Genomic DNA, 71,452 nt, shown 5'->3' on the forward strand with positions numbered 1-71,452 from the left:
CCTTGAAGTTTTTTTCACCTTTTTGTAATAACAATCTCCACCTTGAAATAAACTTCAAGTGTTTCTTCAGCTTCTCTAAACTGACTGTCTTCTTTTTTAACCTCTGCCTCTCAGCTCAAACCCTATAATATCAAGGCACTTCTGAAGTTTGAGCTGAGTGATTGTCTTTGTCAACATGTCAAAGGCATTCTCGGAGGTATGTACTTTCAGAACTTCAACCTGTTTTGCTTCTATCTGTTCTCAAATGAAATGATATTTAACATCAATATGTTTAGTTCTGTTATGGTACTGAGGATGCTTAGATAAATGTATGGTGCTCTAATTATCACAAAATATCTTCACTTTATTCTGTTTGATCCCGAAATCACATAGGAGACCCTTTAGCCATAGACCTTCATTTATGCCTCTGAAAAGGCAATAAACTCTGCCTCAATAGTAGAAAGGGCTACTATTGATTGTAAAGTAGCCTTCCAGCTTAGGACACACCTTCCATATAGGAAGATATACCCTGATAATGATCTTCTCTTGTCTAGATCTCCAGCATAATCTGAGTCAACATACCCAATCAGCTCTGGTTCACTATCTGGAAGCTGTTGGTACATTAGTTTAGCATTAGAAGTACCCTTAAGATACCTCATTATCCACTTTGTTGCCTCTCAGTGCCTTTTACCCAGATTAGCCATGTATCTACTCACCAGTCTAGTAGCATAGGTAATGTCAGGTCTTGTAGACACCATTAGATACATTAAGCTTCCCAAACTTGGGAATAAGGGACTATTGATATTATCTTCTGATGTTCAATGTCAGATTCTGTAGGTGAATTCTCTGCTGAGAGTTTGAAATGATTATCTAGAGGAGTAGATACTGATTTGGCCTCTGTCATGTGATACTTCTTTAACAATTTATGGCAATACTATGACTGATCAATGCTTAGAATACTTGTTTTTATAATGTCAATGCCTAGTATTCTTGTTGTATTGCCCATGTCTTTCATTTCGAATTCTGACTTGAGTAAATCTTTTACTTTATTTAACTCTTTCATAGTTTCTCCTGATAAAAGCATGTCATCCACATATAGTAACAAGTAGATAGGATGAGTGTAGGAATCTGTGTTTATGTAAACACAATTGTCATAGGAGCTTTTATAAAAGTCATTCTTCTGTACAAAATCACTACATCTTTTGTTCCAGCATCTAAGGGACTGTTTGAGGCTGTAGATAGACTTTTTAAGTAGGCATACAGTCTTCTTTCCCTTTGACCTCATACCCCTTAGGTTGGCTCATATAGATAATTTCCTCTAGGAAGCCATGAAGAAAAGCTGTTTTAACATCTAGTTTCTCCAGCTCTAGGTTATTTTGAGCCACAATAGATGACAACAATCTGATAGAAGTCTGCTTGACCACTGGAGAAAATATCTCATTGAAATCAACACTCGACCTCTGTGTAAAACCTTTAGCAACCAACCTAGCTTTATATCTAGGTCCTTGATCATTAAGGAAACCTTCCTTCAATTTGTACACCCATTTGGATGCAATTGGCTTGCATCCTTTTGGCAAAGGTGTCAACTCCCAAGTGTTGTTTCTTACTAGTGAATCAATTTCTTCATTCATTGCGTCTATCCACAACTTAGCTTTAGGACAACTCACTGCTTCTTCAAAGGTCGAGGGTTTTGAATCATTAGATAAATCAAAAGCATTCAAAGCTAAGTAGTCTTCATACCTTGAAGGTGGCACAATAGTTCTTCTCTACCTATCTCTAGCTAGGCTGTACCCTCTCAAATCTGGTTCTTCTTGCTCGAGATCAGTAATGTCATCTTGTACTTCTTCTTCAAGATGAGGTAGTTGATCAAAAGGTGATTCAAAGCTTGAAGGATCAGAACTAGGGATAAGAATTTGCTCCACCTCAATTTTATCATTCTTCATTTGAGGTGCTGAAACATTAGAATTAGATCTCTGCATATACATTTCAGTAGGGTGCCACATTCTAAACCCCTTAACACTTTCTGTGAAGCCCAAAAACATACACTTCACAACTCTAACAGATAATTTCCCTTTACTCTGATGAACAAAGCCAGTGCAACCAAACACCCTTAGGTTATTCAGATTAGGAGGTTGTTTGGTCCACCTTTCTTCAGGGGTTAGAAGGTTAAGAGATGCATGGGGGCATCTGTTCAGTGTATAGAAAGTGTATGAGGCTGCTTCTGCCCAAAACTTCTTAGGAAATATAGCATCTGACAATAGGCTTCTTACTCTCTCCATTATTGTTCTGTTCAATCTATCTGCCACCCCATTTTGTTGAGGTGTATACCTAATTGTCTTGTGTCTAGTTATACCATATTGTCTACAAAAAACATTAAACTCCACTGCACAGTACTCAAGCCCATTGTCAGTTTTTAGACACTTAATTTGACAATTAGATAATTTTTCAACCATAATCTTCCATTCTTTGAACTTTTCAAAAACTAAATCCTTAGATTTAAGGAAATAGATCTAACTTTTTCTAGAATAGTCATCAACAAAGGTTAAGAAATACCTGACTCCACTTAAGGACAGAAAAGGTGAAGGACCCCATAGATCTGAATGCACATAGTCAAGAATGGCCTTGGTTGTGTGCTGAGCATTCACAAAACTCTGCCTAGTAGTCTTCCCTATCACACAATGGTCACAAAAGGATAGGCTTTGATGAACTCCCTTAGGTAGAATTCCTTGATTGGCAAGAGCTTGTAGACCTTTAGCACTAATGTGTGAGAGTCTTTTGTGCCAAAGATCTCCTTCAGTAGGCTGCTTCTGAGTCACAATCAAAGCTGAGTAAACTTTCTGAACTCCTTGAACAACATACACACCATTAATCTTCACCCTTCTAAGGATAGGCTTACCGTTCTTCAAGACTTCACAGTAGCCTTCCTTACCTCTGTATTTACAACCAATAGAATCAAGCATGCCTAGTGAAATTAGATTTCTCTTCCGCTTAGGCACATGTCTGACATTCCTCAATAGCTTGACTGTTTCATCTTCAAGTTTCAGTGAGACTGAACCAATCCCAACCACTAGACATAAGTTATTATTACCCGTGTAGACAGATCCTCCATCCAACTCTCTGTAGGTACTAAACCAGTCTTTATGGGGTGTCATGTGGAACGAAACCCTAAATCTAGAACCCAATCTAGGTTCTTATTAGTTTATTCTTCTACCTTCCAATTAGAGGTAGCCAAAGCATCTGAATAGAAGTAAGAGTCCTTACAAACTGAGGCTTCACCTGACTGATTAGGTTGGACTTTCTGTTGAGGTTATGATTGCTTGTTTTTCTGCTCATTCTTCCACTTCAAAGTTCTGCAATCCTTGATTAGATGTCCAAGTTTTTGGCAATATTTACATCTAACCTTGGATTTTTCTTTCCCCTCTTCAGTTGAGCTTTGTTTTCCTTTTTCCTTTTGACTTATCCATGACAAATAAGCCCTCTGCACTAGGTTTGTCTTCCTTGCTAGTTATAAGCTCCATTTCTCTAATTTTGAGAGCAGAAATAAAAATATCAGTAGTTAGGGAATCTCTCCCATATTTTAGGGCAATCTTCACATCTTTATAGGAATCCGACAATGAGTTGAGAAGCACAAATACTTCATTATCTACCCCAATCTTTTCTACTTGAGTCTTGAATTTAATAGTTATACTCTTAAAATCATCTAGATTCTCTGTCAATGATTTAGAAGCACTCATCTTGAAGGTAAAGAACCTTTCCCTTATGAAAAGTTTGTTAGGCATATTTTTAGTCTCATATAGCTCATTCAACTTGCTTCACATCTTAAAAGTTGTCTCTTGGTCGATCACTTGCCTTAGAACACTGTCAGACAAGTTTAAAACCAGTGTTCCATGAGCAATTAGCTCCATGTTTTCTTTTTCTTCTTCTGTTACAGTGATTGGCAGCTTGGCTGGATCCTCTAGGGCCTTATGTGCCTTTTTTTTGTCCCAAGATAGCCTTGACCTTGGCTTTCCATAAGCCAAAATCGCCAGAATTTTTCAATATCATACCTTGCTACTGCCATATTTGTTTTAAATTCTAACTGAAAAGCTCCAAGATTTTGCTTCTTTAGAATCTTGACTAATCTTGAAGCTTTCTTGCAGGCTCTGATACCACTTGTTGGGCTTGAAATGAAAATGATAGGCTGATAACACACTACACTATTGATTTTTTGGGCTTAATGGATCCAGGCCCTATTCTGAATACCGGATACCACCTTTTTTTAACACACAAACACAAAACAATGTGCTAAAAGCACAATCCGTGTGATGAGAAATCTCCACCCTACACCTTGATGGCTGTGATTAGAGATAGGTATTTCTGTGGTTTGTAGAACTCAAATGACTATTCCTTACTTTTCTTTTTGCAGAGAAAACAGAGAGAAAAGAAAGGAGAGAACCTGAGAGAGATGCTGCCGAAAATCGCCTGGACGATGAGGCTGCTATCGTTTAGCCAATTGAAGGTAAAGCAAGAAGTCGTCTAGATGATAAGGGAAGAGTCATCTAGACGATGGAGGCTTTACTGAAGATCGTCTAGACGATGGGGTTCAAGTCGACGATGGTCTACGCGGTAGAGGTGCCGAGGTAAACAATCGATGGCTAAACACTACACGATAGGTGGCTAAACGGTAAACAATAGAACAAAGAAGATCGGAGAAGAAGATGGACACGATGATTTACGTGGTTTGGCTAAGGATAGTCTACGTTCCACGGAGAAGCTGACGAGAGTTTTTTATTAGGGGAGTTACGAGATTGATACAAGATAAGTTGTAACCCTTTCTTGAAATCACTCTGTATTTTCTACTCTCTCTCTTACATTTACATGTAGTTACAAAGTGTATATAAAGGTAGCTTGAATGTAACTGATTTGTAACAACCTTGAAGTTGTTTTCACCTTTCTGTAATAACAATAATGTCTCTTATTCTTTGTGGGACTTCATTAGGATTGTGGTGATTTTCTTGACTTCCTTTGTATTGGTGGCTTTTAATACATAAATCAAGTTCACTTGCATGATGTGGGTGATTTTTGTTGGCTTTTGTAACCAATTTGGCAAAGCATTAGAAGCGATCAATAATTGGTTTGGATACAAAAATTAGAAGTGTATGCGAATCTTACTAGAGTATTTTTATATTCAATAGTGTTATGTTCTTTGTTGTAGTATATGTGCTTTATTTTTTGGTCTTGAATGGCACTTAGGCACCATTAGTGTAGTTGAATACTAGGACTATGTTGTAAAATAATTTGGATAGGTGAGTATTGTTCTTCTTTTTATGTGTTATGAGCTATGTGGAGGATTGTCATAAATCTATTAAACTAATGATAGCTTATTTATTTATTTTTGTGCAAACACATTTGATTAATGAGTTTGAGGTTTCTTTAATGGGAAATATACATTCCTTTTGTAGAAATCGATTAAAAGACACTAATCGGACAATGTGATGTGAAGACTATATGGTGTAACTCAAAGAAAGTAGGGAGGTTACTTTATTTTTTTTATTACTATAATGTAAGTTGGAGTGTTGTAGTGGTTAAAAAGTTATACTACGAGTGATGTATATATATTTATACTCTTACTTGATGTAAATGCACTTGCATTACAAGTTTATATAATTGAAGTTGATTTTACAAATATTTGAGATAATTTGTCTTTTAAAATACTATACAAGCTATATTTGACTTTCATAGTAGTACAAATGCAACAAAAAAATATTAAAAGTTGCTTCCTATATATAACAGCAGATACTACAATGAGATTAAATATGTTATATATATTTATTGCATTTTTTTATGCTATAAAAACTGTTATTAAACGTATTTCATAGCATTTCTGTTATGTAATGAAAAGTTTTCATAACCCTAAATTTATGCAATAAAAATGGAATTTTTATAGCTTATTATGCATTAGAAAAACGCTATGAAAACTTGGAGACTTTCAATAACATTAACTATGACAGTATGCCTAAAAACTCTATGATATGTTTTTTATAGCATTTTTTCATTGTTATACAAAACTCTATTAAGAAAACCATAACGTTTTCGCTGATGCTATGAAAAATTTCATAGCGTTGAAAACATGCTAGCAAAAATGGACTTTTTATAGCACATTTTATTGCGTTGAGAAAATGCTATGAAAAGCCTATGACTTTCAATAATATTGCCTACAACAGCATTTCAAGAAATGGCATAAAAAGTTTACGATAGTGTTTTCAAAGCTATCATATGTGATATTTGTTATAGTGGAAATGTAAGATAATTAAACTCTTATTATGCAGTAAAGTAAGCGCCGTCAGGTGTGATAAATCGTCTCGTAATTGAATCGTACCAGAAAAAATAGACATCTAATAGAGCTGGTCCATTCATTATTTCTCCCTGTACACAACGATCATGACGTGCACGTCAGTACGATATATATCCTGCGTGAATTTGATGTCAGTCTTGGTTGTACTTACTTCTCAAATCAATCTAATGTAATGTCGGGAGTGTATAGCACAAAGAAGGAATCGTTTCGCACATACCAAACTGTCTCAACACACGATTTGGTTGATGTCACTCTATTATATGGAAGCATATAAAGGGCTAACGGTCAACCAAATGTCTTGACCATCACAACAATAATCAGGTAGTAATAACCAAATATTTTGCGTGTATAGCGTCCAATTATTCTGGGGAAAAAAAAAAGAATAATTAGACACCCAAAAGTTTGTATATTCATTTGTTATCTGATTGTGCATCAGTCGGTCAAATATTTGTCGTTATACTAGCAACATATTTACTGATTATTTAGAGGCAGCTAATATACCACTCCATCTAAAAAATTTTAAAAACACAATTAATTTATTTTATTACATAAAATGATAATTGAATAAATACATAAATAAAATAATATCTAGTACTGAACGAACGATGACCCGGGGCCGGTAATTGGACTTGTGTTGTTATAATTTTAAATTTTTCATAAGCTCATACTTGTAGCAGTATCAATGGCCCCACTATTTCTAATGCTTGTGTGTTAGTAGCATGCTATTTCTAAGCAAATACCATATTGTTAGGATTCACGCAATGCCCATAGAAACCATGACCAACTGGACGAGTTCTCTCCTTCAACAATAACAAAAGCAAGGGAAAATATATGTCAGTTTGCATCAATAGTCAATAATTTTCCCTTATATTTTTCGTACAGATAAATTCCATCAATCTGAATTAATTGTCTATAATATTTGAACCTTTCTCTTGCAGGACCAAAGGACCAGAAAACTCGATCAAAAATAGTCATACGTGGCACATCAGACGGAAGAAATACCAATCCGATCATGTTTCAGAATTGTAATGCACAACAACATTCAACCAATATAGAAGCTCTAAATATGATTTCTTCCAATCACCAAACACAACAATCAATGTTTTTCTCTTAGCTTGCCACATCCGTCTATAATTAATATTATACCCATATTGTTTTTTAGCTACTTCTTGAAGTAAAGCCACAGGAACCCCTGGATCAGCTCTAACCATATTTTGAATTTCAATACTCATAAAATTTGAACCAAGCTGTGAATGATCTTGTGCCAATTCTGAGTACAAACATGAATGCTCCATTTCAAGTCTAGTTTTTTCAAACATCCCATGAGTTTTACGCCGACATGCTCGTAGCCTCCAATCACAACTATCCTTCCACTGTTTGCATCTCACATACCAAATATCTTGGTTTGATTCTACTACAACAATCTCATAGTATTCTATCACGTAGTTTTTTTTTTTAACGACCAGTTGTAGATCTTCTTTAGTGTCAAATAACATTCCTTTTGTATTAAATTAGAATTATTTACACATCTATTCTTTTCCTCCAATGTTGATCCTCGTTCACAGGTTGAATTAGTAATGTTCCAATCTATTTGGGTGAGCATCACTCATGGTACTAACTCACGATCATGTACTGCACTTCTATCGTTTCCAAATAATTCATTAAGTTCTACGTCGATATCACTGTCTCAATCATTTCCAAGTTCAAGAATGACTAAACCTTCAAGATGCATTGACATATTTACTCAAATCTTTACAAATGCTATAGTTAACAAAAAAATACGTTAATACTAACAGCCAATCCAAAATCAGTCCAAAAGATAATTCAAACTCTATTTTATGACCGGTCTAAAAAGTTTTTTTTCTTTTAAACGATTCAAATAGATCAATTAGATCAAAACTCCAAATAGTCCAAATATTATTTTATGATCAGCCCAAACAATCCAAAGTTATAATATTAAAATAAAAAAAACAACTGCAGCCCAAATGTTCAGTCCAACTTATAATATTAAACTACAAAAAAAAATAGTAAATAAATAAAACAATTCAAATCCTACACAATACTAGATCTATGGAGCATAATCCCAAATTTTCAACCACCAACACGATTTAGTGGTCCCAAAAGCAGCCCCACAACCTACTCCCTTCACTTTTTTCCGCATCTCAAAGTTCCTCCCTTTCTGCCTCTCTCACAGCTGCCATCTGTCGCCTTCACAGTCGTCGTCTGCTATCCGTCGTCCACGATTACCTGGTCAACACTGCATGCCTATACATGTGGTAGTTTGTGAGTGGCACATCACTCCCAGATGTGGTAGATTCACGTACTGCAAAGGAAGTCGTGGATCCCGTCCACGATTTAGGGATAATCATGTACCGGGTCCACGATTCCACTACTTTGTTTTTATCAATACTTTCAACCCAGCCTTATTTTTGTTAGTAATTATTAAAATATCATTATTTAAAAAAAAAAACATTTATTTACATCTTTAAATGCATTAGTAACTAATTTGCTATATTTTGCAAATGAATTATTTTCTTAACTTCAAATTCACATTGATACATATGAAGATCTAAATGAGACAATAAATATGCATTTCATGTAATTTCTTTTTCCAACTTCTTAGTTCCTCCTCCTAATGTTGGAAATTTGTTTCATTAAAATGACAATCGGCAAATCATGCAGTAAATTCACCACCCTTCAAAGGTTTAAGATATTTAATAATTGATGGGGAATCATATCTAACATATATTCCTAACCTTCTTTGAGGACCCACCTTAGTACCTTGTGGTGGAGCAATTGGAATGTATATTGCACATAAAAAAAAATTCTCAAATGGAAAATATTTGGCTCATGGGCATATGCTAATTGCATTGGCGAATACTTGTGATAAGCTACTAGCCTAATATGTACAAGTGACGCACATGCAAAATAGCATGACCCTATACAGATGTAGGAAGCATAGCTCTCATAATAATCTAGCAATTAATTGTAAATGTTTTATAAGTGATTATGCTAAACTATTTAGTGTATGAACATGAACTATAGGATGTTCAACACTTATCCCAATTGACATATAATAATATCAAAAGCTTGAGATGTGAATTCACAGCATTATCAAGACAAATAGTTTTAATTGTATAATCAAGAAATTGTGTTCTTAACTTAATTATTTGAGCAAGTAATCTCATAAATGCAAGGTTTCAACTCAAAATAAGCACACGTGTGACTATCTACTGGATGAATCTATTAATACCATAAAATATCTAAATGGTCCATTTGGTGGGTTAATAGGTCCACATATATCACCATGAAATCGTTCTAAAATGTAGGTGATTCAGTTCTCACTTTAGTTGTTGATGATCTAATGATTAATTTGTCTTGAGAGCAAACATCACATGATAATTTATTAGATTGAAGAATCTTCTGGCTCTTAATGGATGTCCATGTGAATTCTTAATAATTCTTCTCATGATTATAGGCTCTTGATGACCCAATTTATCATGCCAAATAGTAAACATATCTGGATTTATGAACTTGAGGTTTATTGTTGCATATGTTTCAATTATATTCATATATGAGTGTGATATAATCCAAAAGATAAAGTAGGCAAAATTTTCATTATACGTTTTTCATGTGAGACAGTAGATATAATATAAAGATACTCCATATTATTTTTACTATCAGTCTCAATATGATAAGTACTACAACATATATCTTAAAAATTTAGTAGATTTCTCGTTGTTCGACTAGAGAACAATGTATTGTCAACGATAAATTTTGTTCCTCTAGACAAAATAATATTTATTTTTTCAAATCCTCCAATTAGGTTTGTAGGATCTAATATTGTATTTACTTTTGCTTCCAGCATTGTCAATTTGGAAAAATATTTTCTACTTGTAAGTATTGTGTGCATAGTTGTATTGTCTGCCAGACATAAATCTTCAATTTTTAGTCATTCAACATATGGAAACTATTCATGATTTTTTATTAAACAAAATAATTACATAGTGAAACAAATTTTGGAGTATTAAAATCAACCTTAGCTTAAAAAAACATGAAAGATCGATAGATTCTTATAGAAAAACAACATTAATCTTGGATATTTTCAAAATCAAAGGAAGTCCTTGTCATTCCATCAAATGGGCCGATTTTCTATTCAATATTTTCGAAAAGTACGTCACGTCCAAATTTGATATATTGGATTAGTCAAATATATCATTATCTGATAGGCAAAATTTGTTTCCACATTTTTCTTTTTTTTCCTTCAGGGAAGCTTGATAGAGATTAACTAAGTGTTCTGACACACGACAAGTACATGACCGACGCCCAGTCATTCCGCATCATAAGCATTTATTTTCAACACTTTTTGAACTCTTATCTTCAGGAGTTTTTCCTTTATAACCATCATTTCATGTGGTTCTCTTGAAATTTGGATGATTATAATAACCTCCACGAAAAGAATAATTATTTTTTCCTCTACCGTGGTCACGACCTCGACCATGATCACAACCTTGACCACGATTATTCAAATTTACTGCATTCGCTCTAAGGAATGATGTTATTCTAGTTGGCTGAAATTCATAATTTTTCGTCAATAACTCATTATTTTGTTCAGCCACAAGAAGACATGAAATTAATTCATAGTACTTTTTAAAGTTCATCTCTCAATATGGCTACTACAAGAACATATTCGAGACATAAAATGTAGAAAATGTCTTTTCTAACATATTCACATAAGTAATTTTCTCTATGCATAACAAAAATTTGGAATTGATTTTAAATATAGCGAGTTGTAATCAATTACTTATTTGAAATCTCGGAATCTCGAATGCATCCATTCATAATGAGCTTTAGGAAGAATAATGATTTTTTAATTATCATATCTTTCTTTCAAATTATTCCACAAGATGTGGAGATCTTTTACTATTAAATATTCCATTTTCAATCCCTCGGATGAAGGAAAATTATGACTTTTGTCTTTTCTTGACTGGTCATTGTATTCCCTTCGTTAACCGTTTCTTTCAGGTTTATAGCACCCAAATGTATTTTGGCATCAAGCACCCATGACAAATAATTATTACCATTAATGTGAAGGGATGTGAATTCTAATTTTGTAAGATTTTTCATGGTTACACTATCAGAAAGAAATGTATTTATATTAGAAATTTAATATATATTGAACATACATTTAATATCACCAATTATAACGAAACAAGAAAAAAAAAACCTATCTTTAGCAAGGGAAACGACAGAGGCTCATGTTGGTAACGTATTGTGAAATTGAGGAGCGAAACGAGGCACAACAAAAACATGAAAATCGATATAATTAATATAATATAATATTAAATATATAAAATAAATAACTAAAATTTAGAAAATAAATAAATAGGATAATATGAAAATTCAAAGTGGAATTATGAAATAGATTTTCTCACCAATGTGCATACTTTCAATATCCACATAATGCCACTATTTATAGGCAAAATGACAAGTAGGTAGTGGAATTATATGGACACTAAGGATGTATAATTTCAAGACACATAGACAATATGAAGAATAATATACGAAAAAATGAAAGAGTGACAAATGGCTTTTAGGACACTAAGCATTGGGCATCTATGTTTGTAATATATATAATACTCCCTCTCAAATGCTCATTACATATATGAAATATGTCTCGTTAAAGTCTTACTAGAAAAAAAACCTAATAGAAAAAAAATCTAGGGAAGGAAAAAAGTACTACTCTAATAATCTCGTTTCTATTTTTAACTTTATTATTTTTCTTATGCCGAAAAGAACAACTCCACCCTTATATCTCTAAGTATGAAAATTATAGATTGATACAAGCATAACTTAGTGCTAATTAACAATTTCACAGTACTATTTTCTTAAAAATTGAATGTTTTTAAATTGTTTTTATCCCACTTAGAGAAAAAAAAGCATATTATTTTCCTTTTTCTCATTCTAGTAAGCAAGTCAAGTAGGGAGAAGTCATTTCATTTATTTTAATATACTTAATTGTCCCAATGGTAACCAACAATTTTGAATTGGCATTTAATTGATGCCGATTCGCTTCTTCTGTCAATGCCCTTGTCTCGCCATCACTTGTCGGACGGTGACCTATGTTTTAAGAATTGGAGGGACCATATATGAAAAGAGGGACCATATGTGAAAATAATCATAAATTCTGAATTCAAATTTTAAAATTTTAAAATTTTTTTTAGTACAACGATCGGAATGGAGAATGAAACTTTTAATTCCTGATGGAAAAAGTCATATCAATTATCATTGAGTTAAATTCACTTTGACTATTCAATTTTAAACGTTTTATATCTACTTTGGTGTACCACTTTAATGAGTATAGTTGATTAGAACATAACCCAATAGATAAGTTACAAATTATCATTTTAGAGGTCGGTGATTTGATTACCACTTTTATAATTGTTGAAGTGGGGAAAAATACTGCAAAATATATCTATTTTAGCTATTGAAAGCTTCATTTGGTAACCATTTGGTTTTTTGTTTTTAGTTTTTGTAGATTAAAGTCTATAAACACTTTTTTCACATCTAAATTCTGTGTTTTGTTATATACCTTCTACTAATATTTTTCAATAATCAAGCCAATTTTTTAAAACTAAAAAAAGAAAAAGTTGTTAAAATTTTATTTTGGAAATTTGAAATTTGGCTAATAATTTAACTTTTCTAATGACAACTATGGTAAGAAATTGAGAAGAAATTTATTTAAATTATTATGTTTTAATTCTTCAAGTTTAAAGAGTAATTATTTGGATCATTGTTACTGCGATTTTTTTAGTACAAATAAATAAAAGTATGAGAACCTCAAATCTCAAGAAAATAAGTACATGCTAACCATCGAATTATGATCACCTCTCCATCTATTATTTCAATATTTACAAATGGAGAACATAGCTTAAACTTCAAATATATATTAATGTTTTTTTTCTTCGACGAGGAAACAAAATCACAAACAACCGATAGAAATATATCATGAGACGATAAAAAAATAAAACACTTTGGATAAGAAGGAAGAAGAAGAGAATGTGCATGCTCTTTCAACATCCTATTTGCAAGACAATGAGTCAAAAAATTGTGTCAACACTTCAAATGGGAGAAGGAATAGATCCTAATTCAAATATCATAGACTTCACATTCTCGATGAAATAGGAGACTTCCAAAAGGTCTGAAGATTCATCATTGAGGATATCAACAACCTCCTAACAATTAGACTTAATCATTATATTATGCACGACATTACTTCAAAAATCCTAACTGTACTATATTTGGGGATGAACTTGAAACTAGCTAGTCTCATAGTTAGCCGGAAAAGTATGTACTAAATAAAAATAGTGCTATTTTTTTAAAGCCTAAAATCAACCTATGTTTAGAAAAAAGATGTAAAATGAACATTAATATATAGATTTTATTATTTATGAAATGAGCTATAAATTACATCCAATAACAGATAATTATATCTCTAATCTTAATTACTTGTCCCCATTTTACATCAAATTCCCTTCTCTTTTTCTATTTTTATTGCATTTGTTACTGTCCAAATTGGCAAAGAATTGTCCATGGAACTGACATTTTGTCCCCTCTAAGCTTTTGATCGTTGTCTTTAAACCCTTTTCCCAAGTCCAACGCTCGACATCACTACAGATTTTTCGTAGTAAATCGACTTGAATTACTGGGTTAATTAGATAAGAGGGGTAATTTTTGAAAAAAAAAAATTTAGGGAAGGGAAGTTGTTTAGAAATAAATTAGGAAAATGGTGTTGTATTTTTGTTTTTTAACGCACCCACTTCTTTAAAAATAATAATAAAAAAATTCCATCTATTTTTTTTTTTGTTATCTTTATTTCATTTTTTTCCTTTTAAACTGTTTTTTTAGTATTGAGATTGTCAAATGTTATTTTTTTTTATAAAATATAATTTTATTTCTAGATTTTTAGTTTAATTTCTATTTCACTTATATGTTTTAAAATGTTTTATTTTTAATCAATTAATTTTGAGTAAATTCTATTTCCATTTAATTGAATTTTGAGTTCTATTTCCATTTAATTGAATTTTGTTTTAGTTTGGTCTATAAAATTTAAGATTTGCACTTTAACCTCGATATATCATCATATATACACTACTAAGTACTATAATTAAAATTTAAAAATGTTACAATTTTACCATTGAGTTTTTTTTTTTCGAGGTAATACTAGTAAGATTTAATGTTTGTTTTAATTTTTAATTTATAGGTTTCAAGATTTACACTTTTAACTTCAATTAATTTTGATAAAATATATTTTTTATTTTTAAATTTTAAGTCTAATTTCTATTTGATTTGTAGGTTTTAAAATGTCATATTTTTAATCAATTAATTTTGAGTAAGCTTTGTTTCAACTTAGTTTCAAGGTTTCACAGTGTTACAATTTTATCTTGAGATTTGAATTTTGTTCCAATTTGATCTTTAGATTTCAAAATTCACACTTTAACTTTGACACTAAATACTCAGTTTCATCATTTGACATTAATGTCAATTAATTAATTTAAAATAATTCTATATGAAACGAAGTTTTAAATTTATTTTTTAATAGTGATGAAAAATATAACTTAATTAATTATATTTATTTAAAATTAACTAATATATATTACTATTAAATACTCCCATCTTTAATCATTTTTCATCAAATATTAATAGTAATATAAATATTATTACTATTAAATACTCACTTTCACCTTTAAAAAAAAAAAAAAAAAAAAAAAAAAAAAAAAAAACAGCATTTTCCTACTTTATTTCTAAACAACCCCCTTTCCCTAATTCTTTTCAAAAATTACCTCTCTTATCCAATTAACCCTGAATTACTTGACAAATCAGTGTAGATTAGTTCAAAATCATGGGGTTGCTTTATATTCCGCTTAGTTCCTTTCTGCAGTCAATGCTGAATCAATGGCGATACCGACTACAAATACTAACAATTGAATCATCTCGCCACGTTTGTTGAACTCTGTAGAAATTTAAACCTATACCCATTTTGCTTTCCTCTCACTTCGTAATCGAATCGAGCAAAACCTGAAGAAATCCAGGTTATTCCACATTACCCATTTCGAAATTTTGAATGACGAGAGCTTTTAGAAGACGAACTTCGTATTCAAGGTCCATAGATCGCCTCCGATTCCGGGCATCGGTGGACGGTGCTACGAAATCTGGATGCATCAGAGATATGAAGCTGAAGGAGATCTTGACTACTTTGCTTATAGGTCTTCCGTTGTTTGTTTTTGCTGTTTTGATGCTTAGGAATCCGGCGGTGGATCTCTCTCTGGGTTTTGCCGAAGCCAGAGTATTGGGAAGAGTGGCCACTAATAGCGGTTCTGAGAGTTCAGGTTAATATTTTCATGTGATGGGTAGTGAAAAACCTTGTACAGTTATCTGATTTCTTTAGCTATAGATCTTGCTAAAATTTCCATCATTAATGTCTATGATTTGTAGTTGCTGGCCCTTTGAAGATTAAGTTCTTGGACTGGTTTTGTTAGCTCTGTTGTCTTTGCTGATGTTATGAATATCATTATTAAAGCTCTTTGGTTGGTTCTGCATCAGAAACATTTGTACAGTTATCTGATTTCTTTAATTATAGATCTTTCCAAAATTTCAATCATTAATGTCTATGATTTGTAGTTGCTGGCCCTTTAAAGATTAAGTTCTTGAACTGTTTATTTTAGCTCTGTTGTCTTTCCTGATGTTATGAATATCATTATTAAATCTCTTTTGGTTGGTTCTGCATATAGATGCATAGAGCAGACATTTGGGTTTGTCAGTTTGAGAATGAGATCTGAGTTGTACACATTTCCATAGAATCTTTAACATTTTCCAATTAATCTCTTCCTTCTGTTGCAATCTTACATCTTTAAAATGAATTTAGTTTTTTCTAGCTCAACTGTTTATGGAGCTTCTCATATAATTACATCCTTAAAGAAAACCATTGATAACCCTTTTTGTCAATATTCTAAGAAACTCAACATGAAATCTTTGCTTATCATTTGTCTCGGTTTCTTTTATCTATATTGCATCTTGCATGTTCTTAAAGTATACAACTTAATTCATTGTTTATGAAAGTCCTTTCACTATGATACGTCCATTTTCTGAGTAATGTTATGGCATAAGATAGACAAAATCACATTATTAAGATTTGTGGATTCAACTTCATATCTGATTATCACAGGAGAGGGAACAGAAACTTTGGAATTTGTGCATTTTGAATTATACAAGTCTATAATGAATTGTAGTGCTCATTCACTCTTTTGATTACTAGTTCTCTTCATTTTTCCATGTTTTCGATTTATAGGTTCAGAAAACGGTTTCTCTCAACTCTCCAATAGAGACAAACTTATTGGAGGTCTTCTCATTCCTGGATTTGATGAAGGATCATGTTTGAGCAGATATCAATCCAGTTTATATCGAAGAACTTCAACCCACAAACCTTCTTCTTACCTCCTCTCAAAGCTTAGAGACTACGAAGCACTTCATCGGCGGTGTGGTCCCCATACGAAACCATATGATAAAGCAGTAGAGCAACTCAGATCTGGCAGTACTGTTAGTTTGACAGAGTGTAAATATGTTGTGTGGATGTCTTATAGTGGCTTGGGAAACAAGATACTCACTTTAGCTTCTGCATTCCTCTATGCCCTCCTTACCAATCGTGTCTTGCTTGTCGACCCAGGGAAGGATATGGCTGATCTATTTTGTGAACCCTTCCCTGAAAAATCTTGGTTGCTATCAAATGACTTCCCCTTGGTGGATCAGTTCAGCAACTTTGATTCAAAATCTCCTAATCGTCATGGAAATATGCTTAAGATGAACACTCTAAACATGTCGTTAGAATCACTCCCATCCTATCTGTACCTGCACTTGGCTCATGATTATGATGATCATGACAAGCTTTTCTTCTGTGATCAAGAACAGGCTCTTTTAGGAAGGGTCCCTTGGCTAATACTGAAGACAGATAACTACTTTGTTCCTTCTCTCTTCTTGATCCCATCTTTCAAGCACGAACTGAGTATCTTATTCCCCCAAAAAGATACCGTCTTCCATCATCTTGGTCGGTATCTTTTCCACCCATCGAATCATGTTTGGGGACTAATAACGAGATACTACAAAGCATATCTATCAAGTGCTGATGAAAGAATAGGAATTCAAGTAAGAGTGTTTGAGAGTGAACCGGGGCCATTCGAACATATAATGGATCAGATTTTAGGCTGTACTCTAAAGGAGAAGCTATTGCCTGAGGTAGACAAGGAAGGCTTCTCTTCTGTTCCTTCGGAACGCCCAAGAGTAAAAGCTGTTTTGATGACATCTTTAAGTTCTGGATATTATGAAAAATTGAGAACCTTGTACTGGGAATACCCGACTAAAACCGGAGAGGTTATTGCAGTTTATCAGCCAAGCTACGAAATGTATCAGCAGACAGAGAAGAAGACTCACAATAGGAAAGCATGGGCAGAAATGTACCTTCTAAGTTTAAGCGATGTATTGGTGACCAGTGCATGGTCAACATTCGGGTATGTGGCTCAAGGACTCGGCGGATCGAAGCCATGGATTCTTTACAAGGCCGAGAACATGACCACACCCGATCCACCATGTCGTAGAGCGATGTCAATGGAGCCTTGCTTTCATGCTCCTCCATTCTATGACTGCAAGGCAAAAAAAGGAATAGATACCGGTAAAGTTGTTCCACATGTAAGACATTGTGAAGACATGAGCTGGGGGCTTAAGCTTGTTCACCATGAGGATTTATAACAACATTCAGTGACTTGTAATGAAATTTGTCCCCATGCCTTGCCGTTTTATTTGAAATGCAATTTTCCCCCTAATACATGAAAATAGTAGAACTACTTGAATGAAATATTAAACTTAGACCTTTTTTTTGGCCTCTTTTAGAAAGAGGATGTTACCTCATACATACACTTTAAAGGAGGTCAAAATGTTTTAATTACTGAAACTGGATTATGCTATAAGTTAGACAATCATATGGACAGGGTCACAGGAGCATTGTTTAAATCTATGAAGTAGACCATTACCATTCAATTACTTTTCATAGTCCCCTAGAAATGACAAATTATTTTACATATGGTATCCAACAGAAAATAGCAAAAATCATATGAAATTTAGTTTAACACTAATAAATTATGCTTACGAGGGAATGCAAAGGAATCGTTCTGGTACTGCCCTTTGTCGTATCTGCTCTCTTTGTTTGAAGTTATGAGTACCTGAATGATATCTTTTGCAAGCTTTAGCTGTTTTGTTCCTTCTGTGTTTTAATCCATACCTCAGGTTTCTTTGATATATTTTTGAAAAACTCAGTTAGTTTATACTTGATGATAGACTTTATTTTTATTTTTTTTTATTTAGTTATTCACTAGAGCAATTATGATCTGGAAGTTGATCTGGGGCAAGTGTTCGGATCTATTATGACATAGCCATGAGGCGCTCAACGGACCTTTTCAATCTTATAAAACCTTTTTCCGGATTTTGAATTGACACAAAAACAAAACAATTTTTTTTTGTAGAACCTAATGAATTCACATATCTTCATTAGAAGTTCCTAAATGGAACTACTTTATGTCTTACATAGAATATAAAATACATTTTCTAATGTATCTCTGTATCATTTACCCCTACAAAATACCAAAAAAAATTGAACGATCTTAAATTAAAAGGGATATAATGAAATTCCTTGATTGGTTCTTCACTGAGAAATTATCCCTTTTATTGAACAGGATTACCAAATCATTATAAAAGAGTTAAACTTAGTTACCAGTTTAGCTTCTAAACTTTTATATTTCTATCTAATAGCCTCTGATTTTTTTTCTTTTTTAAATTTGTCATAAAAATAAAAATAGAAAAAACTTAAAAGAAATATCTAAATTATTTAGTGGAATAGATCTATAAATTTTAAATTTGTATTTGATAAGTCCTAGACCTATTCAATATTTTTTTTCAAATTTACAGGTTTAATAGATACATAATTGGAAGTTCGGTATTATATTACAAACACATTTCGATTTCATGCTTAGTAGATTCGTTAACTTAGACTTGCAGAGTTGGAGTCTTGAGTGGTGAAATTACCTAATGACCCTTATATAAATAAATCCTAGTTCCTCTACTACCGGCTTTTACACGTTAATTAGAATTTAAAAAGTGGGTCTCATAAATTAATTAACAATTTTGATAGTCCACTAATTTTTTTTTCTTGCTTGCAACAATAAAGGTGTAAAAAGAAAAATACTATTATGTGTAGTCCATTACAATACATTGAGAGAAAAATAAATGCATGCTATTCAAGTGTTTGCAGGAATGAGGGGGAAAAAATGCTTACTACAAAAATCTAGGTTTAAATATTATTTTGGTTCTTATACTTTTGGTTCATCTACTTTTAGAATGTTCATTTTGATCTTTATATTTTCAATTTTTGTTCATTTTGATCCTTGAATTTTTATAAAATGACCATTTTAATTTTTTAAAAATGAAAATGAATGGACAAAAAATGATCATTTTTTAAAAAGTATAACAATCAAAATGAACCAAAGTTTAAAATATAAAGATCAAAATGAGCATTTTAAAAACATATGGACCAAAATGAACTAAAGTTGAAACTATGGAGACCAAAATGAATATTTTAAAAATTAGGGACCAAAATGAATCAAAACAAAAAGTAAAGTATCAAAGTAGTATTTAAACCAAAATTCCATTAATATTGTAAAATAAGTTCTAAAGAGATGAGGAGCTAACAAAAATCTCTTCTATACTAAAAGGGAGCCAAAATGAGATAATTTTTGCATTCCTATTTTGCCCTTCATTCTTTGACATATATCCATTATACCCTTGAATTTTATGATTTTCTTTTCTAAATAGAATTAGATTTAATGGTTAGTTATGATTTAACCCAACCCTTCCTCCCTTTCATAATTCTTGATTTAAAGGTTAGTTAATTCTAATCCTTTTGTGATTGTTATGATGTATGTTCACATTCTCATCTAATTCTCACCCTTTAATTCTCTACCATGGGAGAATTTTACTTTTACTCTTCCCATTTTACAATCTCAGGAGTAGAAATTCAAATACAAATCCATGGTGGAATCATCTCACTATTACTTCTTGATTGAATGGTAAATTTTAGTTTTTCTTAATTCAATTTTGTTTAATTTTTAGATTTTTATCAAGAAATCTTGGATTGACATGGATTTAGTGGAAGAAAATTGACTTTTTTTTTTTTTTTTGTAGAAACCAAATCGCTTCCTTACTTACACAAATTAACTACAAACTATTACTTATTGATTGAGTGATAATTTTTAGTTTTTATTGATTCAATTTTGTTTGATTATTTAAATTTTTATCAAGAGAAAAACTTAAATATTGGAGTGGCATGGATTTAGGAAAGAAAATTTATTTTTTTTTTTTTTTTTTTTTTTTTTGTGTTGAGTCTTTCATTTGTAGAATCATCTATTGAGCAGTAAGTTTTTAGTTTCTTTTTTTAATTCAATTTTATTTAATTTTTTAGATTTCTATTAAGTATTTAGGAAGATAAAATTGTTTTTTTTTATTGAATCTTTCATTTATATTTATATATATATATATATATATATATTGAAGAAACTCAATTACTTCTCGTCCACTATTACTTCTTGATTGAGTGATATATTTTTACTTTTTATTGATTCTATTTTATTTAATTGTTTAGATTTTTATCAAGAGAAAAACTTAAATCTTGGATTGGCATGAATTTAGGTAAAGAAAATTGATTTTTTTTTTTTTGTTGAATCTTTCATTTGTATCCATTATTTTTCTTTCTTTTTCTTTTTCTTTTTTCTTTTCTTTTTTTTTTCTTTTTTTTTTTTTTTGTAGAAACTTGCTTTCATTACACAAATCTATTGTAGAATCATCTCACTATTACTTATTGATTGAGCGGTAAGTTTTTAGTTTTTTATTCAATTTTGTTTGATTTTTTAGAATTTTATTGGGTAAAATACTTAAATCTGGTTTGATAGATTTAGGGAGATAAAAGTGATTTTTCTTTGTTGAATCTTTCATTTGTATTTTTTTTAAATAACTCAATTGCTTCCTTACTCACAGAAATCAATTGTGGAACCATCACGCTATTACTTCTAGATTGAACGTTAAGTTTTTAGATTTTTTTTATTCAATTTTGTTTAATTTTTTAGATTTTTATCAAGAAAGTAGTTTTTTTTGTCAATTATTATTTTTTTTAATTTAAGTTAAAAGGTTTACATTCATAATCATTGAAATTACCACATCAATGTCAGATTTTGTGGGTTAAATCTTAATTAGATGGAGATTCATTTGATTAACAATATTTTTCTAAAAAAAATAGAGTAAGATTGAAATAAAATAAACATAAATTCAAATTGAATATAATATCGCTTGATATGTGAAATTAAGATATTTTGTCAATGTTTATAGCTTTTATTCTTCGGTGGGCTTAAAGAAAATAATAATTAAATCTCTAGTGAATATAACACATGGTGGCATCAAGATGTTCAAACTTCAAGTTTGATTTTGTTACTTAAATGAAATAATTGGATTGGATATCAAAATACATGTTTTTGAAATACTTTTTTTAGAATTACTTATTTGTTGCCTTATATATGAAAAAAAAATCTAAAAGAAATGAGTGACTAATTTGGGGAAAGTATTATAATATTATATAAAAATAATAGATGCCCATTAGTGTAATGCCTGAGTGTCATTTTCTCATTATCACATTATATTGCTATGTGTCATTCTATACATAGTGTCCAAGTGCACCACTTCCCACAAGTGGTCATTTGTGGATTTTGTAGCGATATTTACATTGGTGAGAATTACACTCCAATTTATATATATCCAATTTTATCATTTAGTTATTTTATTATATTTATTATTATTATATAAATATTGATGAAACAAGACGGGTAGGAGGGAAGTCCGTCTTGCACCCTATGTCCCCAGCTATTTACCCGGTCTTACCCCTAAAATGGGAAGGTTTATTGAGCCAACGCTGTTGAGCTGCTCTCACCCATGCAAATCTAAGGATAATCCCGAATAAACAAGAGTTCATAGTTAGCTCAGGATTGAGATCGAGTTACCTAGGTCATCAAATTTGAATTAGTCAGTTTTATATAGTAAACGGTATTATGAAGTAAAAGTGACTAAGTCATGGTCCAATCCTATACAAACTCATTGCATAAGATGCCCCCACTCACATATCTCTTATTTCAGGATCACATTGTTTGAACTAACTATAAAGTGGGTTGCATTCATAGTGTCCCCAGAACAAGGCGCCCAACCTTATCCCTATACTATAGACCATTTTAGTCTATATGCTCGAACTTGATCCATGTTTTATGTCATCACATAAAGTTCAAGTCTACATTAAATAGCCTCAGGACCTTAGTTTATTGGATTCAATATTATAATTTCAATAACAATTTCATCGTAAAACAAAACAGAATATGTTTATCAATTTACAAACTACGAGTTTTAGGACATAAAATCCAACAAATATATTATTATATTATATTTTTTCCATATTTGTATTTTCGTTATGCTCCTCAATTTTACAACACGTTATCAGCACGAGCTCCTGTCGTTTTTTCCGCTAAAGGTAGGTCCTAAAGATATATCAGTTTTTTCCTATTTGTTATAATTAATAAATTTAATGTTATTTTTCATATTCAATATCTATTAAATTTCGAACATAAGTACAATATTTTATGATAGTGCTGTCATGACAAACTTCACAAAATTAGAATTTGTCGCTCTTGATATTAACGGTAATAATTATTTGTCATGGGTACTTGATGTCGAAATCCACCTAGATGTTATGAATCTTGGGGGGACTATTAAAGAAGGAAATATGGCATCCAGTCAGGACTAAAGCAAAAGCTATGATTTTCCTTCGTTATCATATCCACGAGGGATTAAAAATGGAGTATCTTACAATAAAAGATCTCTGTATCTTGTGGAAAAATTTGAAAGAGAGGTATGATCATCAAAAAACAGTTATTCTTGAAGGAACTCTTATCAAAGAGAACCCATGAGCAGAAGCACGATCGATCCAAATCCATTGTGATAGAATTAAAGGCATTCACAAACAAACAAATAAGTTATGCATTTTCTAACAAATTACAACATGCGTTCATAAATAAATACAAAGGAAACGAGAGACATACCTTTGAAATACTCTTCTTCTAAAGACCTCTCGCTCTCGTGAAGACTTGAACCAGTAACCTCTCGCTGTTGCTACAACCGTCTAACCAAATCTCTCGTTGTCATTTAGATCACGAACAAGTAACCGCTTAGACACCACCACTCGGCAACCTTGGTATTCTCGGAGTGAGAATCTAGGAAGTGCGGACTCTGTTGGATTTGGTAGAGGGATAAAGGAAGCAACGATCAAACTATACGATCAAGCAAGTGGGAGAATTATCGTATAGACTTTGTGCTTGATCGTTTAGTAAAACTTAGCAGGTACACGATCATTTAGAAAAACAGGCTTGATCGCTTACACGATTGTTTAGTGAATCTTGCTTGCCACGCGATCGTTTAGTCAAAGCGCTAGTACACGATCGTTTAGACTCTCGCTTAGAAGGTTGTCGTACAGTCTCTAGTTAGCTAAACGATTGGTCATGCACTTAATGAAGCGATTACTTATAAAATGAAAACATTTTTCATTTTATCCTTCAGTTATGAAAACTAAATATAACCTCCCACTTTCACGCACTGTTAAAGGAGAAACCACCCACAATTGTCTCATAATTGTTTTAATTATAAATAAATATAATAACTAACTTATCATATTATCTTTATAACCTATAGTTTTAATATCACATCATATGTAACATTTAAACCATAGTTTTTTCTCCTTTATTCAATATAAATCATATTTATACCAAATTTCTCCAATTAATGTATCTCATACATCATGTCAATTATATCACATCATATAATATATGATCAAATTTCCTCTTGTCAATTTTAACACTTCAAACTGACCCAAAAACTGATTCTCAACTTGAATTCATTGAGCTACCAAAGGGACCTTATGGATCTGTAGCTTAAAGCTCCAACAGTACGTGAATAGCTGACTAAACTCTTTAATCACGAGATCTACCATCCATTAACTGCTGGACACTCCACTAAAGACCGACAGCTGCACTCTTTTCACTACAGATATGTTTTTGTGTCCATCAGATATAACCAGTCAACAATACGAACCCTTCACAGATCGCTCATAAGTATAGTTGGGCCAATTTACCTTTTACCCTTGTAGTTACATCTAACTTCTTAAGTATCACTAATCCATCTAATGAACAATACATCATAGTCCTACTATGAGTGGACACCTATCGGGCCATGAGAAGGTGTGTGGTGCCACATCGTTCAAGTCCCGGAATCAGCCCTTAAGGGAGTAATCTATCTACTTACCTCTGCTTCTTGGGAAGGAGTGAATTTCATCTTGTGTAGCTGAGTTTCCAGCTCCCCAATCAGACGAATCCCCAAAGTGGTAGGTTTGAGTCGGCAATCTGGCCACTCGCACCCATGTAAATCAAAGAACCGCCCTCATAGGCAGGAGTTCCCAACTCACTCAGGATTAAGGCCATGTTACCTATGGTCATCCTAGTGAAATGAAAGTCTCTGTCATGAATAGCATTACATAATGAGACTAAACACTTTGTGATCCAGTCTTATACAAACTCTTTTGTATAGAACACTCCCGCTCGCATGTCTCCACATGAATGATCAGGATTAGACCATCTATAACACGTCACAACACTTGTAACTATTTAAAAAGCGGGTCGTATCCGTTGTGTCACCAGGATAAGGTTTCCCTCTTATATTCATATACTACAAACCATTTAGGTTATCACTTAAGGCATGATCTACTTGTATATCTCCACATACATGCTTAAGTTACAACGATAACCAGAGATCTTAGTTTATTGGTTGTGGTCAATGCAAATAAAATATCTCATATTTCATAGACAACAGTGAAGAAAATATCTCATATTATTACATCACAAGCGTTTGTTCAAACATGCATTTACAAACTACAAGACCCTACAAGAGTTTAGGGCATCAACCTCAACAATTCTTCCTAAAGCTCATTATGAGTGGATGCACTTGAGGCTACAAGATTTCAAATAAGTAAGTGATTATAATTCCACATTATTTAAAATCAGTTCAAAATTGTTGTTATGCAGAGAGAAAATTACTGATGTTGATATGTTAGAGAAGAGATTTTCTACATTTCATGTCTCAAATACGCTCCTGCAGCAGCAATATCGAGAGAAGGGTTTTAAACATATTCTGAATTAATTTCATGTCTTCTAGTGTCTGAACAAAATAACGAGTTATTGATGAAAAATCATGAATCTCGACCAACTGGAACAATACCATTTCCTGAAGTGAATATTGTGAATTTTAATAATAATCATGGTCGAGGTCGAGGTCATGACCGTGGAAGACGAAGAAATAATTATTATTTTCATGGTGGTCGTTCTAATCATTTAAATTTTAAAAGAACCACACAAAATGATAATCACAAAGAAAAAACTCCACAAGATAAAAGTTCAAATAGTGTTGAAAATAAATGCTTCCGATGCGGAATGGCTAGACATTGGTCACGTACCTGTCGTACATCAAAACACTTAGTTGACCTCTATCAAACCTTCCTGCAGAAAAAAGAGAAAAATGTGGAAGCAAATTTTGCATACCAAGATAATGACATATTTGACCCATCCCATACGACAAATTTAGATGTGGCGGACTTCTTTGAATCTCCTGAAGAGAAGATTGGCACAATTAGTGGCACATTAAGTGTTTCTTTTTACTTTGAAAATATCTAGACTTAATGTTGTTGTTTTCTTTTATCTATCTTAATGTTTTTTTTTAGTAACTTTTGTATATTTTAAGTGTTGTTTTTCTTATTGTAATTATTTTATTTTCATGAAGAAACATGGATCATTTTCATATGTTGGGTGACTCAAACGTGAGCAAAGAAAATCTATGTCTGGCAGACAGTGCAACTATACATACAATACTTACAAAGAAAAAAATACTTTTCCAAATTGACAATGCTGAAAGCAAAAGTAAATACAGTATCAGGTTCAGCAAAATTAATCGATGTTTTTAGAAAAGCAAATATTATTTTTCCTAGAGGAATAAAATTTACAATTGACAATGCATTGTTCTCTAGTCAATCAAAGAGAAATCTTCTAAGTTTTAAAGATATACGTTACAATGGCTATCATATTGAGACTGATAGTAAGAATAATGTAAAATATCTATATATCATATCCACTGTCTCAAATGAAAAACGTATATTGGAAGAGTTGTTTGCTTTATCTTCTGGATTATATTATACTCATATATGAGTAATTGAAACATATGCAACAATGAACCTAAAGGTCATGAATCCAGACATATTTACAATTTGGCATGACCGATTGGGTCATCCAAAATCTATAATGATAAGGAGAATTATTGAAAATAAATGGACACCCATTGAAGAACCAGAAGATTCTTCAATCTAATGAATTATCATGTGATGCTTCTCTCAAGGAAAATTGATAATTAAACCATCACCAGCTAAAATGGAGACTGAATCACCTGCATTTTTAGAACGAATTCATGGTGATATATGTGGACCCATTAAACCACCAAGTAGACCATTTAGATATTTTATGGTATTAATAGATGTATCCAGCAGATGGTCACACGTGTGCTTATTATCAAGTCGAAATCTTGCATTCGCAAGGTTACTTGCTCAAATAATTAAGTTAATAACACAATTTCCTGATTATACAATTAAGAATATTCGTCTTGATAATGCTGGTGAATTTACATCTCAAGCTTTTGATAATTATTGTATGTCAATTGGGATAAGTGTTGAATATCCTGTAGCTCATGTTCATATACAAAATGGTTTAGCATAATCATTTATAAAAGCAATTAATTGCAAGACCATTACTTATGAGAGCTAAGCTTCATTCATCTGGGGACATGCTATTTGCATGCAGCGTCACTTGTACATATTAGGCCAGTAGCTTATCATAAGTACTCGTCATTACAATTAACTTATGGTCATGAGCCAAATATTTCCCATCTCAACGCACTAAGATGAGTCCTCAAAGAAGGTTAGGAATATATGTTGGATATGATTTTCCATCAATTATTAAATATCTTAAGCCCCTGACGGGTGATGTATTTACTCACTAGGGGGAGGAATTAAGAAGTTGGAAAAAGAAATTACATGGAATGCATCGTTATTGTCTCAATTAGATCTCCGTACAAATCAATGTGAACTTGAAGTTAAGAAAATAATTCATTTGCAAAATATAGAAAATCAATTACCATATGCATTTATAGATACAAAGATAGTAACTAAGCCATATATACCCATGTTCCATAAAAAATTGATATCCCAACACAACAAGTTGTCACTAATGAGTCTGGAACACGTCAGAAGCGTGGTAGACCAGTGGGTTTCAAAGATAAAAATCCTCATAAAAGAAAAATAATTAATAGTCAAGAAGACTTGGTTAAGGATGTAAATACCCATAAAGAAATTCTCGACATGACTAGTATAGAAGGTGAAATACCTAAAGATAATAATGAGATTTCAATAAACTATGTCATGTCAGGAAAAAGATGGAATCAAACTAATGTAATTATTGACAAAATTTTTGCGTATAATGTTGCTCTTGATATTATATTTGAAAATGATGATTCTGAACCAAAATCTGTTGAAGAATGTCGACATAGAAAAGATTGGTTTCAATAGAAATAAGCAATTGAGGTGGAATTAAACTCACTTGCAAAACGCTAGGTTTTTGGATCAGTAGTCCGAACACGTTTGAAGGTGTTAAACATGTGGGATACGTTGAGGAAAAGAAATGAAAATAATGAGGTTACAAAATATAAAGCAAGACTAGTTGCACAAGATTTTTCACAAAGACCTGGTATTGTTTTTTAGGAGACATATTCTCCAGTGGTGGATGTAATTATATTAAGATATTTAATTGGCTTGACTGTGTATAAAAGTTTGGATATGCATCTTATGAATGTATTCACAACATATTTATATGGATCTCTTGATAACGATATTTATATGAGAATCCCAAAAGAATTTAAGGTACCTGAAACATATACATCAAATTCTCGGGAATGGTATTCAATAAAGTTACAGAGATCACTATATGGATTGAAACAATTAGGACAGATGTGGTACAATAGCCTAAGTAGATATTTATTGAAAGAAGGATATCAAAATAATCCAATATGTCCGTGTGTTTTTATAAAGAAATCACAATCAGAATTTGTTATTACAACTGTATATGTTGATGACTTAAATATAATTGGAACTCCTAAAAAGATTTCAAAGGCAATAGTATATCTTAAGAAAGAATTTGAGATGAAAGATCTCGGAAAAACAAATTTTTGCATTGGTTTGCAAATTGAACATTTAGCAGATGGAATATTTATTCATCAGTCAACTAATACGGGAAAAATTTTGAAAAGATTTTATATGGACAAAGCACATCCATTAAATATTCCAATGGAAGTCCGTTCATTGGATATAAAGAAATATATATATTTCGACCTCAAGAAGATAATGAAGAACTTCTTGGTCTTGAAGTACCATATCTTAATGCAAATAGTGCACTTATGTATCTTGCTAATAATACAAGACTAGATTTACTTTAGCTAGATATAGTTCTTCTCCTACAAAAAGACATTGGAACGGGATTAAGCATATACTCCATTATCTCTGAGGAACAATCGATATGAGTTTGTTTTATTCAAATAAATCAAATTTTAATCTAGTTGGTTATGCAGATTCTTGATATTTATCTGATCCACACAAAGCTAGATCTCAAATAGGTTATCTATTCACATGTGGAGGAACTGCTATTTCATGGCGATCGATGAAACATACTATAACGGCCACTTTCTCAAATCATGCTGAAATTCTTGCAATTCACGAGGCTAGTCGAGAATGTGTATGACTAAGATCAATGACTCAACACATTCGTAAAACTTGTGGCTTGTCTTCTAATAAAAACCTTCCAACAATATTATACGAAGACAACACAACTTGCATAACCCAAATCAAAGTAGGATATATTAAAGGAGATAGAACAAAACATATTTCACAGAAGCTTTTCTACACTCATGATCTTGAAGAAAATGATGACATTACTGCACAACAAATTTGTTTGAAGGATAACCTGGCAGACTTATCTACAAAGACATTACCAATCGTAACTTTTGAAAAATTGGTGCACAACATTGGAATGCGACGACTCAGAGGTCTTAAGTGATGTTTTCGTGAGGGGGAGCAAATATATTCTTTTGAAAGTATAAATTCTATGAAATATGTACTATTTTTCCTTTACTAGGATTTTTTTCCATGTGGTTTTTTCCTAATAAGGTTTTAATGAGGCATATTTCATATATATAATGAGTAGAGATGTCCACGGGCGGGGCGGGGCCAGGGATGCTATTCCCCATCCTGTCCTCGCTCCTCATTTCATTCCCCATCCTCGTGAAATTTCCCACGGGGATCGGGAAGGGGATTCCCCGCATGGAATTTTTTCCCGTTACTTTTTTTTCTTTTTTTTTGTAAAAAGTCAATTAATTTTAATCACTACTGTGAGCAAATTTTAATTAAATAATTAACTTTATCACCAAATTGTTTATCATGGTTAGTTTTATATGACAATTTGAATTTAAAGATAAATTACTCAAATTTTGGCCTAAAAAAGTTAATAAATTTTTTTAGTAGAAATAAATAAATATAAATTAAATTATTCACATATATAATCTAAATTTAAACATTCAATTTAAACATATTCATGATGTTTCTCAATAAATAATCAAATTTTAAATTTAAATGTAATATTTATATAATAATAATAATATAACATTATATAACTTATTCTAAATAAATATGTAAAAGTTAATCGGGGCGGGGACGGGGAACGGGACGGGCCGGGGGCGGGGATGGAGAATGCATTCCCCGTCCCCGTCCCCGTTTAACTCATGGGAAATTTTTTTCCCCCACTCCCTCCCCCATTCCCCGCCTAATCGGGGAATCCCCACCCCGTTCGGGACGGGGTCCTGCGAAAAAATTGAACATCTCTAATAATAAGTTTCTAAGGGGAGTATTATAAATATTATATAAAATAATAGATGCCCATTAGTGCAATACCAAGTGTCATTTTCTCATTATCACATGTGTTGGCTATGTGTCATTCAACCACCTGTACATAGTGTCCAAGTGTGTCACCAAAATTCCCTATAAATAAGTGGTCATTTGTGGATTTTGTAGAGATATATACATTGGTGAGAATTCCACTTCAATTTACATATTATCCAATTTTATAATTTTAGTTATTTTATGCTTTTAGTTATTTTATTTATTATTATCATATAATATTTTCTCCATATCCGTGTCTCCGTTATGCTTCTCAATTTTACGACAGAAAGATTTAAAAAAAAAAAAACTAATTTAAAGCAACAATTACTACCTAGCCATTATCTAATTATTTATTTTTTTAGAACACATGACTTATTTTATGTATTTTTTCTCCACAATAAATTTACAAAAACATTAAATTCTTTTTAATTTTTATTGAATTAATAAAATTGAATAGCCTTATAATTTTATTGGTATTGTATTATTTGGGATTTTGAATACATATCTTAAATACTTATAATTGACCTTTTAAATCAAATATATGAAGAAAAAAAAAAGAAGAAGAAGAAGAAGAGAGAATTTAATAAGAGGTTTTATCAAAGAAAAATAACAAACAACCTTTTTTTTTTCGGGAAAACTACAAGATTCATTTTTTAAAAATTGGCTTTTATTTTTAATATTTTTCTCTCATTCTTTTTCCCCCTCTAAAAATCATTATCATCCAAGAAGGATATATCAAAGAATTAACCAATATTTTACTTTTATTCTAATTACATCATTTATATTTTATTTTTATTTATTAATCTATTTCTATATTTCTTTGGTCTTTTTATACTTTTAAATTTCATATCAACTATTATTAAATTCAATTATATAAGTATTATTTAAAAACTTTACTTTCCCTTAAAAAAAACTTCTAATAAATTTTCAATGGCATTCAAAATATCCCATATTCATAGTAAATTAACTCGAGACATTATTTTAGACACTATTTTTAAATTACTACATTTCATATCAAATATTTATTAATTATAAATTTTATTATAGAAAATTTTAAGTCACATGCATGACACTGTGTTTGTTCCAACTGGCGTAAGTAAAAAGTGTAAGAGAACCTAAACCGTTGTTACGAACCGGACCGGACGGATCGGTGTTCAACTGGTCCGGGCGGTTGCATTTCTGGCGGTTTCCATTATGCCTTCTTGTTCTTGCCCAATTCTTGAACCAGAGAAGTAGAGATTAGCCGAAGTCTCTCTAGTTTCATCACTTTCGTCTCGTCTGGTACGTTTCTCCTCCTCTTCTTCTTTATTTTTCATTTTTTCGTCAGTGTTTGGCAATTTTTCTTTGCTCGATTTCTCTTTATCTTAGTCATTAATTATCCTGATTTTTTAGTTTCAAACCCTAATGATATTCATGGCGTAGTTTTGCTTTACTGTAATATTTTATCAGCTTCTGATTTTCTCATTTTCATTGTATTCAGTAGTTCATTGGATCGATTCGCAATCCAAAAAGGAGGAGCTATGTCCTTCATGAAAGGAGACTTGCTAACTAAGACTAGAAAGCTCGTCAAGGGCTTGGCCAAAGCAGAACCCATTTGGCTCAAAGCCATGGAGCAGTCAGTTCTTCTTCTATTCCTCACTCCTCTTACCTTTTTTTTTCTGTTTAGGAGTATTTGATTCTCTAGGATCTTGAAAATGTTCAATTTTTGTTCTTAAATCGGGGGGTGGATTTCTATATACCTCTTTTGTTTGTAAACCTTCGGGTTTTAGCTTGTCAAAAGCATCTTTCTTAGATTAGTCGAACTTTTTGGTATACTATTAGATTCAAGTTTCTCAATCTATCATGTATATGACGTATTTTTGGTGAATTTTGGCACTCGTCACTGAATTAAATAAATCTAAACTGCTTATTGAGAAATTACTTTGGAAGGGGTCAAATTTCTGGGTTTTTTCCTCTGTTGTTTCCTTTTCACGAGTTGAGCACACTGCGGTTGCAATGAATGCATAAAAAGATCAACTGTTTGAAACAATCATCTTATCTTCATTCATTAAACTCTTGCTCAGGGCGCCACCTCCTACGTTTCCTCGAGTAGATGGAACAGTCAAGACAATCAATCTTCCTGAGGATGTATATGTAAAAAAGTTCTTCCAGAAACATCCAGATTCAAAATACGAAGATGCCATCAAGTATGATACTTCTTTTATATATATAGTTTGTCACATTTTACTACATCATACATGTTTGGAATGAGGGATTGATTTCGTCTTTCGATAGCAACTTGTCTGCCTTGAAGTGAAATTAGATCTCAAGTTTTTAGGTTCCTGAGGAACTTCTATACCTTAAAGGGTTTGAATTACACATGATGTTGAACACTCTTGTTGGATATCTATGAATTAGAGTTATACATGCCTACTGCTTAAGAGGCTTTTCGATTGGTTGTTGGATGTCTGTCTGCATTGTGCATTTAACCACGGTCCAACTACAGTGAGAATTTCAAGCATACAGCTAATTCTTTTGAGGCCGAATATTATCAATATCATAACTAGAGTGAAGCCACTTCTTACGGCTTAAACAAAAGTAAATCGTGTTTCAAGAGCTGGCCTGTTTCCTGTTAAATGGTATGTCTATTGGCTTCTAATCAATCAGTAGAGACATACTTGGTTTAAAATAGATCACCTGATAAAAAAGTCTCTGATGTCACTTGTTGTGCATGCTCTTAGAATTTGCCTTCTTCTTTGAGATAAATCTCGAATAGACCTCAGCTTTCCTAAAATAGGTGGTTCAAATTGAAGCATATGTATCTTTGTTGAGTTTTATCTTGCATTGACGAAATTTTGATATCTAGATGGTGTGTCTATTGGCTTTTGTTGCAACAGGTTCTGTAGTTTCGATCCTCCTCCAGCCCGAATATTTGGCTTGCGGGTGCTTGAACTGAAGGAACAGGGTGTCAATGAGGAGGAAGCCATGGCATTAGCCAATGTATGGTTGCTGTTCTTTTATTCATATACTTCTCTTGAATCTCTTCATTTTGTTGATAATGTCTTTTGTCATCCAGATGGAATACCGGGCAGAGAAAAAGGCGAAAAAGAAGGCTTACTCTCGCTTGAAGCAAATTGCACGTCTTCAAGGGAAGAAACCTCCTCCTAACCCTTATCCAAGTGCTATCAAGGAGATACAAGCCGAGGAAAGGAATTTCGTCCGAGATCGTTTCTTCAACCCCAAGATTAAAGAGATTGCACAAAGGTTGAAGGAGGAGAGAGCAGCTGAAATGCAGGAAAGAGCGCAAAGCAGCTGGTGATAGAATCTTCCATCCTCCCATCTCTGCTTCTGGAAACTAGCTTTTGCAATAATTTTGGCAGTTCATTAATCGGAATAACATAATTTTTAGATTCAAGCGAACACCACATCTGAAGCATTGGATCATGTATGTTAAAAGATTTTTCTTTCGATGTTGTTCAATTGTTAGATGGCTAACTCTCTCAGAAGGTAGCAATGAATACCTAGATATATATTTGATCAACTTTTAATCGTATTGAACCAATCAAATTTTTTTTAATTACAGTTTCAATTGTTACATTTTTTTTACATTGGAATATAAATTATTCTAGAAATAATTGTATAATAACTCAATATAAAAGCACAAAATGGTTTTTGCTCCATTTTTTAATACTTAAGAGTTTTGAAACTTAAAAAGTGAGTGAGAGATAGAAGACCAAGAGAGGGCGAGAAAGAGGAGAAGGTGAAGAGAGCGAGAGATCAATCTATGTATATGAGTTTCTATTTTGATAATTTCACATAAATAGGGTATATTTTATTTTGAGAAGTAGGGTATATTTTATTTTCCTCCAATTTCGGGTCATCAATCTACAGGACCGGATCCACAATTCTGATACCAAATAAACTTAAAAACTAGTTCTGCTTATGACAAAGCCATTCAATATCTCTACGTTTACTTGCTTTGGCACAAAAAACACAATGATTAACTAGAAGGAAGATAACCCAGCAAGTTTGCGAAACTTCTCATAAGACACCCAGAAGACAAATTGCCAAGGACCAAGCCTAGCCCAAGTAGGAAAAAACCCCTTCCACAAAGCTCTCAATCCTTCAACTTTAACAGTCTTAACAAGGCAATCATACGAACTGTTGTACTTGGCAATTCCTTCCTTGCTAACAGCTTGATTCATCATTCTTGTCTTTACAACATCAGCTGGACAACTCAAAGCAGTTGCACACAGACCTGAAATTACAGAAGCAAAGGTATGGCCAAAAATATTATCTCCAGCTATTTGATTCTGAAGAACAAAACGTTTAGCATGATCATAGCACGCTAATTCTCCCATGTTAACCAAAAATGCTCTTTGAACATTTGGGACAACCCCTTTCCAAAGTCCAATAATCCCTTCTCCGTGCACTATCTTGGTTAAGGCATCGAGAGGTCCTGAGTATCTGGGTTGCAGACCCTGGCTCACTAGACGCCCATCAGCTTGCATCCTCACCTTAACAAGATCAGCAGGACTTGCCACTACCTGTAATACTAATGGTAAACACAAAAAAGATCTTGACATTTAGCAAAGGAAGTAGCATTAGCATGTTAAGAATATCAATAGCTTTGAATTTAATGGTAGTTTGACACATGGGTTTAGAGTAAAATTTATATCCTGTAACCATCATAGTTGGGTTTGATAAGGGTTGAGAATGCGTTCAATTCATGATGGCCACTTACTTAGGATTTCATATCTATGGAGTTTCCTTGACACCTAAATGTGGTAAGAATAGGGAAGTTATCCCATGAGATTAGTCAAGTAGTCAAGATACAGGTAAACTGGTCTAGACATTTAAGTGTCAATTTTCAAACTCACAAATGACAGTTTAGATGGTGGCTGTGAGTTTCAGATTCATCCTAGATTCACAAAATTCAGAGCATTGAAAGAATTCTATAACACCAATCAATCCCAACATATTACAATAGGGAAGATCAGCACCTGTTCCAGAGATCATACATTTCATGAATAGTTAATAACTAGATTGTGCCAAATTTGTCCACATTGCAGTTGCAAATGCAAATCTTTAAAATGTACAATATCGTTAATCGGAGCTTTAATAAAATGATAATGTGGAGAATTGGAACCTGAGCAATGGAGCCGGAGAGTCCACCGACAAGGGCCTTGACATGGAGGGGAACAGAGCCGCCATCGGACGCAAGGAAGAGGGATCGTAGGTGTTCATACCCGACGATTCGTATGGGGGTATAGAAGAGGTGCCTGAGAATCGCCGGAGACAATCCCTTGTAGAGGGCAAAGGGACCTTGGTCCTTGACGATAGCTGAAGCGAGTCTGAAGGCATTTGTGGAGCGAGAGGAGGAGGAAGACTCGCCGTGAAGCTGAAGCCTGGTCTTAGTGAGGTCTATGGGGAAGGTGGTGGATTCCGCCACCATGGCGGAGAGGGCGGTGAGGAACAATTTGGCGTAGGGATTGTAGCGCCCATGTTCATCGCTTGTTTTCATCGACCTGTCCCCAAAGCCCTATGCCACAAAAGAAAAGATTCAGCGCTACCACTACCAATCCAAAAGGTCCACCTTTTCAGCTAACTTTATTAGATTTTTGTGCTCAATGTCAATGGGTAAAATTTCAAAGGTAAATTACACTTTTTGTAGGATTTGGTGTTTTTTTAAGTTACTGTTTGAAAAAATAGTTGCAAGCTTTCTTTTAATTCAGTTCTTGATTGTATTGTGCTGACTTGATGAAATTAAATTAAATTTGAATTTCTCTTTTCTTTTCTCCTTTCTCATTCGTTGCTATGATCTCTTTAGCCAATCTCGTCTCTTATTGTTTCTATTAATTCCTTGTTGTTGTGGTTATTAAATCTTTTAAATCTTCGCTCCAAATTTGAAACAATTTCATTCTAGTATTCTACATCTAAAATGGATAATGAAGTTACTCTTTTACGTTGTCCTATCTAGAACAACTTTATTCTAAGTTTAGAATGTTGAATAAACTCTTGAAATACAGTCTCTAATAGCTAAGGGTGAGAGAGAGGCTTATGTGATTTGACTCTCTTGTTATTTTGGAGTGTTTTCTATTACTAATGGATAGGACTCCTTACAGTCTAGACATCATGTATGATGCTTTAGTCTAGCCTCATTTAGTTTAGAAGTAGTTGTCTCATACACGCTTTTATTGTTTGACTTGTTTGAAATCGACTACAAACACGTGATCGTCCTAGTAGGTGATGTCCTAGTACCCCATGTCTATGTTATATACACGGGCAAAATTAAAATTCAAGACCATTTATTCTTTGATTGTGCTTTGAGCTAGGGTATTTTGGAGAATGTATTCCGATAGGATATCTCATTGGAATTTTAGAGCTTGATTGAAATTGTCAAATGAATATATCCATCTTTACAATTAATTCAGACAAAAAATCATGTGATTGTTTTTTCTCTTCCTTTTGTGTGTGTTTTGATTGTGCATTAACCTGTAAGGTCTCTTTTTCTTATTGCAATTTTATTCTTTTGGGAAAAAATAATAATCGCAACAATTTTATAATTTCAAAATCCAATATTAAATTTTTTTAAAAAAAAGGAAAAAATGATGTGTCATTTTGTATCTTCTCAATTTTTTTAGAGTTTAATTCATATTTTCCTCGGCAGGAATTCTATAATAAATTATATTATAATTACTATATTAATGTCGAAATGAACCGTTTCAAAGAAAAAATGTCGGAGAAGATGAACGGCCCCGACATAACCGTTGGACGGTTAAACTTTTTAAAAGCAATGGAGTCCAAATGGAAGAGAGAGGGAAAAAGATTCGCAATATGACCGTTACAATCCCACAATTCAAAATTTCCTCAGAAATTACAACGATTATCAAAGAAAAGAAAACAACCATTTTCACATTTTAACTCAACTTCGAAAATGGCAATGGAGGACCAACATCAAGAGCTCAAGGACCCAGAAATGGAGGAAGCAGAAATGCAACTTCTCAGATCTAAAGCCACAGAGCTCCTGCTTAGAGAAGAATGGAATGACGCCGTTTACACCTACTCTCAATTCATCACCATCTGCAGAAATCAAACCCCGACTACAAATCACCATCTTCTCAAGCTTCAAAAATCTCTCTGTTTAGCCCTCTGCAACCGAGCCGAAGCACGATCCAAGCTCAGAAATTTCGAAGAAGCCTTAAATGATTGCGAAGAAGCTTTGAAAATCGAGAGCACCCACTTCAAAACTTTGATCTGTAAAGGTAAAATTCTGCTGAATCTCAACAGGTACTCTTCGGCATTAGAATGCTTCAAAACAGCTCTGGTTGATCCACAGGTAAGTGGAAACTCCGATGATCTTAATGGGTATGTTGAGAAATGCAAAAAACTCGAACATTTGTCAAAGACTGGAGCTTTCGATCTCTCTGATTGGATTCTAAATGGGTTTCGTGTGAAATCCCCAGATTTGGCTGAATTCATCGGTCCAGTACAGATTAGAAGATCTGGGATTAGTGGACGTGGGCTGTTTGCAACGAAGAATGTAGATTCCGGGACTTTGCTGCTAGTAACCAAAGCAATCGCGATTGAAAGAGGGATTTTGCCAGAAAATAGCGACGAAAATGCCCAATTGGTAATGTGGAAGAATTTCGTCGATAAAGTCACAGATTCTGTCACAAAAAGTACCAAAACAAAGAATTTGATTAGTTTACTCTCGTGTGGTGAAGTAGAGGAGGATCTCGAGGTTCCTGAAATGAGTGTCTTCAAGCCAGAAACAGAGGATCAGATTAGCCCAAATGAAATGAGTAACATCCTCAGTGTTTTGGATATCAATTCCCTAGTTGAAGATGCAGCTTCTGCTATAGTTCTTGGCAAAAACAGCGATTACTATGGAGTTGGGCTGTGGGTTTTACCTTCTTTCATCAACCATTCATGTATCCCCAATGCCAGACGCTTACACATTGGAGATCACATTATAGTCCACGCATCTAGAGACATAAAAACAGGGGAAGAGATCACATTCGCGTATTTTGATCCTCTTTCGTCGTCGAAAGACCGCAAGAGAATGTCGGAGACATGGGGCTTCAATTGCAAATGCAAAAGGTGTCGATTCGAAGAAGAAATCAGCAACAAAGAAGAGATGAAAGAGATTGAAATGGGAATGAACGGGGGAAGTGAAATGGGAGCAGCAATTTACAAGTTGGAAGAAGGAATGAGGAGACGGATGGTGAGAGGAAAAGAAAAAGGGTATTTGAGGGCTTCATTTTGGGGGGCATATCATGAAGTGTTTAGTTCAGAGAAGGCAATGAAGAAATGGGGAAGAAGAATTCAAGGAATGGAAATGGTAGTGGATAGTGTAGTAGATGCAGTGGGGAGTGATGAGAGAATGGTGAAAATGATGGTGGAAAGGTATAAGAGAAGTAATAATAATGGTGGGGTTTTGGAAATGGAGAGGATTTTGAAGTTGGGGAGAGGGGTTTATGGGAAAGTGATGAAGAAACAGGCTTTGAGGTCTCTTCTTGAACTTGGCAGCCATGAATATGGCTACTAGAGCTTTTGTTAGCTATAGATTACCCTACTGTTTTCCTCTGTTTTGTTCTTCCCATTTGCTTCTGTTTTGTGAAGCCTATGGGGCACAGAATTAGTTTTTTATTGTACGAATTGCTTCCTCCTCAAATTAGAGAAGAACATATTCAATAAAGACTCAAACAACTTGTTTTATTTCATCATGGTAATTTGTGTGGTGGGGTTTAGGTTTGTTTATAATTATTTTGTGTGGGTATTATTATTAGAAAATTAGTTTGGTGTATCTTGGATAACATCTATTTTTGTATATCCCACTAAATTGTCTAATTATAATTTTTTATGTGGTAAATTTTGTTTTTTTTTTTTTCATTTTTAGAATGTCTTAATATTTCTTTATGTGAATGATGAGAAAGGATACACAAAGATTGATGCATCTTGAAATGTACCTAAATATTATCCTTATTATTATATTTCTTAATAATGAGAAACAATTTGAATTTGAATCTATGTTTAAGTCTTTGATCTCTACAAGTACACTTTTCTTAGAGTATTTTATGCTTACAGATTTGTTTATTAATATATAGGTGTTAGGTTTTAAAAATGCATTATACATGGAGATCGTAAGTATAACTTGGACTAGAAAAACTAGATCCTCAATTAAAAGTTAGAGATTTGAATTAATGTCTTTCTTTCTTTCTTTATTATTATTTTTTTTTTTGGCAAAAAATACCGTTTGGTCTAGTTTCTATTTAGTTTTTAGATTTCAAAATCTTCTACATTTAGTTTAAGTTTTGAGTTTGGTTTCAATTTAGTACATAGATTTCAAAATAAATTTCAAAATGCTACAATTTTACTCTTGACACTTGAGTTTTGCTTCAATTTGGTCACTATGTTACAAGATTTATACTTTTAACCTCATTTTTTTACTAAATGCTCACTTTTCGTTTTTAGAGTTAATTTATATTAATAAATAAAAATCATTAAAAATTATAATTAATTAAATTTCACTCTTTTTATCACTTTTAAAATTTCACTTCATAATTATTTTTAATTAATCAATAGAAATTAATGTCAATGATTGAAATTGAGTATTTAATAAAAAATCGAGGTAAAAAAATGTTAAATATTGAAATCTAGGGACCAAATTGAAACAAAACTTAAATCTCAAGGGTAAATTTGTAACAATTTGAAACTTAGGAACTAAAATGAAACAAAACTCAAAACTTAAGAACTAAATGTGTAACATTTTTAAAACTTATGGACCAAATAGAAACGAAAGCCAAAACTTAGGGACCAAAAAGGTATTATTCCCTTTTTTTTTTTTTTTTTAAGAAAAAAAAAAGTTAAGCAACATGTGAATAAGAGTAGGGATTTGAACATTTAATCTTCTAGTACCCCTCACTAGTGGGCTTGAAATATGTAGAAGACCAAACAAATGGAAATCAATATTACTTGGAGAGGAAATGACATTGAAGAAATTTGAACACATGACCTTCTACTTTGGTACCATGTTAAATCATCAATTGGCCTTAAAGCTTTAAGCTCATAGGTCAATGCATGGTGAATTTGATATTATATCTAGGGTTGGCAAAAATCTCTGTGGGTACCCACCTCGATCAGGGCGGGAAATCCCCGGTTTTACCGGGAATAGGGTCAAAACGAGTCCTTGAACCAGGGATGGGGGGAGTAGGAGGGTATCCCGCTTCCGTCCCTGTTTATCCCCGAACCCCCCCCCCCCCCCTCCAAAAAAATATATATATATTTTTAATTTTTTAATACATATATTTATTTATGTGTGTGTATATATATAAGAGTAGCTTTAAAGCTACTATTTTTTTGTTTTTTGTTCTTTTTTCCTAATTTTTTTTTAAAATTTCATTTCATAATATATTATTTTTTTATTTTTTATTAAATTTTTAAATAAAGAAATGCTAAAATATTTTTTATTATTAATTTAATTAAACAAAACAATAACAATACAATCTCCTAACCTCAAAAGTATACCATTTCAATATAAATATAAAAATTTATTGATTTTAAATAAAAATAAAATAATTAAAAATAAAAAAAATGATAGACAGGAAATTTTTTCCCACGGGGACCTAATCCCTAACGGGATTCTCTAACACTAATCCCGACTTCTCAATACGGGGAATGGGGCGGGACCATTCCCGACCTTACCCCGCCCCAACCCTAATTATATCAATACTCTAACTATGCGGGAGTGTTTTGGGGCATTGGGAGTTGTTAGTACAAGGAGTTGTTTAGTCATTCCACAATGTAAGAAGTTAATAAATCATATAATTGATATTTTTAATTGTGAAGTCTACAAATTCCTTGGACACAATTCCATTTTGAAATTTTTCTAATAGAATTATCTAATGAAAACTAATTTTGAAAATGTTCTAAATCTAAGTACTAATTGAGTTTTAAAATGAAATCTACCTCAAATTGCAAATAAGAAGCAGGGATGTTCAAAAGATTTGATAATTTGAACAACTTGAACTACCCAACTTAAATTGTAAGGATTGAATTGGGTCAATTTTGTTCTTAAGGTGAGTTGGGTTGGAAGTTTTCTATTATAGTTGGATTGGATTGGGTCTCGGGTTGGTTAAAAAAAATCGGGTTGACCCAATCCAACCCGAATTTATATACATATATATTTATATCTCTTTGTTCAAAGTTTTGCTATTTTTCTTTTTTAAAACTGTTATGACGTTTGTTCCTATTTAAAGTTTGTAATAAATATCATAGATATTTGGTATTTAATATTTGACTTTTATGAAATTTTAGTTATTAATCATATATTGTAGATAAATTTACATATTTAAATTAATTAAAAAATAAGTTATAATCAAACAACCTAATGCAATCCAAACAATCTAAATACCATCTTCAATCAAACCCATATACACCTTAATCAAAAGTGTAATTTTGTTAAAACAGAATGATTATCTAATTCAACAAACCATGCATTACCCACCAGATTGTTTCATTTTAAAATGGTTGTCACATCTTGGTCGTCGTTTCTAATTTTGTCACGTTGGCATTTAAAAAATAAAATAAAAATAATTATTAAAAAAATTTATCCAAACATTTTAAATTTGGGATGTCAAAACCAAACCAAAATCTATAGCATCCATATCCCCTTGGTTCCGCATGCAAAGTTTATCTCATCGCATTCGTCACCACTTTCCTCCTTTTTAATTAACCATCTCCCAATACTATTTTTTTAAAAATAAATGAATAAATAAAATACTGTTTTTTAATATAACAATAAATGACTATGTAATGCTAAAATATTATTTTAAAGTTCATTTAATCCCATCCATTTACGACCTCCAATTAGGTGGAAATTTTTTTAATCAAAGAAATTAAGGAAAAATTTCAACTACACTCTTATCATAACTATTTAGTTTTTTAATATTAAAAATTACGTTTATTTTTTTTCGTATTCTCTTACTATAATCTTCACTCTTCATATTTACTAAATAGAGATTGAATTCTTAGTCAATTTTCATATATATATATAGTATTTATAGACTTAATTTTTTAAAAAATATATTACCCAAATTATTACCAAATAGGGTCTATATCTATTAAAATTTTAGACTAATAATTATAGCATTAAACGCTAAACTTTCATAAATAAATAACTTTAGACTATTTACTAACTTCATTTTATTTATAATCAACTCAAAATCATTAGAATAAAAATATTTTTCTCCAAAACCCACCTCATTATCAAGAAAATTTATCACGTGATTTTTTTCTTTAAAGAAAGTAGAGTATATGAAAAATCATTGAAATTTAATAAAAAGTTGCTACTATGTCTATTCAATTCTTACCTTTTCTCCAATTCAAATTTAAGGAAATGTTATACACGTGACATATACATTAATATTAATACCAGTTTTTAATAAAAAAAATTCAAATTGATTAAAATTTTGGAAATAAAATTATTAGTCTGAAGTTTTAATATATACCACTTTAAATTTCAAGAGTATATATTAATTTTTTTTCAAAAATAAAATAGATATATGACTGACTATTTATTAAAGGCACCAGCTTTATTCATCCTCCCATCAAATCCATGAGAGCTATCCACTCAAGTTACATCCAAAGGAGAGCCACAGAGGGGTGGGCACGTGCCTCTCAAATTATCGATTTTTATATTTTTAATATAAAATTTTAAGTAATAATTAATAATTTCATTAATAAATGTGCATATATTGTTAAATCCCCTTTGTGGTTTAATGATTAAGAGGTTGATTGATTCTACACGAGACTTGCAATTCCTTTATCTTATGTGAAAGTTTTTTCCTTTGAAATTTAGGAAAGTTTTTAATCTCAATTCTCAATAGCGTTATCTTGAATAGGTAATGTTTACTTTTCTTTTCCTACGCAATTTTCATTATATATATTAGTTTTAGAGTTGTACAAGATAATTTTTTTGTTATTCGTTAGGCTATATGTATCATATCATTGATATGTAAATTTGAAATTTTTCTTAGACTTTTTATTTCTTATATTTTTAAATCTACATAATAGTTTTTAATATTTTTAGTGTGAATACTTTTGTAGAGGCAGCTCTAATTCAATATGGAGAGATATTTTTATTGTGCCATTAAATTTTTACATACTTTTAATATTCACATTATTCTCTATATATTTTCGTTTGTTTCCATATTATTTTTATATTCACATAACTTGTACATGTATTTTAAATTAATTTCATAATTCAAGTTAGAGGATTATTTGTTGTCACTCGTTTGGATATACGAACTAGTAAGTAAGTTTTAAAATCTTCTTAGACTTTAAGTTTTTATGCTTTTAAATCTATATAATAGAATGTATTATTCTTATTATTAAAATTTTTATAAAGTTAATTCAAAACCAATATGGAGAGAGAGACAATAGAGATATCATCTTCAAAGAAGAAAAATGTTTTGAGTTCTGATTGATCTTATACAGATTTCAATCTAAAAGAGCAACTCGCATATCCTGGTCTAACAACCAAAATTTATTATTATAATTATAATGTTCGAGATCAAGTTCGTAGAGCATATTTGCTAAAAGGTCCTTGTCAGCCTCGAAATCATACTTTTCAGTTTTCCACTTAAGAAATTTGGTACAAAGTCAAGATGATTTGACCCAGCTTGATTTAGTGAATATTCTAATTGGCTAGAATATAGCATTTTAAATGATGGCGTATTTTGTTTATGTAGCTATCTATTCAAACCAAAAGAAAGTAAGAAGTTAGGAGGTGACAGTTTTGTTAGTGAAAGATTTTCTAATTGGAAGAAAAAATAGAAATTGTATATTCATGTTGGTGGTCCTAATAGTGCACACAATACGACTTTGGGTAAATGTGAGGCTCCTTTGAAACAAAAATAACATATTGAGACTTTTTTAAATAGGATGTCTGACCAAACTCAATTAGGTGCATCAATTAACTGTATTCAATTTTTATTACGACAAGAACTTGCATTCCGTGGACATGATGAGACAGATGATTCGAAGAATCAAGGTAATTTTCTTGAACTTTTACAATGGTTATGCAACCATAATAAGGATATTGAAGTCGTGACTTTGAAAAATACCCCAGATAATTTGAAATTGACTTCACCCAGTATTAAAAAATATATAGTCCATTCCATTACAGCAGAAGTTGTTAATATGGTTATAAAAGATATGAGTGACAAACATTTTTCTATCTTGATAGACGAATCAAAAGATGTATCTTTAAAGGAGTAGATGTCAATTGTATTACAATATGTGGATAAAGGTCATGTGATTGGACAATTTGTTTGAATCATATATGTCAATGATACAAGTTCTTTATCACTTAAGAAAGCTATAGATTATTTTTTTTTCTCAATATGGGTTAAGCATTTCTAATTTACAAGGACAAGGATATGATAGAGCAGGTAATATGTAAGGTCGGTTCAATATATTACAAGCATTTATTTTAAAAGAAAATAAATGTGTTTTTGACATTCATTGTTTTTCTCATCAGCTTCAATGAGCTCTTAGGTCTGTTTTTATTGTTACAAATGTAGAGAACATAATTGGGGCATCAACAAAATGTTGAGATATTCTACGAGAGAAATATAGAATGAAAATTTTTGAAGCTTTAAATAATGGTGAAATATTAAGTGGTTGAGGATTAAATCAGGAGACAATGATTAAACGACCAAGAGATACTCGATGGGATCACATTACTACACTTTAATGAGTTTTATGACAATGTTCTCTTCAATAGTTGATGTACTTGAGGCAATTATGCAAGGTGGAGCAAATTCGTAACAAAAATATGAATAAATGACTCTAATAAGTTCAATTTTATTTGTTGACTTTGTTTTTCATATACATTTTATAAAAATTATCTTGGGAATCACAAATTACTTGTCTCAAGCATTACAAAGAAAAGATCAATATATTGTCAATGCAAAGAAGTTAAATTTTGTAAAGAAAGATTGCAAAAGAACAAGAGAGTTTTATTGGGATTCGTTGTTGAATATGGTTTCCGATTTCTGTCATAGTCATGATATTGAAGTTCGTAAATGGATGACCTATTTCCAATTTGAAGAAGAAAAAGACGAAAATCTCAACCAGTTAAAAATTTACATCATTATCGTGTTCAATATCTGTCATAGTCATGATATTGAAGTTCTGGATGACCTATTTCTAATTTAGGGAAGAAAAAGACGAAAATCTTAACCAGTTAAAAATTTACATCATTATCGTGTTCAAGTTTTCTATGCCATTATTGATATGCAACTTCAAGAGCTGAATAATCGTTTTACTGAAACAAATACTAAATTGCTTCTCCGTGTGACATGTCTAAATCCAAGTAGTTCATTTTTATCTTTTGATAGAAAAAAAACATAGTCAACTCGTTCAATTTTACCCAAAAGACTTTTCAGTTATTGAACTCTCCATGCTTGAGGACAACTTAAAAATTACATTATTGATATTTGTTCAAATATTGAGTTTGTTGAGCTAAAAAATATATGTAATCTTACAGTAAAATGGCCCTGACGAATAAAGACAAGGTCTATCCATTATTTTACAGATTACTCACTTTAGGGTTGATTTTACCTATCGCCACAACTACTGTAGAGAAAACATTTTCTGCTATGCATATTGTGAAGACTCGATTACGTAATTGAATGGGAGATCAATGGATAAATGATTGTTTTATAGCCTATATTGAAAATAATTTATTTGATAAGTTAGATACTGAAGTTATTATGAATCAATTTTAAAACATGAAAATTCTTAGAAGGCAATTGTAATGTACTAAATTAGTTAATTATAAAGTTATGAATACCTTTTTGCATTCATTTATAGATATTTTTTTTTACATATAGTGCTCTTTATATAAAATTTCTGGTTCCGCCATTGCTTATATCTTGATTGATATCATAAAGAAAAATTCAAACGTCTAATTTTGACTAGAAATTCCACGTCAGACAAACAATATGACCATACCACCAAAAGTAAATAAATAAATAAATAAAAATCCCATCTGCATAGAATATTCTTCTAATTAACATCATTAAGAATCGAAGAAATGGAATCCTCACTGATCCCAATGCCACGCGTCAACCTCTGCCGTCATTTAGCGTAGAAAATTAAAAATTTAAGAATATAAAAATTATCGACGTGGATGGCTGACCTGGATGGATAACAACCACAAGCAATCAATCTTCTCCGCCTAATTCGCTTCCTTTTTAGTGCTTATCCTAATCTCTGAACTCCAAGATTAAGGGACACGAGGCCAAATTCTGCTACGTGGCAGCTTCTAATCGTCTCTTTTTTTCTACCAATCACTAATCAGTTTTTAGTTACAGTCAAATTAAATCACCTAATCACAACTCTTTCCTTATCCTACGTAGGACTATTCTCTTTTGTCCTTCGTGAAACTTCCTTAATTATCGAGGACCATGTGACATCTAGAATTAAATAATCCATTAGGATAAAGACAATATATCTCTTCATATTTCTACAGTGATATATACCTAACCATTTTACTGAAAATGTCGCAAAAAAGAAAAAAGAGTAATTTTATTGTCTAAATATCTTAAAATATTCTATTCTCTTAATTGTGTTCACATACATAATAAATGTTGAAGGATTTTTAAAATTTAAATTAGGAAAAGTCGTTTGGAAACATTAACTAAAATGAGTTTTTGAATTTTGGATCCTTAGTATAGTTAGATATTTCAAATTAGTTATACATTTTTTTTAATATAAAATATTTCACATATATTTTTCTTGTCTCTAAATCAAACAGGACTAATAGATATTGAAAAATTGATGCGATATTTTTCTATAAAAAATATATGAAATTAACCATTTCATTCCACACATGTATTTCGTTGAATTTTTTTTTTTCTTTCATTTTGACATTTTTTTTGAGTTTCCATTCCTTCAGATAAATCAAGTAGCGAGTAACAAAGAAATTAAAAAAAAAAAAAAGGAGTGCAAATTACATCGAAAAAGAAATGAAAAAACAAATGAATAGTAAGTAACGAGAGTCATACGATAATTTTACTTTGTAATGACACAAATAAAATATTATAAAATTTATGTTTTAAAAAAGCGAGTTGAATTTCATTTGAGCCTTATGAAAGAGTCCTCCATCAAACAACAACTAAATATTTAGAAAATTATCCAAAAATTTTTCCTATCATGATGATGAAATTTTAAGTCTTAAAACGCCGCATTTGACAAAATAGGTTACGAACACTTGATTAGCATACTGGAAAATTGCAAATTTTCTATTATTGGATTTGGAAAAATGTTTTCGAATTTTGTTTTGTTTAGTTTGTGTGGATTAAATGAGAAAGAATGGAAAACAAAAGAAGACTGTGGAGGAATGAAGAAAATCCCAAATGTCAAATATTCAATGGGAGAAGAAGAAGATAGAAGTGTGAAAGATAAGACCACCAGATGGTTTTAAAATGGCATCTTCTTCAATATTCGGATAACCTTATCACGTCAATAAAGTAAAATATAATAATAATAAAACCCTAAAGAATAACTTCATGCATCTTTAAAAAAAAATATATAATATTAAAAAAAAAAATTTGTCACATGACACTTGTCATCAGTGATAAATTTAGAAATTTTGTTGACGGGAGACTTTATAATCGAAAGGTTGTTAAGAAAGAAAGATGTAAGGAGTGAGGCTTAAATCTAGATTTAAAAAAAGTCGAAAGCCATATTTAACATTGAACTAGCTACTCCTATGTCAATTATATATATATATATATATATATATATAAAGAGCATAAAGTTGAGAGGGATTCGAGTTCTCATTAGGCTTATATTAAATATATCGGTGTTTGAGATTGGATATTTGGGTGAGTTGTACATAGATGATAAGAGAAAATTTTTTATACTACGAGAGTATTCCTTCCATTTATTATACGATAGTCAACGTGTTTTTAAGAATAGAGTGGATTCTATTGATATTAATGTAGAACCTATTAATATTTATGAGATAAATTTATAAGGTGACCAGAGACAATATGATATTCGGTATTAAAAAAATTCTGAAGGTAGATATAATCTGAGATGCACTTAATATTTTTTGGGTTATGGGGTTCTTAGAAAGCCGCCAACAAAGGAAGATGAAGTCAAAGAGAAAACCAATAAAAAGCTGCCACTCACACAAAACGACCAAACCCACCAAACATAAAAGCCCCATTCATCTCCTTTCCAACATTTCAAAAACCTTCATTTCTTCCTCTGCTTTGCCTTTTATCTTAAAATACGACATTCTTTCAGATAATCCCACAAAAATCACTTCAGAAATGAAGGAGAAAAACTGCAGTACTGAGCTTCCCCCCGGCTTCAGATTTCACCCAACTGATGAAGAATTGATCATGTTTTACCTCAGAAACCAAGCCACTTCCAAGCCATGTCCTGTTTCCATAATCCCTGAAGTTGATATCTACAAATTCGATCCTTGGGATTTGCCTGGTAATATCTACAACTTTACCTTCACTTTTATCACTATTTTACGTTCATTTGCTCATGTGTTTCATCTTTGACCATTAACTTCTGCAGAGAAGGCTGATTCTGGTGAAAATGAATGGTACTTCTTCAGCCCAAGAGACCGAAAATACCCGAACGGTGTTCGGCCGAATCGAGCGGCGGTATCGGGTTATTGGAAGGCGACCGGAACCGATAAGGCGATTTACAGTGCATCAAAGTATGTTGGAGTAAAGAAAGCTTTAGTTTTTTACAAAGGGAAGCCACCAAAAGGTGTTAAAACTGATTGGATTATGCATGAGTATCGTTTGATTGAATCAAACAAGCAATCAATCAAACAATCAGGGTCCATGAGAGTAAGTTTTTTCAAAGAACCTCTTTTGGAATTTTTCTTGTTTATGTTGTTCAAAATCATCTGATAAAGTTATTAATAATGGGTTTTGTTTATTTTTGTGTTTGTTTCAGTTGGATGATTGGGTTTTGTGTAGAATTTACAAGAAGAGACATTCAAACAAAGGGTTATTAGAGGAGAAAACAGAGGAATTACCAACAAGAAACGACGTCACAGAAGGCAATAATGGACAACAAATGATGAAATTTCCAAGGACTTTTTCAATAACCCATCTCTTGGATTTGGATTATTTAGGCCCAATTTCTCAGCTTTTCAATGACAATTCAAGTATTAACCCAACTCTTGGGTTTCAAAACAACACTGCAGCTTATACAAATGTTGGCAAAATAGAGCAAGGGGAAATGCCATTAGATTACTCCTCTGCTTCAACAGATTTTCAAGTGAATCAGAACAACAATTTCTTTAATCAAGCCATATTCATCAATCCTGCCAACGATTGGAATGGTTTGAGCCGATGAAAGAAGAAGAAAAAACAAAGCTCTCAAAATCAAACCCATGATAGAAACTAGATCCAAATATACTTTAGAAAAAAACTGTGAATATTGTTTGTTTAAGGTTAGAAGATGATATCTTTACATAATGAAATCAGGGAAAGTGATGGTTTCCAATATAGATTCAATGTGCAGAGATTCTGTGTAATTAGTTGATTGATTTGCTCTTTTCAATTTTAAGTTCTACAGGCACAAGAAATTACTCCAAGTCTTTTTTTTAGTTCAACCAATGAGATTGAGGGATTAAAACTTTTGATCTCGTCGGCATCATACATTTAGATTAGTTTGAACTATGTTTAGATTTGTTAAATTATTCGAGATTATGTGTTATAAAAAAAAGTATAATGTAATTCAAATTTGTATTCAATTATTTATTTGATAAAGAATATGGATCCTATTGAGTTTTGACAGAATATTTGAAATGAAAAATTATTGGATTTTGATAAAATATTCAAAGAGTAGTTGTTAGACATAAAAGAAAGTTTAAGAAAGTGATGAATTATAAACACTATAAAAACAATTTATGCCTATTCTAATTCTAGAGACTTTAAGTATGGTATATGTGTTTGGATTAATTTTTCAAGTGTTTAGTTTTGAAAATAAATAATTTTGAAAAAAATTATATTGTTTGACAACTGCTCAAAATTGTTTTTAAAATATTTTTCAAGATTGTTTTAAACCGTTTTTATTAAAAGAATTTAAATAAAAATAATTTTTTTTTCAAAAGTATTGTTTTTTTAGTCAATTCAAACGAGCCCTAAATTGTGTAAGTAATATAATGTTCGAGAGAATATTTTCTTTGTAATTGAATTATAGATAAATTTCTACTTTTCATATAGTAATTTTTTTCTACTTTTTATATAGTAACTTTTTCTTTTGATCCCGTACTTTTTCTTCATATTTGGTGTTTTTTACGTAAATTTTTGTATCTCTTAATTTTATTGTTTTTTTAAAATTATTTTTAGGAATCTCATATCCGAACGAAGTAGAAAAGACAAATTTCTATATCTAAACAGAATAGTAATGGATGCTACATGTATACATTGAAATTGGCCTATGAGGGCTGTATTTAAATATTTTTAATTTTGCTTTTATTTGTGTAGTAGGCCAATTCTTACACGAAAGCCACCGCCATTCGACAAGGTGTTGCTTATCCTAAACGACAAGTCGGTTTACAGCAATGAGACAGATAATAATAATATGTGATCATACATATATTTTTCCTTTTTTAAAAATAAATTTAATTACTATGAATTTTTAATATTTTTATTTTAAAATTGTTATGATATTTATCTTTGTTTAAAATTTGTAATAAATATCATAGATATATGATATTTTAACATTTGAATTTTATAAGATTTTAGTTATTAGTTATTGTTGTATAAAAATTTACATACTTTTAATTAAAAAGAAAAAAACTATAACCCAACAACCTAACCTAATTCATGGGTTAAGTAGTATTGGAGTGATATTTTAGGTTGACAATCAAACCGATCCGAATTTTTGGATTGGTCTAAAAAATACCATAACTCAATTAAAAAAAAAAAAAAAAAAGCAAGGTCAAAGGGGCGCGTGGAAAGTAATGAAGAATGAACTTATTCTGAATGGGATAAAGGAGTGGGATAACAGGTGTTAATATAAATATAAATAAATTAGTGCGATTACATCATAAGGTTGAATGGAATTAGTCATATAATTATTAAATTATTGACTAATCATCGCCTAAACTGGTGGAATTTGAGTTTCATTTGTCGGGACATGTGTTATAAAGCATACTATTTATATTTGACACTGTGGGCTAAGTTAAGGAAACATGATTAAGCTCTTTGGTTAGTTTAATAATTTACACGTGGATGACACGAGCCACACGACCATATCTTGTAATTTCTTTTATTTAATTATTTTGGAAAATAAAGATTTAATTCTTGTTGATTTCTTGTTCTTTAAAACCTTGGGTACTCCGACAATGACAAATGTTTGAAGTAACAGAGTGAAGCTATTCATTGTTTCATTAGAAAGTTTACCACTACTACTTTAAATGACACCAAAGGGCAAGAAAAGGAAAAGGTAAGAGTACGACTACCTTTTCCTAAGGACAATTGAAAAGTTTGAGCTGAAAGATTAAATCTCATTGGATAAGAAAGGTGGGTTTAGCAGGTTTCTCCAAACGTATAAACAAAAATCAGAAGCAACTGGTCCTGAAGAGGATATCGATACACATACATTATCGCATGGAATAACCTAGTTCAACCAGATCAAGGGTCCTAACCAAGTCCGACTGACCTTCTTTGACTGGCCCCCGCCCCTTGCAATAAGGGCAACCCGTACGTGTTTTTTCCTTTCGTTTAGCGAGATAGCTTACCAGCTCTTTCGGCTCATAGCAACATTATTCAAAGCGGAATCCTCATCCTGAGTCGAGTCCGAATTGCCATACGAATCGACATCAGCCAAACCAAGAGCTCCTATTTTGTTTTGTTATTATCGAGCTAAAAATTTATTAGGTTTGATCATACATATAGGGAAATATCTTAATTTAGATGACTTCTTTTTGACGAAATTAAGAAAAAGAAAAACAAACTCACAAGAGTGTTAGAAATGACTTGTACTTTTGGTTCATTATAAAACACTATTTGAAGAAAAAAAAACTTCATCTTGTCCACATGAAAAGATTTTATTTTGGCTAAGGAGGCATATATATCGAAACCTCCTTTTGAGCTTGGAAAATGTGGGTGTAGTGGTAGTAGAATCATTCCCCAGATGCATGTTGTTGTCGTCGTCCGTTCGGTCAAACAAGCTTGAGTAACTAAAGCCAACAAATTAAGAGGAAAAAATTTTAATTTTCAAAAACTAAAGCTAAAAAAATAAATGGGTATTAAATGGGTATATTTTCAAAACTTGGTATGAATTTTAAAAATATGAATAGAAAGTGGATAACAAAATTGAAACTTATGGATGTAAATAATGTTTATAAACTTATTTTTCAAAAACTAAATACTAAAAGTCAAGTGTTTATCAAAGGGGCTTTTGGTTTTTTGTTTTCGGTTTTGAAAATTAAGCTTATAAATAGGTTAAAAATCACTTTTAGTCTCTAAACTTTCATAGAAATAACATTTTAGTCCCTAAACTTTGGTTTGTAACGATTTAGTCCTTATACTTTTAATTTTGTAACAATTTAGTCCCTGAAACTTTGCTATGTTACAATTTTAGCCTTTATACTTTAAAATTTGTAACGATTTAGTTCTTACCATAGAAATGAATACTATGGTTTAATGAGATTTTCATGCATAAACAAACCAATAAACTAATTAGAAACTCAATATTTTTTTACAAAATACAAAATCTACATCATAAAATATTAAAAATTGACATTTTAATTTTGATGAATTTTTTTACGTTAGGGACTAAATCGTCACAATTTTGAAAGTGTAAAGATTAAATTGTTACATTCTGAAGTTCATGGGCTAAACCTTTACAAAATTGAAAACATAGGCACCACATTGTTACAAACCAAAATTCGGAAACTAAATTGTTACTTCTACGAAAGTTTAGGGACCAAAAGTGATTTTTAACCATTATTTCTACTCATAAACTTTGTTATCCGGTTTTTAGTAACGTTTACAAAGGTGTCACGTAAACTTAAAAAAGGTTGTAAATTTTTTTTCCTTTAACAAAGATGAAAACTATAATTGAAAATTTGAGAGGAGACAAATATAAAATTTTAAAATAAAAAAAAAAATTATAAACAAAATCGTTATCAAACTAAACTTTAATATCATTAAAAAGTACCTGATACTGTTGATTAAATATAATTTAATATTTTTTTAAAGTTCACCTATCATTTAACATTTATTCATTGACACTTCCTTGTGAGGTCCCTCCAATTTACAAACTTGGCGAGCGTTTACCTTTCCTCAAATTTCATTAATTAAGTTACATTTAGTGAAATTTTGACTCTAATCATGGTCCAATTTAATTTTTAATTTTTCTTAGTATATGGTCCAATCTAATTTGGTCTTATAGTATTAGGGCTAATATTTATTACTATTTTATATTGTTAAGCAAAGACATTGAGGAATATCTTATATATCAAATTTTTTCATGACAGAATTGTCTTTGTAGAAAAATTTATTATGTAAAAACAAAATTCATTTGAAAAGAAAAGCCGCAAACTTAAGATTTGTTGGATTACTATTTGATTTTTAATATTTTGTTTTTAAAATGTGGTTTTCAAAATTTATCTTTATTTTTAAAATTTGACTGCCAAATATATTAAAGAAATATTGAGGAAGTCAATATAATTTCTAAAACTAAAGACTAAAAACATCATAATAAATAAAATTGTTATTCAATAGGTATGAATTATATGGAAAGATATATTTAGATCTTAAAAAAAGAGTTGGTTATATATTTCTTTTTCAACCTAAAATTGTTAAATATATTTAACAGCTAGAAGTTAAATAATATTTTGAACATGATATCAAGTATACCAATGAAATATTGATTTCCTTAATATTTAACAATTAACAACACAAACACAAAACTAGAACATGCCATTATTATTATTATTATTATTATTATTATTATTATTATTATTTTGTCTCTTTTTTGGTTAAATATACATTAATCATTAGTTGAAGTATTACTTGAAATGAGGTAAATTAAAAAATTAGATTTAATATTTCAAAGATAAGATCGTAAAAGTCAAATAGTCTATTAATTGTCTAATTTACTTCTACTAATACTTTGTTTTAGATTATTCAAAACATCCTTTCTCGAGCCTCTTTTGAATAATCATCACAGCAAAAAAGAAAAAAAAGAAAAAATTGGAGAAGATTTAAAATGATGTTTTCTAATCTCTTCCATACACACACCCCATTAATAAAAAAAATCACACACTTGAAAATCAGGAAAGTTCCTCACGTTTATTTATTTATCTATTTTTCAAAAGTAAAATATCACACTAAAGTATAGATTCAAACATTTTAAGTTTTCAAATGTGAACTTCAATCTATTATTAATCATTGTGCTATGTTCATGATGAGCGTCGAAGCATAGCTATAACATAAATAATTATTAAAAACATAAAAGTAAGGATTGCAACAAAAGAGCCAATCAAAGATCCAGAAATATGTCGACAAAAAGAGTCGAATTGAGTGCAAAACGAAACCCAATTGGCCGCAGCATTGCCTCGATACGCCAAGTAGACTGTAGACGCTGCCGTTGAAGCGCCAGCGGTTCCAAGCACCATTGCCATCTTCCATGCATTTGAATAAAACCACAAAGAACCATCAAACACTCGAAAGTAAAGATATACACAAACTCTTTATTATTACAAAATTAAAAAAAAAAAAAGAAAAAACTGTACATTTAGTCCCTGACTCTGAAATGTGTCTTATTTGATCTTAAACTTAAAAAATTTATACATAGTAGATTTGAATTTTCAAATTTATACTCAATAAATTTACCATCTCTTTATTCTATCTAATAAGTCTTCGGTCTAATTGTTTTTTTTTAATTGACATATCTATTAGACATTAAATTAGAGGTCCCTTGTCAGATAACTATTTGGTATTTGAAAAGTGAGTTTGTTTTCATACAAATTTATTACAATTGACTGCATCTTTTTATGTTATCATTTAAATTCTCAACCAAATTTTAAAAACAAAAACAAGTTTTAAACTATTATTTTGTAGTTATTAAAACTTAACTTAAATTTTGAAAGTATCGTTGAAAGTTGGATAACAATAAAAATTCACAATTAGAAGTACTATTCATAAATTAAAAATAAAAAATCAAATAGTTATATAGAGGAAATTTTATAATTCCCTTATATATAAAATTTAATTTATATCAAATAAATTAATTAATTTTATCAAAATTTTAAATATATCACGAATCTATTAGACATATAATTGAAATTTCAAAGACAAATAACAAAGTTAATAGAAAAAAAGAGAGAGAGAGAGAGAGAGAAAATACCATGTCAAAGATGAGCAAAATAAGCCTTGGAGTGACTGAAGCAACTTCCATAATTTGGAAGATGGATAGAGGAAGAGATAGAAAGAGATAGCCACAAACTAGGGAATTTGCAAGCACAAAGAACCTGAAAAATTTAAATCGAATTTTGTAAGTAAATATTAGAACAAAATGGACCATGTGTAGTAAGAATTCAAAGAAATTGGTAAAATTTACATAAACATAGGAAGATCTTTATAGTTGGCTTTGAATTGTGAAGATTGTGTTGAAAATGGCAGAGTTTGATTGGCTGTGCCCATTACTACTGCACTACTCAGGGTTGCCATGATTGCCATTACTCTCAGCACTAAGTCCACAATGGCTAGCCCTCTCTGAGCTCCTTCTCCAATTGGATTGCTAAATTTTGAACCCAGAGGAACTTGATCTCCACTCTCTGATTTTGCCTTCGCCATTTTTGCTTTTCTTCAACAAAATTTTATCAAATTTCAACTTCTCTGTTTAACTCAAGCTCTTGTGTTAGTTTAAGTATTGTTTTTGAAAATTGGGGTTGCTTAAAAAAATATTTCAAGGGTTAAGTGACAAACTAAAAGTGGATATTAGGTGAATTTGTGATGTGTTTGAGATTTTAATATGATCTAAGCCATAGATTTTGTGTTGTGGCATTGGATGTTATGGGCTATAGCTTGGCTGTTTTCTGTTTGAAGTTATTCTACCTGCTCTCTTTAGTAAAATATATATATCTTGATTATGTTATTTAACATTTTTAATCCAAGTTACTCTACTTCTAAAGACATATTTCTTTGTTTGGTCTTAATAGTTGTACTAAAAGATTATCTAATGTTGTCCTTATCGAAGATATTGGCACAAGAGGAAGAGTAACAATCGAGAAAGAAAATTTTGTGAAGGAAGTACAAATATAGACATGCTTGAAAGAAGATTTTTTCACTCTTCCAATACTCATGCACTCACTTTTACTCGTTCTTTCTAAATTTCTCTAACTTTTTTTTCTTCTTTCTTGACTTACATATGGGATTACTTCTTTTATTTATAGGCATGTGATCCTAAAAATATCCTAAATATTTGTATGAATTATTCTTGTCTAAAGTTAAAACTTAGAGCCTAAAGAAATGCTAGGACGTTTCTAGAGCATTTCTTTTGAGATATTTACTTACAGTCTTCAAGATAAATCAAGAAGCTTTTAGATAGTTTATATTGTCTTTGTTGGGATTGTGGAGACAAAATTCCATGAAAGCACACACATGATGGAAATTTATATATATATATATATATAGCCTATTAATTTTAGTTGTGAATCTCAAACTGGGCTTAACCCATTATTCTCATTTATGTCCATCAGTTCAGAAGCAATTAGGAAGTTTGAGAGAGAAAGTTGATGGCTATCACAAGCCATCAATTATCAGATAGTTGAATGAATTGTTAAAGTCATAGAAGCGAATAAGGGCATCAAAGTGGAAGACCAAAGCAGTTGCTAAGGTCAAAGATAAAGCCTCCAGCTTGGCAGCAGGTTTGAAGGAAAGAGTCAAACCATGTGTAGAATGTATCTTCTTCAAGAACATATATTAAGGGTTGAAGAAGATGTCAGCACTTAGCTAAAGTGGGAGTACGTGGTTGTCCTTTATGTCTGAGGGGACAGTTCCACGTAGCTTGCTCATACCTCGGGGCAAGAATAGATGAACTACAATTATCATCTGATGGTTTCCTGTTTTATTACTGTGTTAATTTTACAAGTTTTATATTGAACCTTGGAGTATGCCAAGAAGATCAGAGATAAAATGAGAGTACGTGGTTGTCCTTTATGTAGGAGTATAGTCTTGGAGTTCACCAAGATATTATGTTTTTGTAGTGTTACATCCCCTCCTAGGCTACCCTCTTAACCTGGAAGGAGATGTGAAGAGAGTAAATGTCAATCCTCTTATGACACCCATTGCTTATTTAGTACCTGTAACCTACTTCCTCGCTCTTGTATAACCTAATAAACAAGTATACATATATATATTATCAGACATCTCTACTCAAGTCTCAGAGGCATTCATACTTATATAGCTATTGACTTAAACCCAACATTCCATAAGCATCACATAAATATTTACAGACTAGGGTTCAATCCACAAGATCTACTTTATAATTACAGACTTGAGTTTTCTCTACTTCCCATCTAGTATGTACATGACTATAGAATTACAAAAGACATAATATAGACCTAATAAACTTCTGAGTCTAGAGGGGCCTTTGGAGATGTGTGGCAGACTAACAGTTGTAAGCTAGGCTCTTGGAACTCGATCGCTACCTGGGAAATAAAAACATTTTGAATGTGTGAGCTGGGAAGCCCAGTGAATGACTATTTAATAAATAACCAACATACATTATATAAAAAGGGAATACTGTAAATCAATCAAGCTTTTCAAACTCCAGGGTTTATAAAACATGCATAGAAATCAATATTTATGGGCATATTGAATTCATCTCATAGATGTTGGGGTTGATTCCCTAAATCTCGTGGGTCCTGTAGTTTGTAATTTTAATGTACAAACGTTTTATTTATTTAATAAAATATGAGATATTTTATTTAACATTTAATAACATTAACCCACAACACCAATAAACTAACCTCCAATGTTATCTTCTGTAGCTTAAACCTAATATCCTGCCACTTAGTCCACTAATTAGGATTATAAAATTATTTTCCTTAATACTTAACAAATAAAACATAAGAGAAGTAACCTTCCCATGCATGCTTCTCTCGGCCATATGACTATTCTCACCGCCGAGACTAACTTCACCCGATCACCTCATGCTTCAACCGCACCTCACTACCTCATATCTTCATGCTTGGCTCGACCAACCTCTCAATATCAAGCACTTGTCCTATGCCCTCCGATCGCGCAAGTTGCTTTATTGTCTAACACTTAGCTAAAGTCTCCCATCACAAGTTTTCCATGGCCAATGTTTGGTTTTCCACACTTAGGACTTACTTCCTCCATTCTTAATTCCTCCTACTACTCTCACCAAGGCTTCATGCCTAGTTTTCTCTCCTTTTTCCACTCCTAAAATTTCACTAAGTGTTTGAAACACTTAGCCCCCAGAGAGCAACTCATACATAATTTAATTTAGTTTTTCAAGCTTAATACTTAGGAAGTTCCTTCTTTCATTGCCTCCCTTTACTCAACTTTGAACCTACACAACATATGTTAAATTTACTAATTATTTTAGAGCATACAAGCATCAAACTAAACTTCAAATTAAAGATGTTTAAGAACTCAAGTTCTAGGTTTACATGCAGTGGGAGGTAAGATCGTTGTTTTATCTTCAAGTGAGAGAATGTTGAGATTGTGGAGATAAAATTTCATGAAAGTACATACATGATAGAGATTAGTATATATATATATATTATAATTTTGACAAAAAATCAAAATGGAAGAAAGCCTATTAATTTTGATTGTGAATCTCAAATTGGACTTGGCCCATTATTTTCATTTAGGCATTTCGGTTGAACATATATATAAATGTATGTGTGGGAGAAAAATGCAGAGGTAGGCAGCAATTTTGAAGTGGCAGATGTGAGCTTCTTCGGTAGAAAAAAATTCGTCAATTTTGAAGAATCACTTCCTTGTTCTATTCCGTCTGTGTGAGCGGCAGCGGAAAAAGAAAAATAGAGAGTTCTTTTAAGAATTTCTCTTTATTGTTGAACCTAATATACCGAGTTGTGATATAAGAAATCAAATAGTTCGTATTGGACTATTTGGGAAGAAATTTGTAGTGCAAGTTTTTTGGAACTATTGTAATCTTCATCGTAGTAGAATCTACAGTTACAGAAGACTAGACGTAATCCCGAGTTTGAGGCGAACCAGTATATTCTTTTGGTGTTGTTCTCTTTTTTTCTTCTCTTAGCTCGATGCTGTGGAGGTAAAAATTTTAGATATAATTTAGTTTTCATATTTTATTTATATCTAAATATAAATTTTCAACAGTCTTCTACTTTAACATTTTTATCTCAAACGTGGATGTAAAATAATGTTTTGGTGAATTTGAAGATGATTTTTGGAATAAGTACTTTAAATTGGAGTGTGGGTTTGATTTCGGGTGACATTCAACAAGCAAATTGAGAGGAGGAGCTGCCAAATCTGAGTTTAATTAGAAACCAACAAATTAAACTCCAACCATATTGTTCCTAAACTCGTTCCTAACGAACCTTCCACTTAAACTCCAATATCTACCAAATCCTACCTCAAACACATTCTTAAAAAAAGTACACGTTCAGTAATATTTAAATCCATTTGGTAACTATTTAATTTTTTAAAATTAAGTTTATAGACACTACTCCACTGTCAAATATTATTATTTTGTTATCTACTTTTTACAAATGATTTAAAAAAGCAAGCCAAATTTTAAAAAACTAAAAAACAAATAACTTTTAAAAACTTGTTTTTGTTTTTGGAATTTAGTTAAGAATTCAATCATGAACTTGAGAAAGATGCAAATCATTGTAAAAAAAGATGAGAAAATAAACTTAATTTTTAAAAACCAAAAGCCAAAATGAAATGGTTTAACTTATTTTTTCAATGTTTGATTCTTAATATTTAAGTACTTCTAAGTCAAGCACTTAAGTCAAATGTATTCAAGCGTTCTCTCATAAATTATTGGTTAAATTATAAGAAATGTCCCTTAACTTTACACTTTGTGTCAAAAATGTCTCTGAAATTTTAAAAGTTTCAAAAATACCCTTAAACTTTAAAAAATGGTTAAAAAATACCCTTGTCGTTAGTTCTGTATGAAAACCGTTAAAAATTTTGTTTAAAAAATATCTCTTAATTTTCAAAACGTTTCAAAAATACCCTTAACTTAATGAAAGTTCAAAAATACCTCAACCGTTAGTATTTGAACAAAAATCGTTAATTTCTCGTGACAAAAATGACTTTAAAAAATAAAAAAAAAATGCTCCTACCGATCAATTTGTTTGAAGTTTTCTTATGTTTGAAAAGAACCAATTTTAAAATAAATTATATAGATATCCTCATTTTTTTTCCATATACGTACTTTCATATTTCTTTTAATTTTTCATTACTTTAACTTACACCAATTTTCTCAACAACCAAAACATACCAAAATGCTGCGATGTTGAAGGCCCCCTCATGTAGCGCCTTGGAGAGCAAATTGGAAGGAGTGCCTCTTCATGTGCGTGTATCAAATGGAGAGCGTTGTGACGTCGCAGGACAACACTGCAACGCTTGCCTGGCAGACTGTCTCTGTGAATAGCATGGGGCACAAGTGTCGTAGCGTTTAAGCAATGTTGTGCCTCCCCTTGCTCGACTTCACCATTTTGCCTCTCGTTGCTTGCTAATTACTCCATTTAAGCGCGAATTGCATCTGAAACGTCCGGATAGCTTCTTTTGCTCGATAACCTATCTAAGAATTAAACTAAATATTAAATTCCTAAGAACCAACACGTTTTAGACGGATACTTTTTAAATTTGACTATTTATTGTTTTGGTATGTTTGAAATGGAGATTTTGCTTTTAGAATTTTGTGGTATTTTATGTTTTAACTTAAAATTTTGGTTTTTATTTTGATTGTTTAGAAAATTGGTGTAAGTTAAGAATTGGAAAATTAAGAGAAATATGAGAGTACGCATATGAGTAAAACGAGGATATCTATATAATATATTTTAAAATTGGTTCTTTTCGAACTTAAGAAAACTTCAAATCATATTGATGGCAGGAGTTTAATATTGCTGGTAAGAGTTTATTAGTGATAGAAGTTTATTGCTATAGATTTTGTGATATTTGAAATTTTTTTAAAATGTTGTTATACATTTGATTATTATTCTTAAGAATTAGGGGTGTTAAAAAAAACCGACGACCCGAAAAAACCGATCACGGTTTGGGATCGGGTTATTAACTCATTTGGATTGAGTTGAATTCAAATAAACGAAATTTTATGGTATGAATTGACTCATTGACTCACCTAATATAATCAAAACCAATCCGAATTTATTATTAAATTTAAAATATATAATTTTTTATTTGTTACTTATAATACTTTTATATATATATTGATTTTAGTTTTATTTAATTTTATTGCTTTTTGAATATTTTATTCTCCAACATCTCTTAAAAATAGTTTCTTAGCCATTTGAAAAGAAAATTGAGTTATATAAATTGAAATTGAGTTATTAATCTTAATTTAATATATGAAAATAATTAAATCGAATCTTTATATATTTATATTTTACTTTTTTTAGAACAAAATTTTAAATAAATGATCCAAGTAACTTGAACCAACTCAACCCAAATATTTCATAGTTTGTTGGGTTGGGTTCAATGTATTATTTAGGTTGAAGAAATTTAAAGCCTCAAAAATTGAGTTGGATCTAAAAAGTTTTTCAATCTAATTCAATCCAATCCACGAAGACTGGATCTAAAAAGTTTTTCAATCTAATTCAATCCAATCCACGAAGACTCCTACTAAAAATGCTACCCAGTAGAAATAACAAATTTACAACACAAATACCACAAGTACACTTTATCCAAATATTTTAGAACCACAAATATACGGTATCTAAACATTCCAGAAGCAAAAATTAAAATCACTCCATATGGTCTTAACGCTTCCAGCTGCCTATAGAACGTGTATGCAAGAGATGATGACCAGGCGGTAGGGTCATTAGAAACTTATGGATGTCTACAACGGTGGCGAAAGAGCAAAGTTGATTGTACTAGTGAAGTTGTTGTTGACAAGTGTATTTGAAGAAATTGCAACTTCAGAACGATGTGATTATTAGAAATATGATTGCGTTTGACATCAGACCAGTTGTAAGAAGCCAACTTTAAACATTATCAATCCCATAACGTCATTGTTGAAAACGATGTTCAAAGTAGAAACAAAAGCAGGAAACACGTGTGCGAGCGAAAAAGGTCGGTGACTTGGCGATGATGGTCGTCAAAAGCTAGCCAAGACGATGAAATTCAAGAAATGGTTGCTAAACCAACATATCATATATGAGATTGAGAAGGAGAAAAAGAGATTTTGGGGGCAACAGAGTGAAAAAAGATGAAGAAGAGACTTAGAGTTTTTGCTATCTTATTTTAATGATGATGATGATGATTATAATAATATTAATATTAATAATAAACTGGACAATATATATATATATATATACACGCATATGTTTCTAACCTTTAAAGTTCAATTCCCATTTATATTTTTTTTTAAGTACGTCAAGCCTCGTGTTTCTATATGTAAAATTGAAAACATAAAAAATATGGAAAAAAAGATTAAATTAATTTGATAACAATATGTATAAAATAATGAAAAAAATATTTAGGTACAATTGAATTTGTAAAAAAACATTTAAACAAATCGAAAGTTGTGTTTCTATATGAAAAATTGAAAACATAAAAAATATGGAAAAAAAGATTAAATTAATTTGATAACAATATGTATAAAATAATGAAAAAAATATTTAGATACAGTTGAATTTGTAAAAAAACATTTAAACAAATCGAAAGTTAGTTGGATAAAATCGAATTTGATAATAAAATATATATTGAAGAGAAAAATCAGGAAATTTTTGTTTGTTGTGATTAATCCGATAAGTAGTTAGATAAAATCTAAATTCAAATATATTTCGAGAGAGAAAAATCGGGAGGGAATTCGTTTATTTATCATTACTATATTTATAACTCCATAACTCCATCAACCACAAAACCTACGAAAGAAGTCTAACTCATTGTAGAGGCATAGCAAAAAGAGTAAAATTGCAAAAGTGAATACTTATTTATTTGTCAAAAAAATAAATTAATGGTATAATAATATAATAAGATGATAATGAATAAAAAGTGATTACAAAAATACAACAAATGATAAAATTTAAATGAAATATACAGTTCGTTAGATGATAATATTTATAAAATATTAAGTAAAATCATTAGGATAAAAACTTTTAACCCGAATTTAAAATGATAAAAAAATAAATAAAATAATATAAAATATAAAAATATATTATAAATTAAAATCAAAATGGTGATAAATAAATTAAAGATTGATTAATTCTGAATATTTTCGAAAAATGGTTAAATCAAATAAAAACATATAGCTAATTTGAATCAATTAGGGGAGAAAAATAAGAAAGAGATTGATTTATTTTAAATCGTGACGTAATTATCAAAATCTAATTCGAATATAAAAATAAATTCAAATTCCAAAAGAGGGCGAAAATTATGGAATGCTGCTCATTTTCAGTTTTGAAATTGGATCTGTTAGATTATAATATGATTATTTTGGTTATTAATAAAGCTCTCCAATTACATTGTATTTATATCATGATTATTAATCGAGCTCTCCACTTACACTGTATTTATATTTTAGTTATTAATAAAACCCTACACTTACACTGTATTTAATATTTCAGATATATGAATCAACTAAGGATAAATTAGGTATTATCAAAATGTCAACTAAAATAGTGACTAAATATGAAATATGTACAATTGAATCTAATAACATATACAAAACAATTTAAACCTTAAAAAATATAGAAAAATATTCGATTAATTTATTAAGATCATCTATAAAATGATGAAAAACAATTCAAACATTTGCATAAATTTTAAATTTGATTAGATAAATGAAATTTGATAATATATGAATATTTAAAATATAAATTTGTTAGAGAATAAGGATATTTAATTCAAATGAGATTAATTCGAAAGTGGTTACACATAATCTAAATTAATAATAAAATTTGCATTAAAATGTTAACTAAAAAATTAGGAAGGGTGGTTATTTTGAGGACGGTTATTTTTAGTTTTTTAAATGAATCGATTAAAAGAAAAGTGGAAAACTAAGATATCGGCAACTATCCTATACAGAACTCCGTCAAGTTTCATCAATAACAGAAACTACGAACTAGACAAAGATAAAATAGGAATTTCTACGAACTAGACAAAGGAAAAATAGGGATTTAAACATTCACAGTTATATGCTTGTCATATGAATTTTCATAAATCATATTATTTACTGGTTTTATCAGTTTTTAAAACCAAACCCTAAAATCTGTCGTATGCTCCAATCCTTCCTATCGGTAAAAGTTGGGACTTGGGAGTGTTCCTCATAGAACCAATCTGGGCCCAATATTCAAAAAGCTCAAAATCACATTGGACGAGCGGCCCAGATCGTTCGGCCCAAGAAGCATCGCCACCAACCACGCGCTCTGATCTCATGCAACTCGCGTAACTTCTAGGCTTTCTTTGGTTGGTGCATACAAACACTGTTCAATCGGACTGTGGATTTTTAGGCAGAAGAGAGACAACAAATCAGTTTACACCGGATTTGCTTTTGATCCGTCCTCGGATCCTCCGCTTCTAATATATTCATCATTTCCGATTGCGATCTGATTCTCCGGTAACGTAAGTCACTCATCTAAGCCTTCTTCCCGGTTTTTGGATCCTGAAATAGAACAACAATCGTCAATTACATGACTCAGAAGCCAGTTATGTTCTTCGTTTGATTTTTCTTGAATTGGCAATGTTCATTCGCTTCATTATCTGTGGAAGTTCATTTGTATGTTAAGTATGATCATTTTTTCTTGCTGGTGAAGTTCGTATTGGTTTAGATTTAGCTCCATTAATGAATTGGATTAGTTTTTGTTTACACTTGGGGGCAAGGGTAATGGGGTGAATCGGGAATGTTTTGAATTCAGACTTCTTTTTTTGGATTTTATTAATTATGTGATTAAATTTCCTATGGATGATTGTGGAAATCAGAATTGACAAATTTGCTAAGGGTGATTGTGGAAAGGAAACTGTACGATTGACAGAGCGTCATAACTCATAAGATTTATTTCAATTTGAGGTATTTTGTTTTGGGTCAATAATGATATGAAAGAAGCTTTCCCTTTGTCGTTTTCTCCTCGGTTCCGTATTTGGTTGAAATCAGCGACTTTATCATACTTCTCTGTAGTGTCCGGCATCTGGACCAATTACATCATTTCGGCTACTGGGAAATCGTATTATTTGAATTGATTTTGACCTGAATGTATATCTGGGAAGTGCTTCAGTTAAATTTTCTAGAAATGACAGCATTTTCATTGGAACTGCCCTCTGTTAAAGGGCACTTTACTTGGAAATGTTATTACCGTATTTGGGAGGTGTCTTTCTTTTAGTCCGTGATTGCAGGGAAGTGATTTTTTAGCAACCTTTTTGACTTATTTTATTACTTGCAGTTATATACCGTTCACTTTCACCTATAGTTTTTGTAACGAAGAGGAACAATGTCAGAAAAAGCCATCGAGGATGTAAAGGAGAAAGTAATTGACGATAATCCCCCTCAGAATCAAGATCATTGTGAGAAATCTGAGGAACAAATACCAGGTCCAGATGAGAAAGAGGAAAATCCTATGCCTTCACAGCATCAAGAGGTTTAGTTCTGTTTCTGTATTTATGGTTTGCTCTTCTTGAGTGACTCTGTGTTTGAAGAATTTTAGAATTCTCTTCTTGAAATGTAATGTTTGTTATTTCCTGTTTTCTTAGTGTCATCAAGGTCCTTAGAAGGAAACTTTTATGAAAATACTTAGACAGGAAAATCTCTGTTTTTTATGCCAAGATTTGGATTCGTAAGCAGCTTTTACTTGTCTTTGAGTAAAGCTGACCATAAAAAGGGAAAAAGACAAATCAATATATCCTTGATGAGGCAATGGCAAGATTAAATTTTTTTCTTTTCCTGTCTTGGTTCCCGTTTTCAATTTTTAACTGCATGTGTGTAAGCGCAGGAATTTGTCTCAACTTTCCTTCAAACTGTGGGCTATGCGGTGTCACTAAGGTTTGTCATAATTTATTTGCTAACAGTCTAATGATGGTTTTTAACAGGAGGAGATCATCAAGAAGAAGTACGGAGGAATAGTGCCAAAGAAGCCTCCTTTGATATCAAAAGTAATATTAATCTTTCAGTTACCCTCTTGGGATATTAGTTTCATTCAAGTCCTCTATGGTGACAACTGCAAATGTTCATTTTGTCTAGGACCATGAACGTGCCTTTTTCGATTCTGCTGATTGGGCATTAGGGAAGGTAACCATATAGATTTTAATGGGATTTTTAACTGCTCATTGGATACTAAAATATAAATATCTGGACTACAAAATTTTGGTGTTGATTGGATGTCCCAAGTTTGATGCGATTGTCTTGTCTAACAGCAAGGAGGAGCTCAAAAACCTAAAGGGCCACTTAAAGCACTCAGGCCAAAGTTGCAGGTGCGTGATGTTTTAATAATAGTGGGGTATCTTTGTCTGTTCATTATACTTCAATTTTTAAATGTATATCTTAAACTTTTGCTCTTTAGTAATAGTTTAGTAGCTGTTAACCATCAGTTATATCCACCCACTCGCTAAACATTAACCAAATTTTTTAATGTGACGTTGATTGGTCTTCCCGAAAAACAACTTAAACTTTAGCAAGATAATAACTATTATACTCTCACTAATTGCCAGAGCTGGATTATGTCTTCCAAACTGTATCTCTCCTCTTGCAAACTATCTTTCCTGTATGTGATCTGAAAGATCACCTGGAATCTCATATGGTTGAAAATGTAATTTGGTTAGAAGTTATTACCTACAGCTTATTAATTACGCCGTTGTTTAAAATTGCTGTGGTTTGCTCCAAATTGTCTTTGGGACTTGTTACCCTGTCCCTGGGCAGATACAATCTTCTTTTGCCGGTGCATTTTATCATTGAAAAAAAGGAATAGAAGAAAAGCATAATTTTACATTAAATGTGTGTTGTTAACTGTGTTCGTATGCCGTGATTACACTGTTTGTTATACTTGCCTGATGTTTTGATTTCCATTTTGTAATAATCAGCCAACCCCACATCAGCAAGTCCGTTCAAGGCGCTCGGCTTATGCTCCTGCCGATGATGGTGAAGGTATGAACCACAGATTCTCCTTTTTACTGCCATTGCTTCCGATTTACAACAGGGAATGATAAATGTTTCGCTTCATTTTCTTGTACTTGACAGGGAGTGATGGCAATATCGACCCCGCTGCAGAGGACCAGCAATCCACCTTAGAAAGTGGCTGCAATGACCATGTTTCTGAGGATAAAGTGTGCAAGGAATAGCTATCTGGACGAAAGGACTTGATCCACTTAGACCGAGCAGCATTCTGAAGTCCTTGAATGATGCCAATAAGTGAAAGATGCTGAATTTTAAGCTTCACTTGTTATGATTGATCATTTAATGTGGGACGATGTAATGCTTCCATACTTTAAAAGTTATGATTCAATCCTTAGATTGCGTTCGAGAATTATTTACAGTCTTACGGTTGGCTCTTGCTAGCCCAAGTGCATTCAATACATATGTTACACAGAAATATACCTTCTTGTTATAAGGCAGAATTTATACCCACCGGATTTTCTCATTCTGAATTTCTTGTGCGATCTATCTGTTTTTTTTTTTTTTTAATTATTCAATTTAAACTTTGAACTTTTATAAATTTAACAATTTAAATCTTGATTTTTCATAATTGTATCAATTTAAACATTCCATTATGTTTTATTTGGATTTACTTATGAAATTTTAGGGTTTAAATTGATATATATATATATAGGTTTTATTTAAATTGATACAACTCTAAATTTTAAGGTTTAAATTGATATAATCCTAAGTTTAGGATTTAAATTGATACAATTTTCAAAGTTTAGAAATATAAATAGATAATTGTCCAAAATAATATCATCAATAACTGCTTCATATATAGCCAAAATTTGAAGAAAACTACTCTGCTAATCAAATAATTAAACATTCTAACCTTTTCTACAAAACAACGACAAATATCTCTACACGATTTCAGCCACCAAAAATGATAAAACAACAAATTCAAGCAACATGATCCTTCATGCTGCTTCTCCATGTTCAGCCATTTTCCCCACAAGCCATGCTTCTCAACAAGCCAAACCTAGATCAACATCCTCCAACTGCGCGCACCAACGCAGTCCGGAACCGCCACCGTTCCCACCATTGTTTTGCCACAACCATTCTTACCAATGCGGAAGGAGGCGTTTCATTGAAGCAGCAGCAGCCACATCTCTGTTTCCTCTATGTCCTTCAATGGCCTCTTCTAATTCATCCTCTGATTATGCTGTGAGTATCTTCTGTCGAACCAGACTGATGGGATTTTCTCCCTAAATCAATAACCCCATGTTACTTGACGAAATTTCCTCCACAATCCACGTGATTAAATTAATTAGTTTTTGTGTATAGGCTATTTTGAACAGGGTTCATCCTCCTAAGCCAGATTGGTACGAGGATTTTTATGCGTCAGTTCTGGCTAATGGCATGAAATCGTATGAAGCGGAGGTTGGAGCTAACTTACGTTACTCTTTACTGCAATTTGTGAACTGTTAGTTAACATTGTTTCTATGTTTTTGCTGTCTTCTTTGTTTGTTCAGATTGCAGATTACAAGTCCCAGATGTTTGCCAATTTAAGAGGGAAGGCCCAGAAAGTCATGGAGATTGGAATTGGTGCAGGTCCTAACCTTAAGTATTACGCTGGGAATGAAGGTATGGAGGTTTATGGTGTGGATCCAAATCAAAAAATGGAAAAATATGCTCGGGAAGCAGCGCAGAATGCTGGTTTGCCACCTGAGAATTTTGAGTTTAAACAAGCAGTATGACACTTTATTGAACTCTGGTGTTCGTTATTGAACTTCATAGAATTATTGTATGGGGATGTAATTATATAAAATTGATGCTGTTCCTTCATGTCCTTGTCTTTGTCATTGAATGGGAAAGCACTTTTAATTTAGGTAAATTTGAACCACGAAGCATCCCAAGCTGCTGGTAGAAAGGGATTTCTATTTAACATGATTGGTTAGACAAGTCTGATGGATAGGATCACTTCCACTATCTTATCAGTGAAGTTTTCTGCCTTTTTACCTATTTTGATTGATAAGAAATGTTAGTGTTTCTGAGATATTGAATGCCGAACTAAAATCTTCATCTTAAACAGGTGCATCTTAAGAATTAGAAGTTGGTGACAATTGATATATGAATACGTAACTAAGCCAATTTTTCTTTAGTTACTTCAACTTAGTTTAATTTAAACACCTTATATGTTACGACCTTACTTGAACAGAATCTATCCTATAGGTTGTACATCTGTGTCCTTGAGTTCTAAACACGTTATATCTTTTCTCTAAAGCATTTAAAAGAACTGTTTTTAAATGTTTATGGGATTATGTGTTCTAATTAGTTGAAAACTACCTCCAAACACAATGTTTTTCTAATTATATAATGCTTAGATAGAGTTGGTTGTGATTTCAAGGTTATATATATTTTTGGACTTATTCATTCTTTGATATTTGACTTTATTCATTCTTTGATATTTTACTAGGCTGGTGAGGCTATACCATTACCTGATGCTTCTGTTGATGCTGTCGTTGGAACACTTGTCTTGTGTTCTGTGACGAATGTTGACATGACTCTAAAGGGTAAAATACCTTCATTTCATTGTACTGTAATTGGGTAATGAGTTTGACATCCATTAGTTAGATAAGCAGCATTTCCCAAACTCAGAAACTTCGGATAGAGACTTTGTGCTGACTTTGTTGAACTTTGGTTAGAATATCCTAAGCTTCCATTAACCTGAGAAGTGACTTTGCTTCTGTTGTTTGGCAGTCTATCCATTTCTCGATTGGTGATAGCGTAACATGGCATAATGTATACTTCATTTACCATTCAAGAAAAACCATATATTTGATAATAGACGTATATGAATTAACTTAGGTTTTTTTTCACCCACAGCATTGGCATTATAGACAGAAGAATCTCTATCGAATATATAGTAGTTGAAGTCATTTCCTTCACATAATGATAAGTTGGAAGTGTGGGCTTACGCAGTGAAAAACAAATTAGTCTTGTCAGTCTTGTCCTCTGAATAATGACAGATGAAAGCAAATTAAATTAAGCTACTAAATTTGTCTAGTTCTCATCCTCTTTTACTTGTAGGCTGTCAGATATACCAAATAAATTATTGTATGGGACTACTATTGGAAGTATGGAAAACTGGCTTGTTTAAAATGGTTTTCTAAGTGCTTAAAACACTTTTTCTTGTACTTGTAAACACTTTTCTAAACACTTCAAAGTGATTTCAAATATGCACTTAATCTTAGTCTGTATTTCCCAAACTTGTAACTATATGAATTCCTTAACAAAAGGTGGGTTTCCTTTGATGGTGTGCAGAGGTGAAGAGGGTTCTTAGACCTGGTGGACTATACATATTTGTCGAACATGTTGCTGCAAAAGGTATTATACTGAATCTCACCAACTCATCGGTTTGACGAAACCACTTATATAAATAAGCTTCCTCCATGGGTATAAGTTTTTCGATCATTTTTGTTGTCTTTGTATCGATGCAGAAGGAACCGGGCTTCGGTTTATACAGGATCTGCTTGATCCTCTACAGCAGATCGTTTCTG

General features: G+C 31.6%; 8 protein-coding genes across 10 annotated transcripts in view; 6 read left to right on the top strand and 2 right to left on the bottom strand.

Annotated features, from left to right (window-relative positions):
• The first annotated feature begins 15,230 nt into the window (after window positions 1–15,230).
• LOC120081881 (galactoside 2-alpha-L-fucosyltransferase-like) lies at window positions 15,231–18,308 on the top strand. Its single transcript, XM_039037054.1, has 2 exons — window positions 15,231–15,702; window positions 16,662–18,308. The coding sequence occupies exons 1-2, from the start codon at window positions 15,438–15,440 to the stop codon at window positions 18,110–18,112; spliced, it is 1,716 nt and encodes a 571-aa protein (XP_038892982.1). The 5' UTR covers window positions 15,231–15,437; the 3' UTR covers window positions 18,113–18,308.
• A 13,410-nt stretch (window positions 18,309–31,718) lies between these two features.
• On the top strand, window positions 31,719–34,112 carry LOC120081194. Of its 2 annotated transcripts, none has more exons than XM_039035890.1 (5): window positions 31,719–31,856; window positions 32,056–32,190; window positions 32,639–32,761; window positions 33,452–33,554; window positions 33,631–34,112. In XM_039035890.1, the coding sequence occupies exons 2-5, from the start codon at window positions 32,096–32,098 to the stop codon at window positions 33,871–33,873; spliced, it is 564 nt and encodes a 187-aa protein (XP_038891818.1). In that variant the 5' UTR covers window positions 31,719–31,856; window positions 32,056–32,095; the 3' UTR covers window positions 33,874–34,112. The 2 variants fall into 2 exon arrangements, with proteins under 2 accessions (XP_038891818.1, XP_038891819.1); XM_039035891.1 differs by having other exon boundaries at window positions 31,746–31,856; window positions 32,059–32,190.
• A 252-nt stretch (window positions 34,113–34,364) lies between these two features.
• On the bottom strand, window positions 34,365–36,153 carry LOC120081616 (mitochondrial uncoupling protein 3). The gene is made up of 2 exons (XM_039036646.1): window positions 35,704–36,153; window positions 34,365–35,101 (listed from the first exon to the last, which is right to left on the bottom strand). The coding sequence occupies exons 1-2, from the start codon at window positions 36,076–36,078 to the stop codon at window positions 34,559–34,561; spliced, it is 918 nt and encodes a 305-aa protein (XP_038892574.1). The 5' UTR covers window positions 36,079–36,153; the 3' UTR covers window positions 34,365–34,558.
• A 1,231-nt stretch (window positions 36,154–37,384) lies between these two features.
• LOC120081304 (methyltransferase FGSG_00040) lies at window positions 37,385–39,337 on the top strand. The gene has a single exon (XM_039036061.1). The coding sequence runs from the start codon at window positions 37,492–37,494 to the stop codon at window positions 39,103–39,105; it is 1,614 nt and encodes a 537-aa protein (XP_038891989.1). The 5' UTR covers window positions 37,385–37,491; the 3' UTR covers window positions 39,106–39,337.
• A 9,437-nt stretch (window positions 39,338–48,774) lies between these two features.
• LOC120080857 (NAC domain-containing protein 2-like) lies at window positions 48,775–50,192 on the top strand. Its single transcript, XM_039035510.1, has 3 exons — window positions 48,775–49,076; window positions 49,164–49,444; window positions 49,554–50,192. The coding sequence occupies exons 1-3, from the start codon at window positions 48,908–48,910 to the stop codon at window positions 49,956–49,958; spliced, it is 855 nt and encodes a 284-aa protein (XP_038891438.1). The 5' UTR covers window positions 48,775–48,907; the 3' UTR covers window positions 49,959–50,192.
• A 4,831-nt stretch (window positions 50,193–55,023) lies between these two features.
• LOC120081222 (casparian strip membrane protein 1-like) lies at window positions 55,024–56,419 on the bottom strand. Its single transcript, XM_039035929.1, has 3 exons — window positions 56,184–56,419; window positions 55,971–56,094; window positions 55,024–55,245 (listed from the first exon to the last, which is right to left on the bottom strand). Exons 1-3 carry the CDS (start codon window positions 56,417–56,419, stop codon window positions 55,024–55,026), a joined length of 582 nt encoding a protein of 193 aa, XP_038891857.1.
• Window positions 56,420–65,234: 8,815 nt separating this feature from the next.
• Window positions 65,235–68,394, top strand: LOC120081182. 2 transcript variants are annotated; one of them, XM_039035872.1, is made up of 7 exons: window positions 65,235–65,392; window positions 66,208–66,402; window positions 66,851–66,913; window positions 67,002–67,049; window positions 67,175–67,231; window positions 67,838–67,901; window positions 67,995–68,394. In XM_039035872.1, exons 2-7 carry the CDS (start codon window positions 66,256–66,258, stop codon window positions 68,093–68,095), a joined length of 480 nt encoding a protein of 159 aa, XP_038891800.1. In that variant the 5' UTR covers window positions 65,235–65,392; window positions 66,208–66,255; the 3' UTR covers window positions 68,096–68,394. The 2 variants fall into 2 exon arrangements, with proteins under 2 accessions (XP_038891800.1, XP_038891801.1); XM_039035873.1 differs by lacking the exon at window positions 65,235–65,392 and adding an exon at window positions 65,456–65,475.
• Window positions 68,395–68,768: 374 nt separating this feature from the next.
• The window catches only part of LOC120082157 (methyltransferase-like protein 7A), a 3,129-nt gene continuing 445 nt past the window's right edge, over window positions 68,769–71,452 (top strand). Inside the window, exons 1-6 of the mRNA XM_039037406.1 lie at window positions 68,769–69,116; window positions 69,237–69,332; window positions 69,425–69,643; window positions 70,369–70,465; window positions 71,217–71,279; window positions 71,393–71,452. The exon at window positions 71,393–71,452 is cut by the window's right edge and continues 445 nt beyond it. Of these exons, the coding sequence (XP_038893334.1) occupies window positions 68,862–69,116; window positions 69,237–69,332; window positions 69,425–69,643; window positions 70,369–70,465; window positions 71,217–71,279; window positions 71,393–71,452 (790 nt within the window). The 5' untranslated portion in view covers window positions 68,769–68,861. The remainder of the gene's footprint in view (window positions 69,117–69,236; window positions 69,333–69,424; window positions 69,644–70,368; window positions 70,466–71,216; window positions 71,280–71,392) is intronic.

The sequence above is a fragment of the Benincasa hispida genome, chromosome 7, assembly GCF_009727055.1.
Source record: "Benincasa hispida cultivar B227 chromosome 7, ASM972705v1, whole genome shotgun sequence".
NCBI lineage: Eukaryota > Viridiplantae > Streptophyta > Magnoliopsida > Cucurbitales > Cucurbitaceae > Benincasa > Benincasa hispida.

Coding starts and splice junctions, on each gene's coding strand:
- LOC120081194 (XM_039035890.1), top strand. CDS start 32,096: ATGTCCTTCATGAAAGGAGACTTGCTAACTAAGACTAGAAAGCTCGTC. Junction 32,191..32,638: donor TGGCTCAAAGCCATGGAGCA/GTCAGTTCTTCT, acceptor ACTCTTGCTCAG/GGCGCCACCTCCTACGTTTC. Junction 33,555..33,630: donor AAGCCATGGCATTAGCCAAT/GTATGGTTGCTG, acceptor TTTGTCATCCAG/ATGGAATACCGGGCAGAGAA.
- LOC120081616 (XM_039036646.1), bottom strand. CDS start 36,078: ATGAAAACAAGCGATGAACATGGGCGCTACAATCCCTACGCCAAATTG. Junction 35,102..35,703: donor TCTCCGGCTCCATTGCTCAG/GTTCCAATTCTC, acceptor TTAGTATTACAG/GTAGTGGCAAGTCCTGCTGA.
- LOC120081881 (XM_039037054.1), top strand. CDS start 15,438: ATGACGAGAGCTTTTAGAAGACGAACTTCGTATTCAAGGTCCATAGAT. Junction 15,703..16,661: donor TAGCGGTTCTGAGAGTTCAG/GTTAATATTTTC, acceptor TTCGATTTATAG/GTTCAGAAAACGGTTTCTCT.
- LOC120081304 (XM_039036061.1), top strand. CDS start 37,492: ATGGCAATGGAGGACCAACATCAAGAGCTCAAGGACCCAGAAATGGAG.
- LOC120081222 (XM_039035929.1), bottom strand. CDS start 56,419: ATGGCGAAGGCAAAATCAGAGAGTGGAGATCAAGTTCCTCTGGGTTCA. Junction 56,095..56,183: donor AAAGATCTTCCTATGTTTAT/GTAAATTTTACC, acceptor TAAATTTTTCAG/GTTCTTTGTGCTTGCAAATT. Junction 55,246..55,970: donor TTTTGCTCATCTTTGACATG/GTATTTTCTCTC, acceptor AATGCATGGAAG/ATGGCAATGGTGCTTGGAAC.
- LOC120080857 (XM_039035510.1), top strand. CDS start 48,908: ATGAAGGAGAAAAACTGCAGTACTGAGCTTCCCCCCGGCTTCAGATTT. Junction 49,077..49,163: donor CGATCCTTGGGATTTGCCTG/GTAATATCTACA, acceptor TAACTTCTGCAG/AGAAGGCTGATTCTGGTGAA. Junction 49,445..49,553: donor AACAATCAGGGTCCATGAGA/GTAAGTTTTTTC, acceptor TGTTTGTTTCAG/TTGGATGATTGGGTTTTGTG.
- LOC120081182 (XM_039035872.1), top strand. CDS start 66,256: ATGTCAGAAAAAGCCATCGAGGATGTAAAGGAGAAAGTAATTGACGAT. Junction 66,403..66,850: donor TGCCTTCACAGCATCAAGAG/GTTTAGTTCTGT, acceptor GGTTTTTAACAG/GAGGAGATCATCAAGAAGAA. Junction 67,050..67,174: donor CTGATTGGGCATTAGGGAAG/GTAACCATATAG, acceptor CTTGTCTAACAG/CAAGGAGGAGCTCAAAAACC.